This window comes from Desmodus rotundus, chromosome 12, assembly GCF_022682495.2.
Source record: "Desmodus rotundus isolate HL8 chromosome 12, HLdesRot8A.1, whole genome shotgun sequence".
Taxonomy (NCBI): domain Eukaryota; kingdom Metazoa; phylum Chordata; class Mammalia; order Chiroptera; family Phyllostomidae; genus Desmodus; species Desmodus rotundus.
In genome coordinates, this window is record NC_071398.1 from 99,693,712 (window position 1) to 99,763,873 (window position 70,162).

At 57.9% G+C, this 70,162-nt stretch overlaps 1 protein-coding gene across 1 annotated transcript; it reads left to right on the forward strand.

Moving 5' to 3' along the window:
* Positions 1 to 22,019: 22,019 nt before the first annotated feature.
* Positions 22,020 to 47,899, forward strand: FAM78B (family with sequence similarity 78 member B). The gene is made up of 2 exons (XM_024551981.3): positions 22,020 to 22,907; positions 46,443 to 47,899. The coding sequence occupies exons 1-2, from the start codon at positions 22,645 to 22,647 to the stop codon at positions 46,963 to 46,965; spliced, it is 786 nt and encodes a 261-aa protein (XP_024407749.1). The 5' UTR covers positions 22,020 to 22,644; the 3' UTR covers positions 46,966 to 47,899.
* The last annotated feature ends 22,263 nt before the right edge of the window (positions 47,900 to 70,162 follow it).

The following is a 70,162-nucleotide window of genomic DNA, read 5'->3' on the forward strand; positions in this document are numbered from 1 at the left end:
GTGACGATGGGAAAGCCAGGGTCCCTACCCTCGATGGCCGGACACGGAAGCTGACCCTTCCAGCAGCAAACGAAATGACACGGGCAACAGACGTTCTTGAGCCTTGGCCATCGTCCAGGTCCTGTGCCAAGGGCTGGCCTCGGGGTAGGTGTTATTATTAATGCCATCTTGCAGTTGAGTAAAACTGAGGCTCGCTGCCGTTAAGCGACTTGCCCAGGTTCACATGCCCGGTTGGGGGAGGGGCTGGGAACCACGCACGGGCAGTCCAACCCCACAACACACACTCCCGACTTCACCCTGTGGGGTCGCTAGTCACGGCAGGGACGCAGTCTAGCGGCGGCACGAGGAAAGAGGCGTCCAAATATCCACGAAGGACGTGGCATCGCAGGCCAGACAGCATTTGAGCTGAGACCTAAGGGATTTGTAGCATGTTTCAACCTTGAAAAGGACATTCCAAGCACAGGGGGCAGCGTGGCCAGAGTACCAAGGCAGGTGCACTTTTGGACATCCAACTAGACCCCAGGGGCAGGGGCACTGTGCGGGAGCTCGGGGTGGGGGCGCAGAGACAGAGCCGCGAGCAAGGCGGGGTCTGGGTAAGGAACCTATGCGATCGTGTTCAGATATGACGTAAGTCTGTCACTTAATTTGTCTGGCAATTAACAGCTCTCGCTGCCTGATTAACAGCAAAGTGAACTTGACATTCGTTTGTTGGGGTCTAGCCTCCTTGATGAACAAGCTACTGTGACTGTTGCTGTTTAATGTCAAAGGTCTCTTCACATCAAGACTTGAATGCCGCGCTTATTTTTGGTCTTGTTTTCAATCCTAAGGGATACTTAAAATGTTACCAATTATCTGTGGCGTCTAAGCTAATCAGTTTACATTCAGGAATTTGAATTCATCCAAATGTATCCTTACTTCACATAATCACAAATGTGCATAAACATAATCTGTAAAAAAAAAAAAAAAGACTAGAAGGAAAGCGCACTGCTTTAAGAGTTGCCTTTAAATGCTGGAACATTTTGTATCGTTTCCACGTTTGCTGTAATGAGCGCGTGTCACTTTCAGGAATAGAAAAATGAATTTTTCCAGAGTGGAGACCAGATTTTTTATTCTTTTAAATCAACATAATGCACACGCACAGTTCAAAAGAAGGATGTTCTCAGAGGACGGAAAAATGAAAACCACACTTTGCCCTTCACTCCCTCGATCTCACCGTCTCGAAGTCACACACTAGTTAACTCTTCACCGTGCTTGTTCCGTAGGTAGAGACACCTGTCCATCTGTCACAGTTCTGCAGCGCACCTGAGCTTCTGTGCTTGTGCTTCTTCTGAATTTGTCCCTGTTAGACTCCAGCTTCCCCCTGTGAGAATCGGCTTCCTCAGTCTCCTCCCACCCGTCCCGCCCCCCAGCTTCCCAACAGCAGACACAGCACAGGTTGGGTTTCCCTGTCCTTCAGTTGCCTCTGAGGTTTGTCCCGCTCAGCCTCTTGTGGGCCCAGCACTCTGGTGGCCCTGGCCTTGAAGTTGGCTCCTCTCCCCATCCCCACCCCCATCAGCATTCCAGTCTGACCGCGTTCCAGTGTTAACGTTTACATTTGGTTCTAGAATTATAATTCAGTCTTCGGAGCTCGTTCTCTCGGTTCATTCTAAAGTTCGAAAACGAACCGCCCTTCCACGATTGGGACTCTGAACACGTCACTCATGGAGACGTCACGTCGTTCTGTGAATAGAATTTCTCACCGGCGTGCGTTCTTGTCCGGGTTCTAACTCGACCGTGCCGTTTTCCATTACATCAGGGTCTCTCCGAGGCCTCCTATTTTCCCAGGAGACCCCCTCCTGGGACGCCCGTCCCCTGCTTCACCCTGCGTGCTCTGCGGTGGACGTGTGGCCAGTGCTCCCAGGCCCTTCCCGCACAGCTATTAGATCGAGACAGTGGCCCCATTCTCGGGGAACTTCCCCAACACCTTTCTAAGACCCCCATCACCCTCACCCCCCCCCGTCCCCCCCTCTGCTTTATCTGTCACGCCAGCTCGGGTCACTGTGCAGCATACAGATACTCTGCTGCTGTTTGTCATCTGTTTACCTGAATGGAAGCCTCAGGAAGGCAGGGCGATCCATCCCTTTTGTTTCCTGCTTTGCGCCCAGTGCCGAGGACGGTGCCCGCTCACAGCAGGCCCTGAATGAAGCATCGGTGACTCCACCGGCTCTGCTAGAGACTCTTCCAGAAGGGGCAGCCCGTCGGGGCCAGTTGGGGGCGATGAGATGTGAGGAGATACTTGCTGGGAAGGAGAAGCCAGTCTCTGCTGTTAGGTCTGGACAAAGATGCACTTGTTCAGGGGGGCTTCTGGCAGCCTTTTTAGCACCAGGAGGAAAAGCCGCTTCTGCTGGAGCCAGTAGCAGGGACGACTATGTGAAAGATGGTGAGGGCCGGGTCTCTGGGGATCTGGGAGCCCCTGAGTCAGTCTGGGAGACAGTCCGGCCTGTGTTATTGTTCAGGCTGGTTTGCATTGGATTTCCTCTTCCTTGCAGTCACAGAATCTCACCTGTTATGTCGGCTCCACTGAACACCTGCCATCTTAGGGCGCCACCCTCCCCCCACCGCCTCCTGAACCCGAGTCTCGCTTCAGAGTGTCCACTTTTGTTTTATTGTCTTGTTTGACTGGCACGTATGCTGGGTAACTTTCTCAGAAGTCATTTTCTCTAAGTCCTGGAATGTCTAAAAATGTTTTCATTTTTCCTTAAAAAAAACCTAAAAGGTCTTAAAATTTGTCTTAAAATGCTTTAATAGTTCAGCGATGATTTGGGTAGGTATGGGATGCTAGCTCAAAAATCGTAGTATCTCAGGATTTTCAAAACATCCTTTGAGTTGCCTTTTCCTGTCCATTGCTGCAGGTGGGCCATCGAGACGACCTCGCCTCGTTCTGAGGAGGAAGATGATGGCCACGGTCAGGAAGTACAAGTGCAGGCCGCCTGATTAAGCTGGCATTGCTGACGAACAAGGGGATATCTGGGACGCACTTATTCTAAAAGCTTATCCTTTGTTTATACGAACGTCGGATTCAACTAGGTTTCCATGTTTTATCTGTTAACCTTATTGGGAAAACTCCAGGAATTCTCTTTCTCCCCAGTGTTGTGTAATTTTACAGTATTTCCCATTGTGAGTCTTTAAAAAAAAACACACCCAACTCATTATTAATATGAGTGCTCGTCGAGCTCCAGGAACGAGGGCCCCGTTCTCATCACACTGAACTGGTGAGGCAGCGCGGCTTCCAGGCCCCAGCCCTTGGAGCTTGGTTTTGAGGAGCCGGAGGCAGAAAAAAAAATGTAAGAAGTTTCGTCAACCTCAGAGCCTGAAGATCTTTAGAGAAAGTAACAGTCAGAGCAAAGGCCCGGGGGACGACAGTGTCCTCCACGTGGGGCCGGGCGTCTAGCCGGGTCATCTGGCACCCAGCTGGCATTACCTGCACGCGTCAGAGAACCTTCTTAGGAAGGACCAGGACTTCAGGCTGAAGGGCCTCGCCGCGTCACAGAGACTGCTCTGGCCACGTCCGGTCGTGGCGACTCAGTGGACACAGCAAAGAGACCACTCTCTGTGAAGGAGGGGAGGGTTTGCTTGTGAGACACACATTTCCTGGGTTATCTCTGAGCCAGCGAGCCAGGAAGGGAGTGAAGAGGCAGAGAGATAAGGAGAAATCACTTCGGAATGTTGCGGCAAAATCAGGCAAAGTAGAAACCCGTCCAAGGCAGGGGTCAGCAGCGGAGTCCCGGGAGAGGAGGTTTTTTTTAAATAACTGGAACTGGATGTGACCTCAGAAGTCATCCGGGTCAGCACCCCCGTTGCCTGGTGGCAATATCCAGGTGGAGACGGCGGAAGAGACTGGCCTGAGTCGCACAGCTGCCTGGGCCAGCCCCCGATCCGCACACAGCCCACTGCCTGGCAGCGGCACTTAATCGCCCACCCTGCCAGCCCCTGAGTTTGATCCACTTTCCCTGCGACGATCCAGCCCCGCTCTGGGCAGCAATGCAGTCGACTCCGGGAGGGGGGCCCGGGTTTTCAGGGGCCTTGGAAATCATTCCCCGACCAAAATATTGCCTGCACCCACCTGCCCGTGTGCCTGCAATTAAACCTCGACCATGTGTTGTCACGCAAACGAGGACCTTTAACATTCTGCCTGGACCTTTGCAGAGGCTCCCTCACCGAGGAGAAGGTCTGGAAGGACATGGGACACAGGACACGTGTGTCTTGATTGAACGGGGGTGACATGATTATACAGTGATCGAAATGTGTCAGGACTCCTCAGGCGCAGAGGCGGTGGGTGCCCTCTCGGCCCCCCTCGCTCCTCTGCAGAACAAAGCTGCCGATTGCCGTGCATGCTCCTCGTCTCCCTGCCTCAGCAGACCTCACCCCGGGCATCCGATGTCGCGGTGAGGGGTTTGACTAGACCTGGTTTCCCTGATTACTTGAATAATTCACATTTTGTATCTGCACGTGGGATGTTCTCAGCAGGACAAAGTCCCCTCGTGTGGCAGTTTTGATTTCAGCCTCGGGAACGGCTCTGTCTGGACCCAAGCTTGAAAATGTATTCCCCACACACGAAGGTCACTTGCCTTTGTCTCTTTGTGGCCAAAAGTTTTAAAAGATGAAGACTGGAGATCACCACTGGATTCTGTCAACGCAGAGGCCATCTGAAGCAGAGCAGGTGTGATAGTGTCGGAGGCCATGGACACGTAGGCCATGCCTTGGTTAGGAATTGAATGCAGGTGAATAAGTTAAAAAAGAAATTTCACGTAGACAACCTTGTAAGAGGCTTGAATGGGACCTAACAGAGAAAATCTTTGAAGTGTGTGCCCCTGACTGGTTCGTTTTAAAGGTAGGACAGACTTAAGCATCTCTAGCGTGCTGGGGGAAGGGGTCAGGACCTCAGCTTCTTCGCCTGAATTCTGCAGAAATGCTAGAACCACCTCCGACAGCCTGTCCAAGGTCACTGGGCCAGCAGCCAAAGTATCGGAATTGAAACCCGAGTCCTTCACCAGCCTGTTCTCTCGGGCACACAGCGTCTCTCCTCTCGGCGGATGTCTTTGGTTTTCAGTGTGTCCGGGCAGCATAGAGGGGTCGTTTCTGCACTGTTTTATTTAGAAACAACTGGGACATCCCCTTGGCGGGGTTCAGGGCAGGACCACGAGGACTTAAGTGAGCAGCTTCCGTCCGCCAGACGCTAGCCTAAGCACTGTAGCTGGAACGCGTTCGCCCCGGCCAGCGACTCCGAGGCAGATAAAGTTACTCTCTTCCCAGATGAGGGCACCGAGGTGCAAGGAGATGGAGGGACTTGCCCAAGGTCACGCAGCTCGCCGCGCCAGACCAGAGGGCCCGCGGCCTTGCCTGGCTTAGAGCGTGCTCTCTCTCAGGGCAGTGCAGAGTGACGCTGATGTAGCACCGCAAACTAACAACGTGGGTAAGTGTCACAGCTCGTTTTTTTCCCCGGGCACAGTCATCGTTTTTGTCCTGTTTTATCTTGTGACTTTCAGGGCAACGCTAAGAGGTGGCCCGGGCGGGGGAAACCAGAACAGGGACGTGGAAGCTCATTCTTTCTCTCTCCCTCTTTTTCTCCCTCCCCCTCTTGCACACACACACCCATGGGGTGGGGGGGGAGTGGCCCAGTTTGCTGCAGACCTACCACCTGCCAGGACCCTTAAGGGAAGAGCCTGGGTCCTCGGCTGTTTTTAGCAAGCAGCACCTGGCGTCCAGGGTGCAGAAAATAAACGCCTTCCATCAAAATGCCACAGCCTAGGCCCTCAAGCTGCTCTATCAGAGACCCTGGTGAGAGGATTCATAAGAAATGACCAAGGCAACTGTTTCCAAGTGGAACAAGCTCTTTAAAAAACACACGGAGACACTCCTGATCACTTCTAGGTTTCCTCCCTCTCCCGGGTGGCCTGCGGGGCATCTCCAAACACCACAGGGCTCGCTGGTGGCATGGTTACTCACAATTAGCTTTAGGGATAAAATCGCCACACAGGTTGGTACCACATGCTCTTGATACATAACAGAATATATATATATATATATATAAAAGACTTTCTCCATCAGCTATGAAAAGGCTGGAAGAGGAAAGGCCAACCCAGGTGTGGCTGGTTGGTGATTGGGGGCCAGGGCTCTGTGTTCCTCATCTCGGTGAGCCCAGCGCCCAGTGCGATGTCTGGCGCGGTGTCAGTGCCCAGTGAATTGAGTTTCATGGTTGGTGAACTAGAGCCCAGAGCTAACGATGCCGCCTCTGCCACTGTGCTCCTGTTCGCAAAAAACCAACGAGCCTGCTGATAAACTCTGCTGAGTAGGACAGCTGGGAAATTGAGCCAGTGACTCACCACTGTCATCTGCACTTTCCAGGAGCTGCCTTGATGTGTGACCTGCAAGCCTCATCACCTCCCGACTTCGACGGGAGCCGCCCCAGTGCTGGCGGGTACGGCCCTAGCCGAGCCAATAAAGTTCTTGTATCCAAACATAAAAAAAAGAACAGTGGTCAGTAGCAGTACTGAACCACATTCCCATCGGAATCACATGCACCTGGCAAAATTTATGTGGAGCTCCTCTCTGAAAAGGCACAAAGAGACCCTCTCTGGCTGGGGTCCCAGGTGAAGGTTTGGGAGCTCCTTCTTAAGCCCCTCTCTCCTCTGTCTGACCTTCCAGCCCCTGTGCCCACTATTCGCCCTGCTCTGCACCCCAGGGAAAGCCGCTTCTCCACTGTCTCCGGAACCTCAGAGACCAGCACCACGATGTACCCACTGATCCAAGACGGACCCTTGGGAGTCTGCCCATGTCTCCCGTAACACCCACCCGCACGCGCACACACGTCCAGCAGGGCCAGCGAGTCTCCCTCAGTCTCTGCCGGGGGTCGGGACATCCTCCTTCCCGAGTTCTGCACCCTGTTCCCGGGCTCCAGAGAGAGGACAGCTGTACATGCAACGCGCCTTCCTGCTCTTTCTGTGCATGGGAAGTTTAACTGAGCTCATAGCTCGGGGGGTGTGCTTAGGTGGCTACGGCATCGCGGTAACAGATGAGACTCGGGACCTGGATAAACGCTCCCAAACAGGCACCCTCACTCTTCAGCACCTTGGAGAGAACCCGCAACGGCTGCAGGGAATGAGAACCAGGCAGGGGCTTTAAACGGCTCCTCACCCTTGGTGGAGGGATGGGGAGAAAAGGCATACAACTGTAATTGAATAACAATAAAAATTTAAAAATAAAAATAAAAATAAAACCTGCCTGACGCCTCGAAGGCACGCACCTGACAAAGGAGCTGAACAAACAGGACAAGGCACAAGAACGGGCCATTGGACTGGAAATGGAGGAGATTACTGCGGACCTTGGGCTGGACAAGGTGCGCTGGTACCAGACTCGCTCCGCTAGGCTTGCAGCCAGGGGATTCTACAGGCCATATATGGATGGGTGTTCACGTGACCCCCATAGGGACAGGCACCGGTGTCGCCGCCAATTCTACATTTTAATTTCTGAAATAATGAATACAGTTCGAACTAATGAAAGCAAGACAAAAGCGGCACTGTTTCCCATTCGCTTCCACCAGTAAGGGGCTTCACTTTTCCCAGTGAGGTGAGCGGAGGCTGACCCGGCGCATCACCAGGTGGCTGTGCGGCCTCCCCACGAGGTCGGAGAGTGGGAGCCGTTGTCCCGAGCCCTCGCTCACAGAACAGTTAGGAAGTGAGAGCACCCTGTGGCCGCGAGTGTGGACCCTGCTGCCCCCGGCGGTGGAAGAGGCGCCCACCGGGGGTGGGCCCACTGCCTGCCCGGGGGTTGAACCTAGTAAACAGACGTCCTTAGGCCTCTTTAATTTTTACACTAATCGCCAGCATTTTAAAAATCAGGAGATTTCACATAAAATAAAGAATTCCAGCATCTCTTAAAAACACACACGTTCTAGAAACATTGGCCCTTGAATTTTCACACAACAAAGCCCACCCGGCATGGAGTAGCAGTTGTCCCCTTTCACTGGGATTAGAAGTCGCAACACCGCCACGGCCCCCAGCACCCCACCCGCGTGGTATCAGCCCTGTGCCGCCCACTATTTACCTTAAGCGCACGGCCCTTGGGGTTGGAGCCTGAGGTCCCCCACTATGAAATAGAAGGACCAGATGACCCCAGAGATTGACACTTGGTCACGCCTGGGAAGACAAAGTATCGGGGAGGAATCGCAGTGTTTCTCTCCCCCAGCCCCCCAAAGGGCAACAAATCTTTGGTGCGTTGCTACCGGCATGCGCCTTGTCACTCTGTGTACTGTGGAGATACATACACTTCATATGTCTTTGTATAGCCTAGTGTAGATGTTTGGGGGGATCCACGCTACGGCTCAGTGTCGCCTTTGCAGAGGGTCTGGGCAAAGCGGGCGCGTGAGCACGTGTGCATCCCGTGTGCACATGGCAGACGCTCACGGGTCTTTCCTGAGCGACTGAGTGAAAGGCTGAAGATGCTTATCAAAATCCTAAACCCTGAGAATTGTTATGAACTGCTGGATGGGGGTGCCTTATGGCCCCTGAGTCCGCTGTACTTCTTTTTTCTTCTCTGTCCCCCCAGGTTTAGCCCAAGAGCGAGAATAGAGCTGTAATTAAAGCCCACGAATTAATTGTACATGGAGCTGGTTGATCAACCATCATTTAGTCACTTGCATTGGTTTCGTGTGGTTTGATGGTCCATTCATCACGTTGGTGGAGCCAGGATTACGTGGTTTGGAGATGGGGCGCTGGCCCTTCTCTGTCGCGGGGCTCTCTGGCCGAAGTTTGCTCGTCCCTAAAATTCTCCATGGCCCTTTTCTGTTTTATGTCTCTTTTTCTGTGGAAACCAATGCCGCTGGGGGTTAGAAGCGGGAGCCGCAGAGCCAGCAGAACCTGGCCAGGAAGACCAAGGAGAGATTGGTTTTCCCCATCAACCGAGGCAAGGAGGTCCCCGATGCCAGGGCGGCAGTCCATGGAGGCACAAGAGCGGGACCCTGAGTAAACCCCAGGGAGGAAAACAGGCACAATGAGGAAGTCCGGCTGGAGGCTGAGGGGCTTCTAGAACAACAGCGGGAAAAGTACTGCCCACTGAGAACCGAGCCACTGAGCAGGAGTCGTGCTGAAGCCACCGGAAACAGCCAGGGAGGCGTAGGAGTAACACGAATATGAGCTGAGGGACAAAACCAGGGAGCCCAGGCAACTTGGGGCAGCAGGCCCCCCGCAGCCAACAGACGTCCGCGGGGACACAGCCCCCGAGTCCAGCACAGACTGCAGAGCTCTCCAGAGGGAGTGCGTGGTAGTGTTTGTCGGTGGGAATTCTATCCCTCAAAGCTCAGGTGCGCCTCACCACTTAAAAACCGCTACCGCGAAGAAAACGACGGGTCCCCGCGATGACCCCTTTCCACGAAAGGGCTCACTGCAAGCGCATCTTAAACAGAAGCCTCTCGCCTTTGAAACAGAAAGTTAAAACATTTCTCCTGATGGAGGTTTTTTCGCAAACAGACGTGGATAGATAGGTGGAGTTCAGAAGCAGCGCCGCACTGGGTTTGCCTGCGCCCCACCTGACCCGGCAGCAGGCACAGGGGGACGTCAAGGCCTTGCAGGGAGTGTGGGCAACGCTGGGCCAAGGTCAGCGTTGGGGCCGGGGGACGTTACCCAATGCTGGATGCAGGAGGTAGGACCCAATGTGGTCGTTACTGCAATCTGCCCCCATGCCCAGGGGCACCTCAGCACCGACCAGTGGTGCCCCAGACTTGAAGGCTCCTGCAGTCATGTCTTCCAGCCTCTGACCACGCCTCCAGCCACCCCATCTGCGGCAAAACGGCACAGTCGGCTTTTCTGGAGTTGACTGGAGGCCACACTTGGGAGGAAAAGGCCGACTCACCGTGCCGGTGGCTGGCTTGGCACAACCATGGAGGCAGAGGACTGTGCCCATCTGACCGAGGGAAGGTTCTGCTGGGTGTGAGCGCTCCTCTTCCCGCAGAAAGTGAGTCACGGTAAGAACTGAGTGCCAGAGCTCCCTCCTGCTCCTTGGGGTGGCAGAGTGTGACCACATCCCCGAGAAGGCCCCTCCCTTTGCTGAGAGGGAAGGCACCGCAGAGGGAGGAAGAAACTGCTCCGGAGCTGCTGCCGGGTCCCCTTTGGTCTTGACTCCTGTGTCCCGGATGATCTCTCTGCCACTTGGTCTTGCTGCTGTAAAAGCGCCTCCCCCTCAGCAACATCTCAGCCAAGAAAAGCAAACTACTGAACAAGAGGACACACAGCTTGTCTGTCATTGGGGTCACCCGAGGCCAGTGAGTTCTTATGGGAGGAATTGGGTGTCCTCACAGTTCGTATGTTGAGGCTCTAACCCTCAGGACCGCAGAATGTGACCTTATTTGGGGAAAGGGTCCCTGCAGCTGTTGTGAGTTAAGCCGGGGTCATGCTGGACAGGCCACCGAAGGAACGCCTTAGGGGCGAGCAAGGCAGGGATGGGGAGCAGGCAGCAGGAGCCGGGGAACGCCGAAACGAAGATCTCACGGAAGCACCAGCAGCTGGGAGACAGGCAGGAACCGGCCCCACCGGTGCCTCGATCTCAGGCTTGTGGCCTCCAGGGCTGGGAGACAATAAACTTCGGTTGTTTAAGTCACTCTGACTGGGGTCCTCATTGTTACAGAAGCCACAGGAAGCAAAAATGTGGTACCCATGTCATGGGCCATTCCACACCCCTTGTCATGCTCACTCCCTGCCCCCAAGACTGCCCAACCCCCATCCCAGGGGAGGACACAGGCTGAGCTCGCAGGGCCCCCAAGCCCGGGCTCCGCCCCAGGCTCTGCCCTCCCTTCGCGGAGGATTCCTGTACACAGTGGCTGACCGAGGGTCACGGCAAGGCCGAGACCAGCACAGCAGTTCTAAAGGTAGGCACCCCCTCGTTGTGCGGTGGGCTGTGTCAGAATGAATGAGTCCTTCATCGAGTCCTTCTCGACTCAGTGATATTTTCAGGGTCGCCAAAGAGTTTCCTATTTAAAGGTGCCCTGTGGGAGACCCTCTTGTGCAGCAAAGGGTCTTTTTGGGACTGTAACAGAGTGCCTGTCTCCCGCAAGCCGGACTTGTTCCCATAGCAGAGGCGTCTGTGGGAGTAGCTGCCTTCCCTCCGCACCTCTGCCAGGGTGGGCGGGGCTCAGGCAACACTCCCGTCCCCCCCGTGGTTAGTGACGGCGTGAAGGACGCCCACCAGTGGCACTCCCTTCAGATGCACGTGGTGTCCGGGATGACTCCCTCCCCGCCTTGTTTCAAGCCTTGATGAGCCTCTTTAAACCGTTGCTCAAATAGAAAAAAGGAAAAACATCATTTTGTTAAATGCCAACATTTAGCTGTGAATTTCTCCCTGACTGTCGCTGAGCTTGGTTGTGTGATGACCAGTGGGAATACCACCATGGTTGCAAATGGGCAGGCACCCCATTTCCTCCGAGGCTCTGCCTTTAGGCTGCCTGCCCTTGGGGGCTGTGGGTGCCCTCCCTGACCCCGTGAGGGACAGCTGTGGCCGCAGGGACAAGAATCTCACTACTTTAATAACTGCCTCTGCTTGGGGATGCAGGCTGCTAACGCTTTAGGTTCCTTTCAAGGTTCTTTCCTGCAATCGCTTTTATATTAATTAAGTAGTTGAGCTCACAGCGTCCGCTGAGGGTCCAGGTGCTGAGCGCTGTCCTTGGTCCTGAAGAGGCAAGGACTCCGGGTTCCAGCGCACCCCTTGCTCCTGGGGTCTGGTGGAAGGTACCCGTGCAAGACAACGACGACGACGATGAGTGAGGTGATGGAAGGGCAGACAGAGACACTCAGGAAACACAGAACAAAAACCACTGTGCTCTGCTGGAAACAGCAGGATCCGTTTCCCAGAGTCGGGCATCCTCACGAAGACTTGGAGGCTGAGTAGGAGTATGCCAAATGCGTCACGTGACAAAGGGCACCTCAAGAGGGGAGAGACATATGCGCGTGCCAGATGCAGAGGTGAGGACCTGCTGTTTGGAGGCTGGTGGGTGGCTAGACACTGGGGCTGCGGGAGTCGCGGGAAGTGAGCTTCACACGGGTTTCTGGGGCAAGATCAAAGGCTCTGGGGCCTAGTCTGCAAGCAACAGGGCGCTGCTGAAGGGCTCTGCCCGGGAGGGAAGGGGCTGGCTGAACGTGGGGGCACGGGCAACGCGTGGGGTGTGCGCGAGGGAAGCAGTAGTGCGGGTGGAGAGAGGGATTCAGGGATTCGCGTAACGGTGACAGGTCAGATTGTAAACGTGTGTCCCTGGGAGCTGGGAGAGAATACAGGCCTCGGGTGACAGCACACCCCGGGCTTGTGCCTGCAGGTGCCCTCGCCAGAACTGGTGATAGGGCCCGAAGAACACTCCTTCAGAGAGCAGACATGGCGAGGAGGCTTCCAGATGCGAGGTCTCGGTCCACTCCTCCAGGGGTGGTGCGGGGCCTGCTCCCTCATTCCGACCCTGGGAGTCATCTCTGAGCCACGGACCAAATGAGTTCCCTCCACAAGCACACCGACAGGAGGCATCAGTCCTCATTGTCCGCGGGGCGGTTTCTTGGGCCGGTTTTCAGTCACATGTAACAGAACCCCTTCTGTCTACCTTACACAGAAAAGGAGTCTGTTTAAAATACTGGGCAGCTCAGAAAGTGTCCAGGAGGGCCAGGAGGCCAGGCCGGGAGGTGGCAGGACCAGGCAGCACACTGGGACCACACTGTGGGTGGCTTCTATGGACACCCCACCGCAGGGAGCAGCGGCACAGTGCACACACCCCTGGGAGCCCCAAACTCCACCTTCGCTGCCCTCCGGTAGCCAAGGGCCCTGAGGCCCCCTGGATCAGAAAGTGGGGTGCAGCTCCTGCTCCCGACACTGTGCCTTCTGGATGGAAGTGTCCCAGTTGTGCGTCTGAGAGTCGGAACTGGGAGTTGTGGGTGCGACCAGCAGCCAGCAAGGCTGGGGGTGTGGGTGCCCCACTTTCCCTTTGGGGAGCAGAGGCTTACAGTGAGGAAAAGGCCTAACATGGAAGGGTTTTAACAGGGTTAAACAGAAATGTTAAAATGGTTGAAGGAAGACGCTAGAATCCAGTGACCTGCTCCTCTTGGGGCTTGTGACTCGCCGTTTGCGGCACGTCACAATTTTCGACTTTAGACTGTAGCTCTTCCCCAGACTGGAGAGCGCCCGCGGCAGGGGAGGCGTCGTTTAGGCTTTCTGCCGTGGTGTTGGGGGAGGAGCTCAGCAGGCGTGTCCGTCCCTGAGCCCAGGGCAGCGACCGGCCTCTCCCTCCACACATTCGCTCGGTCAGCCTTCACTGGGGGCTGTGGGGCGTCCTGCCCGGTGCCAGGCTGCAGCCGATTCAGGGGGCATGTGGGACACCCACGTGCTCACACTCTGCCGTCATCAGGGCCCCCTGTGCACAGAGACGGTGCCTGTGTCTGCCATCGCTGCCACCACCTGTCGTCCTTACAGGAGCCACCCGGTTTGCCCAGGGAGGCGAGAGCGTCCCTTGGCCCAGCCCCCCTGGCTGCCCCCCATGGGGTTGGTGTCTCTGGATTCTGGCTCCATGAAACGAGCCCAGAAGGGAAATGGTACCGAGTCCCACGGAGGCTGAGGAAAGACTTTTCCAGGCCGGAGGGAGAGGCTTTGCCCCCAGATAACGTGGTCTCCCTCTGTCTCCCCGCGAGGGCGGTCATCAGGACGCGCGCCCATCCAGGGCACCAGCTGCTCTGCAGCGCGGGCAGCTGCCTGGCTCATCCCTCGTCCGGCAGGGGTCGGAGTCACTGCGAGGAAAGAGAGTCATTCATCATCACCGTGCCAAGGACTTCATCCTGCTCCCGAGAGGCAGGCGTGAGGCGCTGGGCGGACGGCTTCAGTCCGCAGGCTGAGTTCCCGTGTTGAGAGGTTAGGAGGCCCCGTGGGGCTCGGCCTGTTTCCCTGGAAACACAGACAGAAATCTTCTTCTAGGGAGCCGGGCAAATCCACTGCGGCGGGCGGCCATGCCCAGCCCTGCCAACTGATGTCAGCGACTTCCAGCCAGTGGGGCAGTGGCCGCCCTGAGAGGAGGGGGAGGTGACTCACCGCCCCGGCCCCCAGCGCCCAGGGGCTTCTGTGCCTTGCCCTGGGGGAGCCTGTGGGAAGGCCCTGTGTGGACGGATGTCTGCTCTGGGCAGGGCGGAGCGGGTCGTGCGGATTCGGGCACCTTGACCTTTGTCTCTTGCTCCTACCACATCCGAGCTTCCCTGCTGGAGGCTTTTGTGACCACGGGGCCATTCCTGCGGATTTGAAGCTTTGCCAAGGCCAAGTCTCTCAGCAATCCCACCTTAAGTTGCCTGATGTCTCCACACACTTGCACCCAAGATGCGGGAACAGTGACTGAAGGTTCTCTCTTCAAGCAGCTAAAAGGCAGAACAGCATGAACAGAACAGCAGGTTCCAGTCCTTGGACACCAGGTGGGGGAGGGCGGGGCCAGGCGGGGGAGGGCGGGGCTCCCTGCAGGAGGAACAGAGACTCGTGCTACCTTTGGTGGTGAAGGGGACTTTGTAGCTGTGATTGAACTAAGAATCCTGAGAGGGGAAGATGACCCTGCCTCATCCTGGGGGCCCACTGCCACCTGGAGAGTCCTTATCAGTAAGAGTAGGGGTGGGGGGTGCAGGAGCTGGGAGTGAGGGAGACAGGAAGCCCCACGCTGCTGGCTTTGTTGTGGAAGGAGGGGCAAAGAGCCGAGGAGTCCGGGCAGCTTCTAGAAGCCAGGAAAGGGAGGAAGCTGCTTCTCCCCGACAGCCACCAGTTCTTGCTGACACCTTGATGTCAGCCCAATGAGGTCCACGTTGGACTTTTGACCCCCAGGACTATGAGACGATAAGTTTGTGTCATTCTAAGTCACAGCATCTGTATCACTTTGTCAGTGGCAATAGAAAACAGACACGAAGCGGGAACAGGCCCAGCTCATTCTGTGGAGCCTGCAGCATTCTGAAACCCCTTACAATGAAGACACCGCGCACCGGAAACACACAATGTCAAAACCAAGTTCTAACAGAGCCAGTCGAACGATACACAGAGGGGCTAGTTCATCGTGATGGAGGGGGCTTCACCGGGAAAGTCACTGTGGTTTATTGTTCCGTGATTCTCCAACCTGCTCCCGATTCCTTTCATGGACCTGGGCTCCAGCCCCCAATCCTACGTCATCTCCATCGTCCCCATTCTACTGCCTTTAACTCAGGATCTGTCCCCACCTGCCTTCTCTCCCTCACTTCCTGGATGTGCGAAGGGCCTCCGTGAGGCTCCACCACAGGCGCTGAGCTCTCTGGCGATCCCCCCTTCATTCTTCAGGTCTCATCTCCTGCCCCCAGTGGTTTATCAAGGTGTTTCCCCAAAACAGAACCAGGAAGAAATCTGCAGCTAGCCACAAAGACCATCTCTTTGAATTACATGCACAAACAGGGAAACTGAGGCTCCAAGGCTTCCTGTGACTGCCCAAGGCTAGGGAGGAGGCACCGCTTCCGATCCGATGTTAATTAAGGCAGACAGCCGCAGACACAAACTTTCCAGGGAGGCGCCCGGGGCCAGGCCGGGCGCCTATTTTAAGGTACAATCAATTGTGCTCCGAACATTTTATAGACACAGCTGGGCTTCTCCGCCCAGCTCTGCGGGGGCTTGTGAAACACAGCTGTGATGTGCGGCCTGCCGAGCGCTTGTCCCCTGCTGGTGCAGGACCACGAGCGTCACCCCTGCCTCGGGAAGTGCCAGCACTAACGCTCCCACCGTGTGTGATGCCTCCTGAGCCATGCAGACGAAACTGGCTTCTACTGCACTGAACACAAACCCCCATCTAAAGGGATTCGAAGGTTCTCTCCCCTTCCCTTCTGCACGGATTTCTTCCTGTACTGCTCGCTGCCTTTATGATACTGGATTAGGACTTGTTTTCATAAATAATAGTGTCCAGCACTAAGAGAAATAAGTACTTATTCCCACGGTCCATGCTCACGGAGATTTCTGCCCTCGGGTGGTAGTCGGTCAGCCTGGACTGAGGCCCTGGTGGGGTCTGGTGGGTGAACACAGCTCACATCTGTGCTCCCCACACGATGGTCCCTGGGGGTCCCTCCCCCCACTCCTCACACCTCCTGATGTATCTCCAGGCACGTGCCCCCATCATGGGTCATCCAGAAGGCGTGGGACCTGGGATGCACAAGCAGATCCCGAAGCTGCAGGTGACAGAAATGCATCTTGTCCCGTGAGTACATCACGGGTGCAGCGGCAGGAGCAGAGCGGGCGGGTCCAGGAGTGGCGAGGAGGTAGGCTTCACAAGGGACATCTGTGAGCACGTGGCAGGGACAGTCCCCACAGTGGGGCTCGGGGACCTGTCTCCGCCCAGGGTGAGGTAGGGCCTCAGCTCTAGAAGGACCAAGATTCTGCACAGGTGACCAAGATGAGGTCACCCACTCATTCGGTGCGCATTCTGTGAATGACCCCTGTGAAGGGGGCCTTGGTTGGATGGCTGGAGAAACAGCAACAAGAAACATAAACCTAGCTCCTCCCCTCAGGGAGCTTAGAATCTAGCAAGGAAGACAGATCACAGTGAAATGACCCCAGAAATGACTGGTCAATTACTAAAAGGGTAAGTGTGGTGAGGAGGAGGTGCCAGGGGCTCCCAGAGTGCCCGACGGGGAGCCCCTCAGGGCCTGGGAGGTCGAAAGCATTGTGGAGGGGTGGCATTCAGTTGAGCTCCGGTGCAGGGGTTGGTGGAAAGGAAGACATCGGTGCTTCCAATAACCTATGACGCGGTTACCTGTCTGCTCTATTCCGGGCGCAGTGTGGAGCATCGGAGACATACAAATGAACAAAAAGGCAAAGGCCCTGCCCTTGGGGAGTGTGCACGTTTGTGGGACGTGCACGTGGAGGGCACAGGGGGTAGACACCGCGCCACGCTCGGCACCTCCACGTGGCTGAATGTGAGAGGGAGCCTGGCCACGAGGCTGAGGGTCGGGAGGGGCTAGGCCACAGTCTTTATCCCACAGGGTGCGAGGTGACAAGGGGCCCATCCTCCCAGATTCTGGGGAGGCAAGGGCCGCGTCTTACTCTCCTCTGTCTCCAGGCGGCAGCTGCTTAGATGTGAATGAATGAAGGAAGGAATGAGTGAGTGAATGAATGCTCGGGTCTAGATCGGCTGGTGACCAATGAGAAGTGTGTTTGAGAAAGACAAATCTCAGCGTCGTGTATAAGGAAGAACCGAGACTAGGGGACCAGCTAGAAGGAAGCTGGGTCAGTGGTTGCCACGTCGGTTTGCTCGGCCACTTACTTATGTGTATACGTCGGTGCCACCATGCTGATCCGTTCATCCATAAAACAGACACGCAGAGAGAGATTTTCATAGGAAGGGCTGAAAGTGGAAATTCTATTCTCCCTCTGCTCCGTGGGAGATCGTTTGGAGGCCAGTGCTGAGTGGCGAAGGTGGAGGGGTCCGCAGCCAGAAACGGGATGGCCAGGAGGGGGCGCTGGCTGGTGGGAATGAGGCATCCCCTGACGGAGCCGGAGAAATGGCCGAGTGCCCCATCAGAAACATTGAGGGCTGCTGGCCTTGGGTGAGGGCGAATGCTGGGGCCAGAGGGGCAAACTTGGAAGCCAGGACAGGAAATAATAGTTTAAACCCGTAACCCAGGCCAGTTGCCTGAGGGAGTCCAGGTAGCAAGGAGGGACCCTCAGGAACACCACCGTGGTGGCGAGGGTGGGGGGAGGGGGGTCAAGAGGGGCCAGGGAGAAAGGAGAATTGGGATTCGCGGAATCGTGGGTGGAAAGAAGAGCATCGAAGCGTACGGGTAAGGACAGAGAAGGGACTCAGAGTATCACAGACTGTGCAGGGGACCTTCAACGGGACAGCCGAGGAGCTAGAGCACGGCTCTCCCGAGTCTGCAGCCCGACTCGGGGCGAGGTGGGGTGGGGGGCTTGGGGAAGAAAGACTAGCCACCCACCGGCAGCAGCTGCCTCGTCCTGGGGCTGAAAACCACCCGCCAAGCAGAGGTCCTCGGCCACTGTCCACTCGAGCTGAGTGTCTTGGCCTGGCCTAGAGGAGAAACGGTCCCTCTGCCTGGAAGTGGTGGTAGGAAGTGTCCACGACCAAGAAAAAGAGCTGTTCCTTCAGTCCTGTCCTCTCAGACCGTACAGGTTCACTTAACCTCTGCCCGTGTTCAGAGCGAGACAGAAACCCGCCCGCCTGGCTCTCCCACAGCGCCGCAGGCAAACCCCTCAAAGCTTCTGGGAGTCTGCCCTGCGGTTTCTGAAAGCCTGGCCAAGGTCAACTGGAAAATCGGCCCTTCCTTGTGACCCAGAGTTTCTCAAAAGCTCCCTTGACAAACTGAGTGATGAGTCAATGGACAGGAAGAATGAAGTCGGAGATGGCCCTGCTTCTGGGAAGGCCGGGCGTGGGGTCACGGGAGGCCGAGTGAGTGGCCCGAGGGGGGAAGGCGAGGCCGGCCCGCCGGGAGTGTGCCCCCGGGCCCTGACTCGGGGAACTGAGGGCTGTCTCATGCATGGAGACATCACAAGCGTAGAGCACAAGGGAGCGTTTGTGCTGTGCCCCGAGACCAAACTCGAACACAGCCACAAGGGGTGAGTGTCGCCAAGGTCTGGTCGAGGCACTGTTTCCACTTCTCAGTGCCCAGAACAGACAGCCCTTGACGGGGTGCAGCAGACTCCAAGACAAAGGGCGGCACTCAGCCTCGGGCGGGCAGGCTTGGGGGGTTGGGGGGGTGGCAAGGGAGGGGCTGTGCGGAAGGAGGCGGGGTGAAAACATAGGCTTGCTGTAGGCACGGAGACAGAGCTCAGGTGTTTAAAAAATAACCCGAGTCATTCAAACATTTATCGAGCAGCTCCTAGGTGCCAGGCGCGAGGCTGGACGACAGGAACTGATGACTCATTCCCCTGGGGAGTGGGCTGCCTAGCGAGGGGGACAGGTGTGATCCGACCGCTGTGGACCAGCATGAAAGATGCAGACAGGATGCTAAGAGATGCGGGGGAGACGCACCACGCGGAGAGAGAAAGACAAGCTTACAGGAGTGGCCCAGAGGCAAGGGTGGGTTTGGCCGGCGTTCACTTGAGTGACAGGCAGCAGTGGCCTGTTGGCTCTTGCAGATCGAATGTTCATGCGTGGAAACAGCCTCCACTGAAAGGCCCCTGTCACGAGTGGGTTTGCTGAGACACAGGTCTGAATGGCCAGCATGCCCTTGCCAGCCACTCAGCCAGCGAGCGGACCACGCCCAGCGCCTGGTGCTCCGGTCCCCGCACAGCGAGCTCTGCTCTGCTCCGGGACATCTACGGGGCGACTCTCAGGCTGGGGTTCTCGCTGATTTTTTTTTCCCCTTCGCAGAGTCAGGGAACTAGGGAGTTAATAAGGTACAGATGTCACAAAGTAAGGAGTTTATTTTCATGGCGAAGTTTACTTAAGCCGCCTTAGAAATTACCTTGGCCCTGTATTTATAGAACCATTATAGAGTCCCCCCCGCTTTTCAGTTACACTTTACGCTTTTTATAGTGGAAATTACACGTCATGGTGACATGCGTGATTTTGGAGACTCGTGAAGGTCATGGGTGAACACTCCGAGAATGTCAAGAGTTCAAGTCTGTGACTAATGAGTTACATTTTCCTGGCACTCTACTGGAGAGAGCACGGTCTCATGTTAAGTCTGGAAAAAAAGATTTTTTTTCCTTTATATGACTTTCCTCTAATTTGGGGAAGGCTTTGGCGTGTGCTCCCAGCAGACAAAGGACGATATTTATGCACAAAATTGCAGCCTGACAGAACTCCCATCGGCGAAGATAACTAAATTCCCCCAACCGGGTGCTTTTCTCTCGGTCCATTTCCTGGAACCGAAAACCCTCTGCACCTCCAGCTCTGACCCCTGCTCACCACCCCTCCGCACACCTCGACGTTAACGCGGCAACTCACAGCCTCAGTCCGCCTCCCCTCCTGTCCCCGGGCTCGAACTTATTCACCAAAGCCAGAAAATTCAGAGTGGGCCAGACTCTTCCCGGGGACACACGACCCGTCACCAAGTCGAAATCACCTCTCCCGTGCAGCCAGGCCTCTGCAGCCCCGCGGCCCTCCCCCTGCGCTGGGCCAGGGCATCTGCCGCCACGACGTCCTGACACCTTGCTTGTAACGACGCTTGCTCTGTCCTCCAAATTGACAGAGAGTAATTCTCCTCAAAAGGCAAAGCTCGCCTCCATTGGCTTCCACGCACGACCAAGGTGGGGTCCAACCAGGAGCCGGCTGGGGTTCTGACGCCCGTGGTCTGCACAGGACTCCTCGGCCGGGACCTGGGTCTCTCCTTCACACCTCCGTGCGTTTGCCTCTGCCCACCCCGAGCCCCCACCCCTTTCACCCCTCTCTTCTCGGTGAGCCCCTGCTGACATCTTGAGGATCCAGGCCAGGGCCACTGCTTCGAGACAGCCACGAGGGACTCTCTCCGAGGCTCTACTGCCCTAGCGCCCGCAGAACTGGGCGCACTGCTAAATCACGCATCAGTGTCCAGGGAGGGCTCGTCAGCAGGCCGGTCTTCCGTGACCCTGAGCTCCTGGTCATCTCCGAATCCCAGGGCGTGGCACACTGTCCGTTCCCGCAGGCAGCCAGCGTTTGCTGGGAGAAGGGGTCGCGGTCAGGCTTTGTGGCTACCAAGCAAGGCGAGAGAAGCATTCACCCAGGGGCCGAACCGCCTTTTTGCGAGCTGCAAAGCGAATCAAGGTGCCAGAAAAGTCTAACAGGGATGAAGGGCGCCTAGATCTCCACCAATTTTTAAATCACTCATCACCCCTGCTCTAGCTGAAGACCGACTCTAGCCAGCCTCCTGCAGCCTGTTGGTCCGAGTGTCTCACACTTGGGCACCGCAAACGCCCCATAATTACAGGAAACACTCACAGAGAATCCATTGGCTTTGAAAATACAAATGTAGAAAGTGCAGGAAAAGCATTTGCTAGACCATTTTTTTCTGTTTAGCACCTTCGACCACAGCATTGGACATGTGACGTGGGCCTGACTGTGTTCAGGGTCGTGTCCTGGGTGGCGGTTTCTGCAGGACGGTTACAGCCAGGCCGCTCTCGTTTCTGTCCTTCATTTGTGCGCGCGCAGCTGGGGGCCGGCACCGCGTGCAAAGGCGAGGCTGGCTCCCCCGGAGTCCGGGCTTTCTGCCGGGTGGATGGATGCACAGTCGTCCTGCACAGAGACGCCTTAAATCCAGCCTGGTTCCCAAACGTGCCCAAGTTCCCCTTGTCCTCAGCAGGCCACACATTACCTCGGGCGACCTCGAGAAGGACGCTAATGCAGCGAGGAGGAGGTCGGGCGAGGCACACCTGTGCGTGTCTAGGACGCAGCGGTATTCACCTCCCGCACGGCGTCTCGGGCAAGGTCACTGCCGTTTTGTCGAAGGAGCGTTTTCTGAGAAGAAAAACATTGGGACGAAGACAGGATCCGGCCGCAGCTGCGGGCACTTCGGCGACCCGGTGTAGGGGACACTCCCTCCAGGGCGAGGTGGCCACAAAACTTCCGGAGCAAATCCAGGGGAGATTTGTGCCCACGGCCCTTCAGACCCCCGCTGGCACCCCGACTTCAGTGTCGCGCGGGTGGGGCACCGGGGGGAACTGCCGTGCGAAGTGACAAACGACGCTGTACTTAACGGACCCTCCCAGCAGGAACCGCGGCCCCCCTCACCCCTCGCTGCCCCCAGCGTTCTCTGCGGGTCCCCACCCGGACCCCCCACCCTCCCCACGGCCCGGCCTAGTCCCCGCAACCCCTCCCACTCCCGCGGGGCCGGGTCCCCACTACTCCCCGAGCCCCACCCCGGCCTGATTCCCACCACCCACGCCCACGCGGGCACCGCCCACCGCAGCCCCGCCCCACGCGCCCGGTCCACGTGTCGGGCCCCACCCGCGCCCGCGGCCCTTTAAGCACCCCCCTCCCCCGCGGACGGCAGCCGGAGAGGGACAAACCTTGTGGCGCACGGCCAGTTTCCTCCGCGATCGCGTCCCGGCTGCCGGGCCCACCGGCTCTCCGCCCCGGCCACCGCCCCCAGGCGCCCCCAGCGCTGCGGGGGAGCCGGCGCGGCCGCTTTGGGCGGGGCCCGCGAGCGCCGAGGCCGCCGCCGCCGCCGCCTCCGCCCGCCGCCGGCAGCGCCGCTGGGTGCGCTGCTCGCGGGGGGCGGCCGCGGTGCAGAGGTTCATGCAGCGGCAGCGGCGGCGGCGGACAGACCCGGCTCCATGCGGCCGCCGCCGCCTCTCCGGAGAGGGGCGGGGGGCTCCGGCCCGCGGTGGGCGCCCCTCCTCGCAGCGCCGCTCCCCTCCCTGCCCTCCGCGCGGGCGCTGGAGCCGGCGGGGGCGCCCACCCCCTGCTAGGAGCGCACGCTCCGCGCGCCCTGCGGGAGAGAGGGACGGGCGTGGCGGGGGCGGGGGCCGGCAGCCCGGACCCCGCGTGGCCGCGGGAGGAGGGGGCTTCCTCGGAGGATGCCCGGCGGCGGCGGCGGCGGTGGCGGCGGCGCCCGGCTCCTAGGTGCGAGCTGAGCCGCCCCGGGCGCGGGCGGCGCGTCGCCATGCCGGCGTAACGGGCGCCCCCGGCTGCCCGCGCGGCCCCCGCGCCCCGCGCCGCGCCGGCCGGGCGGCAGGATGGGCTGCATCCAGAGCATCACCTGCAAGGCGCGCATCCGGCGCGAGAACATCGTGGTGTACGACGTGTGCGCCACCATCGACCAGTGCCCCACGCGCATCGAGGAGACCTCGCCCATCGTCCTGCGCTACAAGACCCCCTACTTCAAAGCCTCGGCCCGCGTGGTCATGCCCCCCATTCCCCGCCACGAGACCTGGGTGGTGGGCTGGATCCAGGCGTGCAACCAGATGGAGTTCTTCAACACCTACAGCGACCTGGGCATGTAAGCGACCGGCCGCGCGGGGCCGGAGCGGGTCTCCCTCCGGCCCCGCCGCCGCTCCCACCCCGACCTCCTCCCCAGCTGCTCCTCTCCGCTCCCCCATCCTCTCTAAACCTTCCTCCCGCCTCCTCTTCCACCTCCCTCCTCCCTGCGCTTTTGTTTCAGTGACAGGGCGGGTGTAGGGAGGCTCCTCGCGAAGCATTTTCTCTGGTTTGCGTCTGACTCCCCGCGAACGCGAGGAGACGGTGGGGCGGAGAAAACGCGACAAGGAGGGTTCCAGAGACTCAGGTGGGGGTGGTGGGCCAGTGCCCCGGGAGTTTCAGGGCGTCGTCTGTGCTGTGGGGGGCTTTCCGGCAAGAGTTTGGGGGGACCTGTAGAGAGAGAGGTGGAGTGGAGTGCGGGGGCGCATGGGCTGTGCCGCGCGTCCTTTGGAGAAACCCGAGAGAGCTTGGCAAAGCAGGTCCCGGCGTCCGAGCGAGCGGGACTGGGTGTTTATACCCACGTTCCTTTCACTGTTGGATTCGAGACCTGGCCCCCCGGGCCAGGAAGCCCGGAGGCGTTCCCATCCAGAGCCGCAGACCCGGCAGAGCCGCCCGTCTGGCTGGGCGCCCTTTGGGCCAGTTCTGGGCGGCGGGAGCAGAGGCACCAGCTAGTCCGGCTGAGCAGGGCCGGTGGCCTGTGCGATAGGCTCCCGCTGGCGCTGCGCGCTGCGCGTCTTCTGCTCCAGGGTCTTTACTTACTCCAGAACTTTCCTAATTGCGGCTCTGGGAGCGATACCCGGGAGCCCACCGCCAAATCTCCAACTCCTTTCAGCAGCGCCGCTCCGTGCGCACCCGGAGCCGCGGCCGCGGTGGAGACCCATCCTAGAGCGGCTCCTCCGCCACCAGGGGCCGACAGCCGGCCCGGCACTGCACCGCCCGCTGGGGCTTGGGCCGCGGCGTCCAGGACTCCGTTATTTACAAACTGTTCATATTTCCCCGCCAGCTTCCTTTCGGAAGTAGACTCTGAGCAGATGACAACTCCAGCGTTTGGGAGGGTCGGGGCCTGCATTCCGCCTGGGCTCCCATGGGGGTCCAGGGCACCCTAATTAGCCTGGAGTCTCCAGAGAAGCCCTTTTCTGGAAAGCCAGCCTCCTTCCCTTCATTAACCTAAAAGTCTAGAGCTCCCGGGGCCGTCCAGCGCGTGAGGATGTGGGTCAAACCACCTAGCAGCTGCGGCAGGCTGCGGGCTTTCAGTGCGCCCTGGGAGCCAGGAGCTGACGCTCCTCCAAGGCGCTAAAAGGGATGTTGGCAGGTCGCTTTGTCCTCCCGGAAGGAGTTTGCACTTTTCAAGCAGAAGGCTCGGTGCAGGGCAAAGCCCCCTCTGCCGAGGGGGTGTGAGAGTGTCCGGTGCTCCAGGTCTCCACACACTACTACTGTCCTTCCCGAGAGCAGCCGCACGTGAGACACAGGGGGGATTATTTTGGGTGAATCACGTCACTTAAAAACAGACACACCCTCACAGCAATGATTGCATGGGAGCACATGTTGTGTCTTAGAGCTGGTTTGGGGTTTTCTTGAAACCCGTTATTTCCAGCTGAGTCAGACAAAGGGCCGGACAGGGAAAGGGTGCCCTCCCTTCGGTCTCCCTAGCCTGGTGGCCCTGATGGCAGTGTGACCTTGATGGGGGGTTGGGGACAGTGATTGTAGCCTAGGGCTCCAGTAGAATAGTGTAGGTTGCCTTACTCTCTTGTAAGTAAGTAAATCAAAAGCAAATACATGAATTGTTTCCATCAAAAAAAGGTACAGGTGACCTCAGGAGGAGCCGAGGTGAGAAAGGAACAGACTGGGGAGTGGAACTTCCTGGAGTGTGTGGGAGGGTGTGGCCACCAGCAACCACCTTTCAGGGGCGGGGTCAGTGCCCCCCCCCCTCCCCGGGAGGCTCTGAGGGACCCAGTTCCCTGGCCCTTCCTGAGTTCTCACTGCTGGGATTGGGGGAAACTTTTGCCTTTAAACTGCTCCCTTCAGTATCTTTGGTCATCGATGCAGGGGAGCAGGCATGGGCGCATGTTGTGGTGCCTCTGTGCCCAGATCCTGCCTGTCTCTTTGTGGCCATGGTCATGGTGCTGGGCTTAGGGCCACTTCGGAGCTCGGAGTTGATGGAACCGATTTCCACAACATGCTGATGCCCCAAAAGCTTGGCCAGTACCCACTTTTTCATGGGAATCCCCATGACAGGAACGTCGCCGCAGCCTGTGGGTTAGCACGTCCCCTTCAGCCAGCACCTCGAGTGGCAGAAACGCCGCACCCCGAGTTTTCACCACGTGCAGTCAGCGTGTTTAGCACGTGAAGCATGAGAGGGGCCCGGTGAGAAAGCTGCCTTTTCAGCAGCTTCAGTGGGATGGTGCTGAGGAAATCCGTGGCCCGGGGGGGATGGTGCCAAGGAAATCCGTGGCCCGGGGGGACGGTGCCAAGGAAATCCGTGGCCCGGGGGGACGGTGCCAAGGAAATCCGTGGCCCAGGATGGCACTAAAACTCCCTTGTGCGCTTATGAGAAAACGTGAGCTTCCGTGCTTTAAATTTTGAACGTTTCCAAGAAGGGCAAGCTTCTGTGGTAGCTGATGGTTGGGGCTTCCATCAGTGACCCTGTAGAGGCCAGGGTGGTGAGCACCGGCCCCAGTGAACCTGCTGCCGCAGGTGGCCCCGCTGATGTCCCTGCAGGGAGGAAGGGCCACTCGCCGCTTTTCTCAGTACCCCGCCAGTAAACATGCACTCGCCGAGGGCCTCCGACGCACAGGGCCCAGCAGAGAGAAGACAGGAATAAGCAGACAGCTTCCCTGGTCCTCGGAGTCGGGGTGTGGGCCCTGCAGAGAAAACCAGGCCCCCAAACTGGGGGGAGTGGGTAGCAGGGAGGGTGCCAGAGAGAGGCTGGGGACCGGGCAGGGTTTTCTGGAGATGCAAGGACTAGCGCTGGGCTTGAGGAGCAGACCAGATTCAGCTGGGCAAGGAGGAGGGCTGGGACTGAGGGGAACAGCGAATGCGTGGAGGTAGGGGACAGTGGGGGGTGGGAAGCTGGTGTGGAGCTTCCGAGTGGGGAACGGTGGGAGATGGGGAGCACAAGGTGGCTGGGCTGTGTGGGAAGGCCTGGGACAGTGTGGCCTGGAAAAGACCAGGTGCAGCATCGAGGGGTCCCCATGCCTCCTTCAGACCTCTGGGCACATAGGAGCTTTGCCACGGGACATGCGACCTTTACAAAGAGGGCTTTGGATGCTGGAGTCCAACAACCAGGAGGTTTTCCTGAACAAGGTTGGAACCGGAAATGGGGTCACGTGCCCAGGGTGGGAGAGGTGAAGCTGAGGTCGAGGGGAGCCAGCCATGGCTGAAGGCCCGCCTCTGAGCCCCAATGTGCCTTGTCTTCTAGGGCTGAGTGGGAGCTCTCCGGTCAGCCCAGGCCTGACAGCCCGGAAGCCACTTCAGCTGCCTGTTTGGAGCTCGTTGGCCTGGGTGAAGCTCCAGGAGGCAGGAGGGCCTAGCTTGCTCACCCCCTTCAGCTCCTGCCCGTCCCTCTGTTCCTCCCTCAGCCATTGTCACTTAGGGTCTGACTCTCCCAGCCCCCTCTGTAGCCAGTTCAAGTTTGGTCCAAGCCGGTTTCCATCAGTCCCGGAACAGCTCTGGCTCAGTTCGTCAGCTATGTCCACTCTGCCAAGTCCAGGAGAGATGCTCACCTTTTCAGCAACAGCCCACACAGTGGGCAGTTCCGTCCATCCCTGATCCTGGCCTCCTCTTAGCTCCCACGCTCTGTCCCTGTCTTCCCTGAAAACTGAGTCCACCACCAGGACACTCCCCCTGGGAAAGCCCGTCCATTCCGGGGCAGCCGGTCGGGGGGCATGTGCGACTGCCCCACGTTCCCCCTGCCTGTCTGGGCGACATCCCAGGCTTCGCCTCTCCAAACCTGAACTCGACCTCCATGGCAGCGTCCACCCCAAATTCCATTTGGGTGTCGGCCTGTATGTTTCCCCACACCTCCGACCCATCCGCAAGGCCTGCCAATCCCGTCTCTCTGCGGCCACCACTCCCTGCGGCCGGCCACCCTTTCCATCTCAGGACACGTCACCCTCACCACCGTCACCGGCTCCGACAGAGGTTTCTAACCAAACTTGCCACCTCCAGATGCCTCCCCACACAGCAGCCAGAGCGGTGTTTTAAAAATAGAACGCTACCACATTTTTGCTCAAACCCTTGAATGACTTCGGTGCCGTTGGATAAACTCTGAAGATGTCTCCCACTCTCGGAATTTCTGTTCCGAAGCCGGGTCAGCCTTTCTCCAATGGAACCAGCCTCTCCCCAGCCTGGAACTGGCCCGCCGGCCGCACTGTCTGCGACAGACCCTCTCCTTGTGCAGCGCCGTGCGTTCCTGCGCCTCCTCCCGGTCTCAGCTGCAAGGTCCTCGGACAGGCCGCCCCTGACTGACCCGGTCCCTTTGCTAACGTGGCGCCGTTCATTGACATGTCACCGTTAGCCACAAGCGAACTGCTCGCTGACTCGCAGCCGCCTCGCGTCCTGGAACGCAGGCCTCCCCGACCTCAGCTTTTTGCGGGGAGCGCGAGGCCGCCCCCTCAGAGCTCTCCCGCGCTGGGCGCTCCGGTGGACACTCAGCACCTGCACAGTGTCACTCACCACGTTGCCCCGCCCGTCCCCAACCCCTCGGCACAGCCTGTCACGTCTCCTGTCCCCGTGGTCTTCTGTGCACCAGCAAGGGCACTGAGCTAACACCGAAGCCTCACTCACATCCCCAAGGGGGTGTGACGTAGAAAGCTGGTCCTAGGCCTGGTACACCTGCGTCACTGACTCGGGGCCTGGACCCAGGGCTTGTAGGTGTGAGGCTCTAGCTGTGGGGGCTCTGTCCTGGGTGCCCCCAAAGCTGACTTTCCCTCATTCCCAGCTGCCTGCTCATGCATGGTTCTGAGCCTGTCCCTCATGCGTCACCGAGACGCCTCCCTCAGGCATCCTGCCCTGGAGGCCCAGCTGGGCCCATCTGTCCAGGGAGCGGCTGGGTGTCCAGAGCTCTGTGCTCCCCGCCCTGTGCCCCTACTCCCACTGCATCCCCCGTCTCGGGGCTCCTGATCAGGAAGTAGCCAGAGCTGCTCCTCAACAGAAATGCTGGGGACCCCTGGTCTAGAGCCTCAGATGCAGACACAGCACCTCATCCCCGAGGAAAGTCCCAAGTGCCCTTGGCAGGGCTCTGGCCTGACCCTGCGCCTCTAATCGTCCCCATCTCAGCCGGTGGCGCAGCAGAGATTAGCAGGTCTTACCTGGAGCATTGAGCTCCCCGGGGATGAGGCAGGCTCTGAGTCAGAGGGGCTGGGAGGAGGGGCACGGGTGACGGGAAGGGGGTTCGGGGGAGAATTGATGGGGAGTTAAAAACGACATGGGCTTGGGGAACCTGGGATGCTGAGACCTTCCGCCCGGCGCTGGATGGGCCGCGGAAGCAGGGGCAGGGCAGCGTGGGCCGCAGTGTGCCCGTGACCTTGCCCGTGCTGGCCTTGGGACCCTGTCCCCTCAGGTGCTGTGCCAGGGGGAGAGGCAGCTGCTGGCTCCCCAGCCCAGGGACTCAAGTCCAAGTGCCAGCTCTGTGACCTTGGCAGTTCCCTCAACAATTCGGTGTGTCATCTGCCTGCACGTATGTGGACGGTGAGATCTGTCCTGTCCCTTCCAGAAGCCGGTGAGATGACAGGAGTTGGGGGGGTGGGGGCACTGCAAACTATGAAGTGCTGAGTGCATGCTGCTCTGATCATGTTAGAGTGACTCTTGTTCCTGGAGCATGACGCTGGGTCAGCCTGAGGGGACAGGGAGGGTGTGGGGTGGCCCTGCGGCTTCCCCGGGCACAGAGGCGCCCAGACTCTGTAGTGGGTCCGTGAGCCCTCAGTCAGATGGGGGGAGAAAGGTGTCCCAGCCAGGGCCGTCTCCGGTCTTTAGGGGTGGCTCCCTGTCCCGCCCCTAAGCTGCCAGACCCACTCCCGGCTGGGGATCTGGATGCCGGGACGGGGGGTGGGGTGGGGTGGAGGATGGGGGGCAGAGCTATGCTCAGGAAGGTGGTACCAGCACCACACAGGATTTGTGTCCAAACTCTTCTGAGTATATTCTTTCCGGTGTGTTTTTAGCGATGTGTGCGTATTCACGGTTCTAGCTCTTCATAAGGGAACCTCACGTCTTCACCCTCACCGTGTTGGGAAACCGCCTTAAGGCAACTGCTGCTCCCATCCCACGTGCTCAAGGTCACTCTGGCAGATGCCCCGCCTCCTGCCCTAGTGTCCGCCTGTCCAAGTGCACGGTCAGCCACCCAGGGCAGGAGCCGTATGCATCGGGCACATCTGGTTGGGTGGGCACCTGGGCACTTTGGGGGCACCCTGGTGGCCTCTGAAGACGAGAGAGGGTGTATAGGAACATCCCAACGTGGCCAACAAAAGCGAAGAGAAATCTCAGGCTGGCGGGTTGCAGCAAGATCACTGAGACCTTGTGCTGTGTGAAGGCAGCTCGGCGGCTCCTGTGATAGCCTGCCCCGGCAGCCCTGGCTGGCTCCCTCTCTCGGGGCCTGACCTTTCCGTGCTGGTGCGTGAGCCTGTGCCGGGCCGGCACTCCGAGCTGTCAGGGGTCTGACTAATAGGAGGCGATACATCACATCCCCCATCAGCACGCTGTTGGACATCCCGAGGGGCAGGCAGGCCGCGGAGATCGGGCTCCCGGGCACGTGTGGTGGCAGGGACAGGCTTTGGTCAATGGGAGCCTCCAGAGATGGGCCACAGAGATGCTGGGCTTTGCCCGAGCCTTGGGGCATGGGGGTCAGGATCCGGGATTTGCGGGGAGGGCGAGGCTTGCAGGGGATTCAGACCTGCTCGTGTTGAGTGAAGGGTGCTGCCTTCTCGTCCTTCCTCCTCCTCAGAGCCACCAAGCTGAGCCAGCATTCCAAAGTGGCAGCCTCTATCCCTGGTGGACTGAAGACCAGGGTTTTTTTGAGTGACTCACATATTAGAGAATCTGTCTCAAATGCCGTGAGCCACCGTTGCATTCTTTAGGAAGGATGAGAGCTAGGCGCCCAAACACTGAACCCAAGTGCCTGTCGAAGACGTCTTCCCGGCCCTCAGAGCCGGGGACCTGTCTTCTGCTGGGACAGATGTCCTCTTTAAGGGACAGGCAGATATTGGCTCATTGTCTCTCTCTCTCCCCAGGAGGCCATGGCAACTTCCTCAGGGACAGTCACACAAGCTCTGGTTGAGCATTTATCTTTGCCAGATGCCTCACAGACATTGTCCCTGACATCAGTGCCATTACTGTCCCCCTTGTGCCGACGAGGAAACTGAGGCCTAAGGAGGTCAGGAAGCTCGCCCGGCACTTCCCAGCTGGTCCGTGACAGAGCCAGGCTCCCAGTGACCCCTCCGGAGGTCAGTCTGCCACGCGGAAGGCCAGATGAATGGACAGCAGAGCTAATGGACAAACAGATGAACAAGTAGGGAGAGGTCGGGATGTTGCCGGCCTGCTTGCTTTCGTCCTTGCTGGGGACCCTTGGAAACAGAGAGTTTTGGTCAAATTGGAAAGAGCCACCTCCTGGCCTCTCAGCTGGCTCGCTTAGCTGGTCAGGACATGATGTCACTGAGACCAGGGCCGTGGGCCATCCCAGCACCCGATCAGCATGCTTTGCCCTTCCCACTACCTCAAAAGTGACTCTGCTGCCAGCCACCAGCCCCCAGCGTCTAGATGACAGAAACAGCCGGGAAACGCACCGGGGTCAGCAGCAGCGCCCTTGACTCGCGGGGTTTAGGGTGGCGTCGGATGTCATCCAGCCCAGCTGCTCACGTTACAGAGCGGGCACTGAAGCCCAGAACGGGGCAGCGACACAGCCAGTGAGGGCTAGGACAGGACTGTGACCCAGGCCATGACGCCACAGCCAGTGATCACCACCGCTGGCCACGCCAGCCATGCCTGTCACAGTGGGCCTGATGGGAGTGGGTGGCTCACTCATGGGCCAAGGCCTGGGCCCCTTAGACTATGAAGCAGTAAGCGGGCGTCACCACCTCCTATTTTTGTCATCTCTGTCCCAGCTGTTTGTTGAGGGTCTGAGTCTGCGGGCCAAGGTGGCCGCCTGCGCTGGGCATAGCCTCCAGCACCCCCGGGGATGTCTGCACGGTTGCCGGGAGCCGAGAGAGCAGCCGGTTCCCAGGGTCCGCAGGCCACGGTGGCTCGCAGACAAGGAGAGGGTCTCCACAGAGACGCCTGTCACAGATGGCAGGAAACAGGTGGGCTTGAGGGCCTGAGGGAGGGGCATATACAGACAAACTGGGATTCACTCTGGGTCGCCAACACCCGATTCCTTTTCCCTCCCCTCCCCACACCCCAGCTCAGGTGCTGGAGCGGTTCCTGGGCCCCTGGCCCCCCGCCCACAGACAGGCAGGGGAGCTCCATGGCCCCTGGCAGCTCCAGTAGAAACAGGATCCAGGCCGAGTCAGAGATGACAGGTTGTGAGGGGCCAGGGCCCGCCCCGGGCAGCAGGCTCTGCTGGGAGGCCCTGGGAGCCAAGCAGATGGGGACGTCTGGGAGGGGCAGCCCAGCAGTCTGGAGACTCCCCTTCTGTTGTGGTTTCCAGTTGGGGTTGGGTTTCTCTCCATTTTTGTTTGTATTTTCTGTGGACTTGAGGCATTGTCGCAGAGGGGCGGGACTTCACTGCCACCGTCAGCTTCCTCCACAGGAGGGGCTGGGGGTGTGGCCCGTGCAGTTGGTCCTGCCCTGGTTGGATTTAAGGGGTGGGGGCTTGCACCAGCCACTAAGTGGCAGACCAGCTGGGATCTTCAAAGGATTAAGTTGGTTTTAAAACAAGTCTGTGTTTTTAAGGAACAGTTCAGTTCAGTGAATCTCAGTTTTTTATGAACCAAGCTTCAGAGTGGACTGGCCGCCCCCTGGAGCTACCCCACCTGGCAGACACTGTACTGGGGGAGGGCAGCGTCCCCATAGCTCAGTCAGCGGCCTCTCACCTCCAGGTGGTGGCGCGAGCTATCCCTCCTTCTGTCCTCATGGTGCTCATCAGAAGCCCAAGCTGCGTCTCACCCACCCTCCTGTCCGGGGCGCCCCCCAACCCATACACCCACCATCGATTCGTCACCCGATAGCCCAGGACAACATGGGCCACTCAGTGTTTCACACCAACCGTTTCTCTCTCAAAGCTCTCGTGCACTTGAACCCCCTCCCCCCCCCCCCCCCCCCCCGTCTCCCTGTAGAAACAGAGGCCGCGGGAAGGCCGCCTGACTTGCCAAAAACTCCCCGTGAGACAGCCAGCATTGAACCCCGGGTCCGAAGGACTCTGTGTCTCTGAGCACCCTCATCACTGCCTCACCACTTCGCTGAGAGTGGGAGAGCCACCTCCAAGGTGGCCGGGACAGCAAGTGGTGTGAGCGTCTGAAAACAAGACCGTGACAAACATTCTGCCAAACGGGTTTATGAAGGGCATTTCAGGATGTGTCTGCCAGCGCAGAAATCACTCTCTTTAAAAACACATATATTAGCAAAGATTTGAGTTCTTCACGTCAGCAGCTTTCTGGACCCTCGGCCTCTTACCTTTTGTGTGCATCTGCGGTTCCCGCGTGGCCAGCTGCAGGCTGGGGAGGGTTGTCACTGCCACTGGTGCTGAAGGTGACTCACGAACAGGAAGTGTCCTCCCGGGGGAGGGCCTGGGCTTCAGGGCCAGCAGGCAGCGGACACTCACGGCCCTTCCCTCCTGTTGGACTGGACACAGTGTCGTGTTAAAACGTGGACTCTGCACCCTCTCTCCACAGGATCAGAGCTGCCTCCACGCCCCCAGCCTGAGGCGTGTGAATAGTGCGCACTCGGCGAGGCCGTTAGCAGGGTGAGCGGCGTGAGCGATACTAAGTGCTCAGAGCCGTGCCTGGTGCAGGGCGGGAGCTCTGTGCTCAGGGTACGTTTTTAAAAACTGGGTGAAGCAGTCTGGCTGCTGTGGCTCAGTGGGGTGGGCGTCGTCCTGCAGACTGAAAGGTCCCTAGTTTGATTCCCGGTCAGGGCACGTGCCTGGTTGCTGGTTCGGCCCCCAGTCGATGTTTCCCTCCCTTCCCCTCTTGCTAAATATATAAACAAATGAAGGGTGAGGAAATGACATGAATGGACAAATATTTATTGCGTCCCTGGTACATGCCAGGAGAGAGGCTGGGAACATTTTTATTCTGTGAAGAAAATGGTGTCGCGGGTCTGTCACAGCCGTTTGTACAGCCGACCAGCTAGTACTTGTCCAGCACCTACAGGCTGGGCGTTGAGCCGGACACCGTGGGCCTGGTGGCCAGGGAGCCGCCCGGGGAAGGGGAACTCCACGGACGCGTACTGATCCCCCAGCGGGCGCCACGGGTGGCTTCCCACCCAGCCTTCTCCGGGCAGACGGTGCCAGCTCCCAAAGGCGTCCTTCTGGGTCCTGTGACCCTGTTCCCAGAGAAGGTCTGGCCTGAGCTGGCAGCAGCCACGAGAAGACGTCCCCGAGTCCCATCTGGGCGTTATGATCCTGGCCGCTGCGCCTGCTCTTTATCTCCGAAGCCACGGCGCTCCAGTAAGAGACAGCAGCTGGCTGCCAGCACGGTCAACGACCCGGGGACTTCCTGGCTGCTCTCACCCCTCTCACAGCGGCCCTGCCTCTCCGGGTGGGGAGCATACCTCCCTTCCCTGTGTCCCTCACTGCACCTACGAGGCAGCACTTTGTCCCTCCCCGGCCCCCACTCTGGGGCCAGATCCACACGGACCATCTCCTAAGCCAGGCCTCTGCTGAGCCTGGGCGGCTGAGAGCCAGCCCCAGGGCCTAGAGCCCTGGAATCAGGGTACAAGCCCAGAATTCCTGGGGACCCTGGTGGCTTCCCGTGTGTGCCTGGTGGCCCCAGGCAAGACCTGCAGAGAGAGAGGGGAGGTGGTTATCTCAAAGTAAACCGAGCTTGAGCGGTGACTGCTGAGGAAGGCAGGGGACCTGGCCTTCTAGAAAGAAAGTCAGGCTAATTCCAGGTCATGCCTTGGGGCTGTTCACCTTTGCTGAGGGGTTCACAGCAATGCCCCTGAGGCTTCTTCTCCACTGTTAGTCCACTTTACCCCGAGCCAGCCTTCTGGGTGCTGAGTTTGAGCACCGGCTGAACGAGCTGCCCCCAACCCCGTGATGAGTCATTTCCACCCAGAGGTGGAAAGGGTGACTCAGGTAGGAGCCTGAATGCACGGAATGTTCTGTGGTCCCGGATGCGTAAAACCCTGAACGGAGAAGGTAGAAATCGGCCCTTGGGGTCATAAGGCTGGTGAGAGGCAAACATCCGGCCACTGAGCTGCAGGCCCAAAGTGTCACCCCAAACCTCCCTCGGGTAAGACTCTGGACCTGCCAGGCCGTACTAACAACCATTCTTCATCTCGGTACTGGAAGCTTACGGAGCACTTCCGCTCACCACGAGTCTTGTGCTACTCACAGCAGCTGCGCCAGGAAGGCGGAGAGGTACTGTCCCCTTGCAAACAAGGAAACCAAGGCTCAGGAGTGGGGCGAGCCGTCCAAAGCCAGAGGTGCGGACAGACTGGAAAGTGTCTCCTCCTTCTCCGCTCTGCCCACGTCGCCGCCCTCCTGGCCTCCGGGTCCTGGATCTGAGCATCAGCTTAGCGTGCAGTCAGCCCCCAGAAAGGGGCGGGCACCTCACTTGGGAAACTTGCAGAGACGGCTACGCTCGGTGGCAGGGCTGTGTCTGACGCATGCTGGTCTTCGATCTCCAGCAGACCCGAGGCTGGACCTTGTGTGGACTCTCGTGCTTGGAGGCGGCGTTGGGGCCTCTCTGAAGGTCAGCCACCAGGAGGCACTCGGGGCACACTGACTGGTCCCTCTCCCCGCCCCTCACACAGCCCAGAACAGGTGCGTGTCCTGTGCCACTCGGGCCCTTTGAGAAGCCCTTGTTCTCTGTGGACACAGGTGACGTGCGGGACACACCTGGTTCCAGCCTGCAGGATGCCAGGCGAGCTCAGACAGGGTGGGCAGGGCCATGAGGCAGGAGGGAGAAATGGGGTCAGGTCTCGGTCCTGTGCCCAGGGGAGCCTCTGAGCCAGGAAGGTGAGCAGGGCGGGAGCCGCCTGAGGGGAAGGGCCAGAGTCAGATGGAGCCAGGAGACACAATCCCCGCGCCCCAGACCCTCCGAGTCTGCAGTGTCAGGAGGCGGCTCGGCTCCTTGGTCCCAGGGCCGTCCAGGTGGCACTTGGACAGCTGCCCTGTGGGTTGACAGGAAGGGACTCAGCCCGACGTCGGGGCTGCCACCACTGTCCTCATGGATGAACTTTGGGATGCCAGAGACCTGGGGCTGAAATGCGCCTTCAGAGCGACAGCCAAGAAGAGCGGGTATTGTCGAGTCCCCCCAAGGCCCACCCCACCACTGGCTTTTTCACCGAGACCCCAAGCTCCTCCCTTTCGTGGCAGGAGGCTGCACTAGAGGGGTGCGTCTTTCCTGGCAAGGTGAATGGACAGGTGGAGAAGGCGGGGCTGGGCACCAGGTGGGCGATGTGGCTTCCTCAGGCAGGTCGCCTTCTGCTGCAGGTTCTGTACCTTTCCCAAGCTTCCCCCCTTTGCAGCGGAAGATGTGCCCCCAGGAAAATCGGTTTACGCCTTGTTACGGAGGAACCCAGCCGGGGTTCAGGAGATAAACAGCCACCCACTCGCTGTCTGTCAAGAACCAGCGCAGCTGGAAATGAATGGGGGGCCTCTGTCTGCCCCTCTCCCCGCCCTGGCTCTTCCTGTGTGGCCGCCGCTGCTGCAGGACAGCCAGCGCCCCCCCCCCATCCCGGGAAATGGGCGCGTTTTTCGCAGGCCTCCCTCCCCCGCAGGCAGCTGAAGGGCGCCTGTGATCCTGGAGTTCGGTCTGTCTCTTCCACTTCCTACAAACGCACTGCCATCTGTTGGTTTTGTTCCTGGGACACCCACGCCAAGATCATTCACAAAGAGGACCAGGCCCGTTCCCAGACCCTCCTGCTCTCAGCTTTTCCCGCACCCGAACGGTGGGTGTGGGTCTGGGAACTCTCTCTCTCTCTCTGTCTGTCTCTATCTCCGTTTTTGTCTCTCGCTCTCACATGTGCTAGAAGGGCAACAGGTCACACGGGTCCCTGCTCCTGCAGCTGGCTGGGTGGGTTTGCTCAGCGGGGACCCTGCAGGTATCCCTGTCACCCCCCCGCACGCTCCTGGACCCGGGGCCTCCCCCAGCTTGACTGGATGTGCCTGTCGTGCCCACGCCGACAACTGTTGTTTTTCAATCCTCACCTGAGGATGTGTGTTGATTTGAGAGAGAAACATGGATTGACTGTCTCCTGTACACGCCCCAACTGGGGGCTGACCCCGAGATCTAGGTACATGCCCTGACCAGGAATCGAACCCCCAGCCTTTTGGATACAGGATGACATTCCAACCAACTGAGCCACCCGGCCAGGCCACACCAACCACTTCCTGATTCCCAGTCTTACGGGCAGAGGGAAACTGGGCTCAGCCCGTCCTGAGACCCCTTGACCCCATCATAGCTCCTGCCAGGCTCCTCTCAGGCCTCGGTGTGCTCTGCTCCCCGGAGCTCCGCCACATGCCACACACCACACGCCACACGGGGACCGCAGGCCGCGTCTCTAGTGGGGGCCGGCTGTCCAGAGGGAGTGGGGAAGGCAGGGCTGCGTGGCAGGGTCAGGGCCAGGGACACACCCCTTTGGAGGACAGCCCTTCGTCTCCTCTGGTCCCAACTCCAGCCTGGGCCCCTGGCAGGTGGCCGACTTCCCGAGGGGCAGGCTGGGGAGCCGGGGTGGTAGACCTGCCACAGCAGGGGTTCCAGGAGGAAGGCCCCTGGGCAAGGAGAACTGGTGGGTTGTGGGGGCAGGTCTCCACTTCCTTCAGGACAGGACCATGGGGACAGTCTTGTTCTTATTCCCAACTCAGACGAGGACACTGAGGAATACAGTAGCCGAGTCACCCTAGGGCACGTGACTGAAGCGTGGCAGGACCGGGAATGGGGGCTTCTGTGGGGCCAGCTTCCTTCAGGTGGTCTCCCCGGGGAGAGGTGGCACAGGGATCTCTGCCGGGCTCAGCCCGTCCCCAGGGGCTCAGAGGCCCCCAGGCGTTCTCAGGGTTTCTCAGAAACAGACAGTATGTTGAGACCAGATGTCATTTTAAGCTGAAAACCTGTGGTTTTGTTGCTGAGACGGCCGTCTTTACGCTAAGCTGCAATTCAGAAGCCACCCTAGACTGACCGTGGGCCAAGAGGATTCCTGCAAGGACGCGGCACAGGGCTGGCTGCCCCCAGTGGGGATCACACTGCTGTCCCCGGCCTGTGGCCTCCACTGTCCCATGAGCTCTGTGTGTCTCCTGGCACAGACTTCTGCCTGCCTGCTGGCAGAGCGTCACCCCCAAATAGTTCCCGATTTGCTCACCTCAGCCCCAGGGGTGAGGAGAAGCCCCTACTCGGAAAGCCCCTCTCCCTCCTGCCACAGCGCAGCCTCAGTCGGCCCCAAATGTCCTCTGCTCCCCCCAGGATTCCTCCAGAGCGTGGCTCCATTTGGGCCCATGGTGGCTTCCACACAGGGCCCTTCTGTCCCCACACCTCAGGGACACTGTCTGCTTTGCAGTGAAGCGCAGGCTGTGTGAAGCGGACGGGACCTGACATCTGAGGCCACAGCTCACGTCAGCCTGGGGCACAGTGGCCCAGACAGTGCGGTGTTCACCAGCTAGCGGTGCCCGCCATGGCCTCTGTCAGCGACATGCCCACGTGGCATAGGCCCCCCAGGGGAGGGCCCACGTGGCAGGGGGGGATCCCAGCAGGGGCCACGGGACACCTCCTTCCTCCAGGGTGCGTGGTGGCCTCCTGCTGCTTCTGTTCCCTGCTCCCCACTCACTACTTGGCTTTTACCTGCACCACCTCTGTCCCTGCATTTCATGTGCCTCCACTTTCCTCGTGGACATGGGCAGGGGCACCATCTGGGCACCATCTCCCTCCCATGGCTTCTGCTCGGGGTCACATTCAGGGCTTCCTACTTCCCGCTTCCTGGACCACAGGCTCTGTGGAGCGTGGACTCCACACACACAAGCACACGTGTGTGTGTGCATGCACACACGCCCCGTCACACTCCCCTGCGCACAGCCCCTGACCCCAGGCCCAGGCCCCGTCCTCCGGAAGCAGCCCCGTCCGTACTTGTAACATTCCGGCTGGCCAGGACACCAGCCTTACCCCCGTGCCTTTCTGTTGCCTTCTTTAAAACCAAATAAACAAAGAGCACTTTCCACGGGACCTGCCTGCCTGCCGTCCGCAGCCTGGAGAAGTTCCTGCTGACCAGGGCTCATCTGTCCTGCAGAGACTCGCCTGGACACTTGTCTCCATGAGACTGTCCTCTGTAAATGTGGCGCCGGTTCGACCACGTGGCGCCCTCTCCCGTGGAGTCTCCCCCCTTCTGCGGAGAAGGCGAGCCCCCGTGGTCACAGGGCACCTGTGAGCTCTGGGTGGGTGGGGCCTGGCCAGGGAGGGCAGTGATGTTCTGGCCTCCTCCCTGGGGCTTTGGCCCGGGAGAAGAGGCCATCAAAGGCGACAAATGCCCCGTCTGGCCCCGTTTTTCTTGGCAAGTGTTAATGGGCAGGGCAGTGATTGGAATACCTGCCTGGACGGTTAGGAATCCATCTTGGGCGCGTTTCCCCTGCGGTTCTCGACCACCAGGCACAAGGGACCTGAGGCGGTGTCTTCCTGCCACCTGTCGGCCCAGCACCTGTTCGGGGTCTGTCCTCACCCACGGACATGCGCCACTTTGAGACACTGGGTCGAGATTCTAAGGAGACTCACGAAACAGGACGAACGGTGGGTGCTTATTTCCATGTCGCGGAACGACTTCCTGTTCCAAACATGCTTCTCCGAGGGGCTCCGCTGGGGAGCGGCCGCCCTTCCGCCTGTGTTACTGTCTCTCTACGTCCACAGTGCAGGAGGGACAGTGGACTTGAAAGGGTGTGGCACTGGGGCTCAGAGAGGCCCCGGTGTCGTCCTGAACCGGCCACTTGGTGGCAGGTCCGCTCGCGTGGCCCCATGTCCCGTCTGTAAAATGGGCATTGCTGGGGAGTTAACGTTACTTATTCCTTACTCACCAAGACGTGGGTCAGGGTGGCATTTTTGAGGGCCTCTTTTCCTGTCACTGTATCACACAAAACATTTCAATGGTTCCACTTTTCAGCAACTCTCTTTAGGCTGGTTGGACTAAAGAGCTGTATTACAAACCCCAAATTCCCTTTGGGGAGCCCATGCCCAGGGAGTCTCGGGGGTCAGGACTGGGTTTCCGGGTGGGCAAGGCTGGCGTGCTGCCGAGGGACACGGAGTGACGGAGAACCACTATCTGCCTCTCGGTGACAAGGACAGGCTTAAGGAAGCAGGCCGCCCAGGAGGCAGAGGACCAGAACTGATCCCCGGACGAAGGGCTCGGGGGGCAGCAGGTGGAGGGGGCGAGAGCACCACCACCTGCAGGGGCTCCCCCCACACGAGCCCCTTGTGGGAAGAAGATTTGCCGGTGGGGCAGATTTGCTGGGTGGGGTGGGGGGCGCAGGCCTGGGCACCCCCCATCAGAGGGACACTTGTCCTCGGCTTTATGTTCCCCACCTCTGCGCTTGCCTCCATCAGCAGAGGTCATTAGCTTCAATGGTGGCTCGTTAGCTAATTGTTTCTGGCTCGTGTTTACCAAGCCTGTTACTGGCAGTTTGGACAGATCTTTCCCCCAGAGAGCCAAGTTCTGGAAAATTCTTGAGAAAAATAGACGCTGGATAGAGGAGGCTCCACCCTGTCTGTCTCTCAGGGACATGCTAGCTCCGCGTGGTAACCACAGGGTCCCGCCTTCTCTGGCCTTCCTGCTTCTCGAAGGCGAGAAGAGTGGGCGGGGGTTCCAGACCCCCCTGCCCTGTCTCCCACTAACCGCTGGGCCTTGAGAAGACTCACTCAGCCTTCACGAGCATTGCTGTCCTGGTCTGGCAAAGGGGGGGCTCCTATCTTCTTCCCGAGGGGACAGGAGGGTTGAGCGAAGGAGCATTTGGGAGAGGGGTGTTTGCGAACCGTGGGACTAAGCCGGAGTTGGGCCATGACTCTTCCCTGTCATTCGGGCACCACATGGGTATCTCCACGGCAATGGGAGGGGGCTGGAGGCACAAGGGTGAGGCTGAGACCCCCCACCCCCTGCACCACCCAGCCACACAGCCCCGGGGCAGCGGTCAAGGCACCCCCCTCCACCCTGGCCACCCTAGCTCTTGGCCCAACTTCGTGCCCAGGTGAGACCGAAGCGCCTCCCGCTTCCTTCTGGCCCTTGCTGCCCCTGAGGCCTGGCCATGCTGCCTCCTCTCCTCACCCTTCACCCAGGACTCCGCTCAGGAGCCAGCTGGCCTGTGCTCGGGTCCCGTGTCACCCTCAGCTTACAGCGGGACAGCACCAGCTCCGGCCTCCCTGGGTACCTGTGAGGGTTGCTGAGCGTGCCTGTGGGACACAGCCACACAGCTGTCTGCAAGTCCGGGGCAGGGACAGAGAGGCCGCCCTCCACAGAGGATCACAGGGTGGAAACGGTGTGGCCATCCCTCGGAGAAGCCTGGAAGTTGTGACAGGCCTGGGACCTGACGCTCCAGGGACCGAGAGCTGTGTGTCCACCTGGCTGCTCCGGCAGCTGAGTGACAGGCCGCAGTGTGGACCCCGAGCTCCTGACGTGGAGCCCAGCGCTTCATCAGGGGCCACAGGAGAGAGGGAAGAACCCCCTCCATGGGAAGAGAATGAGGGGACTCGGGACGCGGCGCGGCGAACGGGCCGCACAGCACACTGTGGGCGCTCCTCCTGGATCTGTGGCAGCTGCCACGCAGCTTCCATGGCCCATAGAGACGGGAGCCCTGAAGCTGCTGATTTCAATCAAACATCTAAAGACCAGGAAGTTCCAGAGGCCTCGCTGCAAGGCGGCTCCCCGCAGGTGACCAGCTGGGCACCACAGTCATCAGAATAGAGGTGGCCTGTTGGGGCAGTGGCCTGTCCCTGGGTGTTTGATGCAGAGGACCAACAGCTGGCACGGAACTGGCTCAGAGCAGCCAAGGCCCAGGCTTCCCGCTGGGGCCGACTTCCAAGCCACCCTCCCGGGCGCAGTGGGTGCCAGGGCTCTCTGGAGGGAAGTAGGAAGCGGCCCCGTGGATGGCAACACCATCCAAGGAATAAACAGCTCAGGGGCAACTGCCCTCTGCCGGCCCCAGCCTGCGCACCACTGCTCCCTCGCCCCTGCACCAGAGCCATTACCCCCCACCCAGGGGCCCCACCACAGCTGCCTGCGTGTCTCCGCCCCCTGTCACCCCAAGGACTTCGAACGTTGCGTGTTAAAGGAACCAGTCAGTTCACAAAGCCTGTATGGGGGGGGCACGTAAATAATGGAACTTTAAAGTGGAAAACGCAGCAGTCATGGGGGAGACGCCCAGTTGAGGGGCGGGAGCTGGAGTCTCTCCTGGGCCTGACTGCCACCCTTGTCCCTCGCTGGCTGGGACACAGACTTGACTTCTCTCAGCCTGAGCGGCTGCGTCTGTAAGTCAAGGATCAGGAGGCCCCTTCCCAAGGACAGTGACAACGTACCTGGCACGGAGCCAGGAGCACCTCGCACCCTTGGGGAGACGCCCGGGCCCGGTGGACCGGCTGCCTGAAGCCCAGCATCACGTGTTCTCTGTGGCTCAGTCCCTTCCCTTACGAAATGGGGACGGTGGTCTTAGGGACACCTGGCGCGTTGTTAGAATAAGCGAGAGCAGGTGTGTGAAGACTGCACCTGGGCCGCAGCCAGGGGGCGCCCACCCGGGCCAGATGCCTGGGGGTCTCTGCCCAGCTGTCTGTCTGGTCAGGTGGCCCCCGTGGGAATTGCCCTGTGTTCTCTGCACACCCACCTCCACCACTGCCGGTGGGCACCCTGCCCCCAGGACACACGCCGAGCGGCCCCGGGTTAGCGGCTGCCCTGAGACTTCGGCGAGTGACAGCATGCAGTCACAGTGTGGGAAGCAGATGCCGGCACGGAGCTCTGACTGCGCCTGGCCGGCCTGAGCCTGCCCTCCACTGAACGCGTGGGCCCCACCCTTCCTCACCCTTCAGCCTGCCTCCCAGGCGTCCTTGGGTGGGAACAGGGAGCTCCTAGAGGAAAAGACAGAAGTGCTTGGCGGCTGGGCGAGGGGCCTGGTGCGTCTGTGTGCACATCATTGTCACCATCGATTTGGCCCCAGAGAAGCAGCCAACTCGTGGTGAACAAGAGCGAGGCCTGCGGGTTCTGTATGGGGTCAGTGAGCCCGCGGGCGTGCCGTGCCAGACGGGGACAGGGAGAGGGGGGACCCCTGGTGTCCCCCTGCAGCGATGCACCAGAGGTGGGAAGGGGCTGGTCTTGTTCCAGGATGGGAAGTTGGGGGCCGTGCAGACGGGCAGGGGCATGTACATGTGCAGAGGCCGGCGTAGGGTTCTGGAGAGAGGATGCGTGATCTCGCTGATGTCCTCACAGGCCACGTGTGTGGCGTGTGGGGCCCGGCCAGGAGACCATCTCGGCGGCCGGGAGAGAGGACAGGTGCCCCAGGGCAGGCGGCGCCCATGCAGGTAGAGAAGAGATAGACACTGGCATCCAGCCTTTGGGACCTTGGGGAGGCTGTGAGCTCCTGCAGGCCGTGCCTGGCACAGGGCCCACTGGCCGGCCCCAGGGACACGGCCCAGTCTGCGCCGCGGCCCACAGGCCTGCGTGAGGGCCGTGTCTGAGGCTCCCTGGTACGGGGGAAGCACTTGGCTCCAAGAGGCTCAGAAGTGGAGCTGGAGGTAGACCACCCTGAGACGACACCCACCCGAGACCTCAGGGCCACCCGTGGGAGCAAGCCAGCGGGGGCCTCTGACAACTCCTCTGGACAGAGAGTCCGAGGGGACCTGAGCTTGAACTGTGAAGGGTGGACCCGTACTGAGAGAGTGTCCCCAACGCTAGAGAGACCCTGTCCAAAGAGAACAGGAGGGCTCTCTGCCCACGGGGAGGGCCCTTTAAAAACCCTGGAAATGGTCTTTTTCACTGTGGGAAACAGCCCCCGGCCGCTTGCCTGAAAGAGGAGGATGCGGTCAGAAGGGAAGGGGGCGGAGGGGCGGCAGGGGGCTGGCGGCCACAGGCTCCCGGAGTCTGACATAAACAGAGCGGAATGAGGAAAACCTAATTTTAAACTTACTCTGCAATCATGTGCGAACCCTCTGAGAACCGGGCCTGCGGCCAGCGCAGGGGCTGGGGTTGGCGTCTGTGTGGGCTGACGGGCCGCCCAGAGGCTGTGGCTTTGAGGCTCACCAGGTGGTGCGGGCCTTGGGGTCACGACCCTCCTGCCCCCCACCTCCTAGCACAGCCCTCTCTCCCCGGCCCTGAGCCCTGCCCCCACCTGCCCCTAGAGGAGGGCTTCTCTCCATTCACCTCACTCTCTTGACCCCCCACCCCGGGCTCTTATTTCCAGCTCCTTCCTGGAGGGGTTTGGGGGACGGAAAGGTGTGGGGTGCTGCGTTTGCCATGGCAGGATGGCGCAGAGTAGGAGGCCGGCTGGCACGTAAGCACATGGCCCTTCTCGGCCCTGGAGCTCCTCCGATGGAACTTTCCAGATGCCGAGGGGGACTTGGTCAGGGTGAGGCGTGGAGATGAAGAGAGAAGGAAGCCACCTCTTCCCTGTCTTCCCAGTGCAGTTACATGGCTGCCGCGGCCACCCCACGGCCCAGGTGGAGGGGACCACCCTGAGGAAGACAGGCCAGGAGAGGGCCTGCAGGGGTCCTGGGGATGAGTTTGAGGCTGTTTGGGTGAAACACGGACATCCCAGATACCAGAGCGCACTCTGGGAGGAAGGGCAGAGGTCCTCTTAACCCCCAGGCCCCTTGAGGGCACAGCCAGAGGACACCGAGTGGGTGTCCCAGGCCCTTTCAGGTGCAGGGCCGGCAGGGGCTCCTGTCACCAGGGCCCAGGGGCAGCACCACCATGAATCACCACGCCTCCCCTGGGAGCTCTGTGGGCCACCCTCCGTGTGTGGTCCCCGAGACTCCCATCCCACATTCCATCAGCCCCAGCACACCTGCTGCCACCCGTCCCCTTGACAACCACGGTGCTTCCAGGGAGCTGAGTGGGGCTCTTCAGAGAGGTGGCTGTGCCCGAACCTTGCCCAGGGACCACTTACTTGAATGAAATGCTTCGCATGAGCTTGTGGGAGACTTGCCTCCTCGGAAAACGAGAGCAGGGGCTGCCACATTGCAGTAATCGATGTTTTCATTAGTGGCTCCATTGGCGAGTCCATTAGCCTTGGGCGTGGGGTCAATGCTGATTGACCAGAACGCAGACCCTGGGTTGATCACAGCGAAGAGAGGGGGGCTGCAGGAGGAGGAGGGATGAGATGACAACCAACACGAGCCTGGCGAGTCACGCTTTCCCCAACACCTGCACACACCTCACTTCAGCTGGCCCTTGTGAAAGCTGGGAGGTCCCTAGCTGTTCCTCATCCCAGTGCACAGGGGAGGAGCTGCTTTTCCTCATGTGAACATTGCCAGGGACCCGTGGGGGCAGGGGGCCTGCAAGGGAAAGCTCCTGGCTTTCAGCTTCCTTCTCTCCCTGTGCCTCCCCATCCCCGTTCTTCACTAAAGGTCTGTCACTCGCTCTGTGCCACACACCGTACTCAGCACTTCCCCTTCACAGTCTCCTTTCATTCTTACCCAAGCCCCTCGTAACCAAGTCACTCACTCTTATTTGCATGTGGCGTGGCCGCCTCCCCCCGAGCATACATAACTTCCAGTGCTAGGGTGCTCTTCTAATAATGGATCCTAAATGAATGTGGATGTTAGTGTTTAAGGCAAGTAGGAAACTGGTAAAGCACTTTGTCACATACGAGCTCTACCAAGCCAGGGGTATGTAGGCATGAAAATGATTGAAATCAAATTCTGACTCATTCTTTTGATGGAGATTCGTGAATATCTACCATGTGCCAGTAACGTGCGAGGCACCGATGATTCAAAAATAAGTCACAGTCCCAAGCCACAGGGCAATCATCGTCTGATGGGGAAAGCAGGCACAGAAACAAGTCATTGTCATCTGGGGCCTGCAGACTCCTGGATACACCCACAGGCGCACAGAAGAGAGGGCTTCCTGGAGGCGGAGACATGCAGCGGCCCTCAGAGGATGAGTGCAACTTTCCTTTGAGGAAGGGGAAAGGGCAGTTCGGGCAGGGGGCAGGGCGCGAGCAAAGGGGAGGGGGAGGAACAGAGGGTGTGGGGGATTGGGGAGGCCAGCATTGATGCATCGCAAATGGGGCAAAATTGACCGGATGTGGTGAAGCAATAGATGGGGCAGCATCCAGGGGAGGGCACAGGAGGAGCCAACGATGACCCTCACTTCCAGCCTGGAAGCCAGTTCGGGCTGGGCCACCCCTGCAGTGGAAACGGGGAAGGGCCAGCTTCACTGTGCACACGGCGAGTTTGGTTTAGGCCGTCCATTATGTAAAGGGCCTCCATCCTCTCATGTGTAAAATGGAAATAAAAATCCACTTATCTTGCAGTATATTTTGAGCATTACCTGAGAAAACATGAAGTACTTGACACAGTGGTTTGAATAGAGCAAGTGATGGTGGTGGTGGTGCTTCTGCTGCTGCTGGTGATGATGGTGACGGTGATGATGGTGACGATGGTGACAGTGATGATGGGGGTGGTGCTGATGAGTCCATGGCATGGGGGAGAGACATGGGCTACAAGTTGGGCACGTGCTCTCCTCCCTCCTTCTGCACAAGGTCGGGGCAGTCAAGAGGAGTAGCGAAATGCCCGGGTGGCCAGTTTGCTAAACTAAGCGATCAGACTTCCTGGTGGACTTGAAGGCCGTGGGAGGGGCTGTGCCTGCCCGCCCCCAGCACAGGTTCCCTGTCGGGGTGGTTCTGGAAGGCGACCATCGTCTCCTGTCTTACAGTTTCCGTGCCTGCATTTTCTAAGTGTTGGGTTGGCCAGTGACTGTGATTTAAACCACCTTCTTTGTTGAGTAGAAATTCTGCTACTGTGATTTCCTAGGAATTAGTACGACCTTGAACTTTGTCTCTATTTGCCCTCTTATAACCTGATGGCTTCTTCCATGTACATCGAACTTTGGCCGCCGCCTCTTCCCAACAAATGAACTTCACTCACACTCAAACTTCCCAAGGAAGTGGGTTTTGCAATGGGATGCTTCTAAATGCTGGATTGTAATTCCCCACCCCAAATAGGTGATGCCTTCTTGTGGGTCTCACAAAGGCCCATCTGAGTTTTCTGCGTCCAGTTGGACCAGCTATGGTTTTATTGAACTTGTTTTGGTATTGCTTTTTTATATATTTTTGTTTTGCTTTGTTCCTCTTTAATCCTGAAACAGCACAGCACAGAACTTTTTGACCTGAATTCCCCTCTGAACTTCCCATTCTGCCCAAGTTGCCTGTGGTAGGAAGTGGCGGGCACCTCTCCAGCTCTTGAAAGATTCATCCAGCCTGTTCTTTTCTTGTGCCTCTCTTGTGCTTTGCCAGGTCAAGCTGGGAGCTGCCGGACTTGAGGGAAGGGAGAGTAAAAGCCATCAGCGACTCGGACGGGGTGAGCTACCCTTGGTACGGGAACACCACAGAAACCGTGACCCTGGTCGGCCCCACCAACAAGATCTCCAGGTTCTCCGTCAGCATGAATGACAACTTCTACCCGAGTGTGACCTGGGCAGTGCCCGTGAGTGACAGCAACGTGCCACTACTCACCAGGATCAAGAGGGACCAAAGTTTCACCACCTGGCTGGTGGCCATGAACACCACCACCAAGGAGAAGATCATTCTGCAGACCATTAAGTGGAGGATGAGGGTGGACATTGAGGTGGACCCTCTTCAGCTCTTGGGGCAGCGGGCCCGGCTGGTGGGCAGGACTCAGCAGGAGCAACCCCGGATCCTGAGCCGGATGGAGCCCATTCCCCCCAACGCACTCGTGAAACCCAATGCCAATGATGCCCAGGTCCTCATGTGGAGGCCCAAGCGGGGGCCGCCTCTGGTTGTGATCCCCCCTAAGTAGAAGCCACCTGACTGGACTGTGTGTGGAGCGCACGCCGTGGAGACGCGCAGCAAGCTTGCCCGGGACGACGGAGCCAGACTGAGTTTTCTGAGCCAAAGCAGACCTCTTGGTTTGCCAGCCTTGGCGGCCGCTCGCAAAAGGCAGGGCTGCCCCTTGGGTGGTGGAACCATGGTCCTTAGGAAAAGCCCCTCCCTCTTAGGAATAAAGAAACCCCTGATTTGGCAGACTTGCAGGGATCGCTCTGCAAGTCGCCATATTTTGGAGCTGACCGGGATGATTCTTTTATTCGAACTACCGACCATTTCTCTCCTGTGAGATGCAGGGGGTGCAACCGAAATCAAACAGTGCCTGTGGCAAGGGCTGCTGCCCCGCCCGTCAGACGTGGGAGTGGAAACCTCCACGCCAGGCGTGTGGAAGACAGAGACGGAGCCTCTGTCCCGCGTGGCCTGCGCCGGTGGTGCGGAGAATGGGTGGTGGGGAGAGGGAGGCTAAGTTGTTATTACCAATTAATTATTGTGCATTTATTAGTTGATTATCAGATCATCAAAATACTCACTGGAGTGAAAGGATATCCCAGAAAACTGCAGGCAAATGGACGCGCGTGCTCTGTGCGGAGCGGGCACCCTGGGAGCTGTCCGCGGTGCTGATGCGAACGAGCCGGTGGTGACTCTCGATGGTTCCATCTACCTACCTCTTTCCGAAAAGTGATGACTCAGAGCATCCTTACTCACAGCTTGTGGACAGATTGCCCTTGCGGCCAGCAGTCGCGGGGGGGTGTGGGGCCTCCGCCGTGTTTTTAGTGGAACCTGAATTGTGATTTTGTTTACAGCTGCCTATTCTGTTCCCATCACCAGTCCTAGATTTACGAAAAGGTAACGTGTACAAGCCATGAATCCATGTAGGGCTTCAACAAATAAGAATAGCATTTTCACTTTTTGTTGGTTGGTTGTTTTAGTCTCTGAGGGGTTTGGACACATAGAATGCACACGTGCCAGCGTGCGTGCCGGGGTCCGTGTAGCGTGACGACTAGCAGATCTGCCCGAGTCCTTGCTGTGTGCACGCTGCCGTGGCACGTACTCAGGGCGCACACCATGTGCCTATGTGTGCTCGCTTCAGCTCGGTCTCACAGCAGCTCAGCTGCTGCTGCCCGAGCCTTTGTGAGAGCCGGCTTCACACGCCTTAACTTCACGGTTCTTGAATGAAAATCAGAGCTACTCGCATTAAGCAGGCCTGGGTGCCTGACAGCCAGCTGGTGAAAACGAGAAACGCTATTTCCTTTGGTCAGGCTGATAGCACACTTTTTAAAAAAAGAGTTTCTAATTTGCATAATAAGGATTTTTCCAGCCCCCCCCCCACACACACACACCCGAAAGAGCTTTCCCTTCATCCTCAATCCTGCAAACTGTGCTATGTAAACACAGTGCCTTTTCAACTCCCCGGCCCCATGCAAAGTAATTACAAAGCGCTCACAGGGTCGCTGTGGGTTTCAGGGACGGACGCGCCGGGCTCATTTCAGAGGTGAGCGCACTGAGGTTCAGAGCAAGTATCGCAGTCCTGTGGTTGGCTCCAAAGAGGTGTCTCCTACCAGGGCTTGAGGATGGAGCAGGGAAAGCAAGAGGCCCTTCCTGTTATTTATGAAGAGTGCAGTGCAGATGAGTGTCTTTCAGGTTCCAGTCCCAGGGGATGGTGCTTATTTCCAAGAGAGGGTTAACAGATCCACGCCAAATTACGCAGTGTGGGCCTCTGGCCCCACAGATCAGTGATTGATGGCAAGCCGAGCTATTTATAGCAGCACGTTCACGACACGTCAGTGACTCATGGACCACCAGAGACATTTCATTTAGAAATAATTCGGCTGTTACGTTTGGATTCCTCTGTCCCTTCTCGGGCTTCCATGAGTTTGGGGGGGTTTGGTTTGTTTGTGGGAGCAGTAGCCCCAAAGAGCTCTGTGGCTGAAGTATAGAGTGGCTTGCAGTCCACACTGAGCATCAGGAAGAGCAGCGTCTCCCTCTGACTGAGCTCGATCCACCCTTGTGGGGTCCCGGGGAGTAGATACTGATGAACTTTCAGAAAAACCTGATGTCGAAAAACCCAAAGTTGTAAAAAGAAAAAATTGGTAAGGATTGCTTACATGATAAAATCCTATACAAGACTTCTGTTTTCAAATCCCCTCCCTGCCCATTGAAGTACGATGTGAATTACACAATCATATTTATGTATAACGTTTTCAAGGGCACATTTGTATGTATAAAGCAAGGGGCCACACATCTAGACCTGTTCCCGCTGAGAGTTCATACTCTTCAGAATTCTAAAAGAAACGACCCCCAGGCCACTTTTCTGGAAACCCATGTAACGACAACATGTGCTTGTGAAAGATGACGTCCCTGCGTGAATGGCATTACGACTATTGTCGGTGCTATGGCTGCCAGCTCGGCCCTCGGGCCTCTCTATCCCGAAGCCGCCCGACAGGATGCTGCAGTGCCCGACAGGATGCTGCAGTGCCGGCCACCCGTTTCGTTACAGTTACCATTGTTTTACAAGAAAACACGCCCTTTCCCTCTGTGATCCTCAGGTCACTGCCTCGGCTATGTCAGGGTATCACCAGGTGGAGGCTCTCCAGCAAGAGAGAAGTCACCCCGAGGTCCCCTCCCTCCTCCCATTGGGCCTTTGTCCCTGGGAGTTCCAGGTCCGATGGAACAGTTTAAAGGGTCTCATTTGGTGCCTTGATTGGGTCTTAGTTGGATGGTTTTAGGATTACAGTTGGATGCTGCACACAGAGACACAGAGTCTGGTAGAAAGCATTTCATCATGTCACAGTTCTTAAATACAGTCCCCTGCGAGATCTTTCGTCCCACCATCCCAAGGAAATGGAGATCCCGTGAAATCAGCTCGTCTCCTGGGGCCACGTACCTACTGAGCGCAGAGCCCTCCTAACGCTCACAGTGCAGCACGGCCACACTCACCTGAGCCCGCAGTCCTCTCCTGGCCTCCAGCCACAGCACTGTCACCACCCCTGAGCCGCTCACCCTCCTAGCACCAGCGACAACTGAATCCATCCTGTAAGGAACGGGGGGAGGCCTTGTGACAATTACGCCAAAAAGGAATGCTCCGAATTCCCCTTGACCTGTGACCGCGGTTTCGAGTCTGAGCTCCCCCCAGTCTGGCCCCTGTGCTGCATGCATTTTACACTCCCAGGTCCCGGATTGGGCCCCCAGCCCCTGAGGAGGCTGGAGGCAGGTCCCCCCTCCAGTCCCAGCCGCGGGCCTCTGTACGACTCCCTCTGTCCCAGTGCAGGTCACAGCCGTGTTCTCAGCAGCGGTCCTGGGCACGACAATAAAAGCACTGTGATTCGAGTTTCACCAAAGGCTGCCATATGCGTTTGCTCACCCCGGCCAGTCTCGGAGGACAGCAACACTGTTCCTGGCACCCCTGTGTCACCAGCACCACGGGGAGCGGCGGAGAGGTTAAGTGACTTGTTCACGGACACAGAAAATATCAGGGGCCGGGGCTCTAGCTGGGTCATTTGGCTCCACATCCCTGTCCTTCCAGGTTCTGGGCTGCCCTCCTGGGGCCCCCAGCCAGGAGGGCACAAAAGAGGGGAAGAGAAGGAGAAAGCAGCCATTTGCTCCCACACAGTCATGCAGGCGCTCCCAGTCGACTGCGTGGACATGTTAAAGTGAGAGAAGGAGCACTGTTCTCCGAGGCAGAGAGCCCCGTAATCCCCGGGGGGCTGGCCCGGAAGCACATCTTTCGGGGGCAGTGTGGGTGAGCTGCCTGCCGCTGGCAGCTCTCAGCTGGTAATTAGTGGGCGCGCAGATCTGCTCTGCGGGCCTCAGAGTCCTGGGAGCTCCACGAGCACGGGAGGAGGCGGCATGCACCACCACAGAAGCTGAGGTCCCCGCTGAGCTGAGGTCCCCAGCTTCGCAGCAGGGGCGGCCTGCGGGGCGAAGGCAGTGCCAACAACGACCTCCCGAGTGCTCTTGTTAGAACCGAGGGCAAAAGTGAGGGCTGCCAGAGCCAGCTCCCCGCTGTGCTGCAGAGAAACATGTCAACAGGCGCATGCAGGCCCACTACACGCACCCCCTCTTCAGGCGGAAAGGAAAATTAATTGAAGACGCAACGCGCGCACGAGCTCTATAATTAAACCTAAACGATCCTTAGATAGAAAGGGAGCTGAGCGGGCAAGCTCTGTGCGCGCCGATATTTTTGCCCCTGGGTCTCACTGTCGCTCCTTCCTCGGGGGACCTTGAGCACATCTGGTTCCAGCTTCCCTGATGAAACATCTGCCGACCGGCCGAGGCCCCACTGGGGAGTCACCAGCTCCAAGGCCACGGGCGCCCACCCCTCTCGTGATGGATCCTATCATGAACCTCAGGCCTCCTGACAATCCCTTCGACATGCCCAGTGCTTTACAGTTCGCAAAGGGCTGCAACTCTGCATAGTTTGTTAAACAGGTCTGTTCCAGACAGGGAGTCTTTGTATTGGCCTCATCTTTCTGTCCTCCTCAGTAAGAACAGTAACTCCCACTGGTTAGTGGGTCACAGTCGGCCCGACGCAGACAAGCCCACTTGGTCACGTGATTCTCAACAGTCCTGTAAGACCAGCTGCCTTTCCCGGTTTCATGGGTGAGGGGTGTAAGGAGCAGGTCCGGTGGCCCGTCCAAGATCACACCAATCTGTGGGGGGCTCTGAGGACTTGGCCTCTGTCTTCTCCTTCACGCCGTTCCTCCACTCTCATGGGACATTCTCCCCCTGGTTAGATGCAAGCACCCTTCTCGGTTCACCAGGCCACTGCCATCCCTCAGGCAGAGCTGGCTGACAGGCAGTTTCCAGGGGACTCTGTCCTCCCTGGCCCTTGGACGTGATCTCACAGGCAGAAGCAGCTCTCTGAGGGGTCCAGCTTCAGAGACCCCAGGCTCGGCGTCTGCCAGGGATTTCTCCCCCAACCCACGGCGGGAGGCCCATCAGGGTTCTCCGAGGTCAGAAGCCAGTGCCCAGGCCCTCGGCATGCCTTGAGATTATCTGGACCAGCCAGTGCACTAGGCCTTGAGCAAATCACTTTATTCCTGAGCCTCTGGCCCAGAGGTTTCCTCCTCTCTTAACTGAGCCACAGATACAGCCCGGCCCACACTGCAGTGAGGAAGACGCAGTGGGGTGATGTGTAGACATGTAGATGCCCCCCCAAAAGTCTGAGGTGCTGCCTGGTGTAAGGTCTGGTCCCATCAGCAGCCTCACAGGCCCAGTGCGCAGCCAGCCCTCAAGCCCCATCCCTCTGCTTGGAAGCCCAAAGCCGCCCCCAGGAAACCCAGTCTGCCTGCCCAGGGGGCCTGGCCTCAGGTAGGGTGGAGGCCTCCCCAGACACAGTGCTGGAGAGGCCTGGACCCTGGCAGGCAAGAAAACAGCGGCGAACACAGAAATCGGCTTGGGGCAGCCTTTGCGGCTGGAACGCCAGGAGGCCTTTCAGAGAGGAAAGGAGGCTGAGCTTCAGACCTGGGCCAGATGAGACGTCCCAGCCCAAGTGTCCTAGTTTCGGCCGACTGAGGAAGCCAGCCAGGGACTGCTACACTTCTCCTGCCATGGGTTCAGGCAATAGGTACAGAGGGGATAACTAATAACGATGGATAGATAGATAAGTGATAGATAGATGGATAGATGATAGATGATGGATAGGTAGGTGATGGATGGATAAATAAATACATGGATGGATAGATAGGTGATAGGTGGATGGACAGATACACAGATTGATGGATGAATAGAAAGATACATGAATGGATGGATGGATGGATGGATGGATGATAGATGGATGGACAGATTCAGAGATGGATGGATGGATGATAGATGAGAGATGATGGATGGATGGATGATGGATGGATGGATGGATGGATGATAGATGATAGATGATGGATGGATGGACAGATTCATAGATGGATAGATGGATGATAGATGAGAGATGATGGATGATGGATGGATGGATGGATGGATGATGGATGGATGGATGATAGATGATGGATGGATGGACAGATTCATAGATGGATGGATGGATGATAGATGAGAGATGATGGATGGATGGATGATGGATGGATGGATGGATGATGGATGATTGATGGATGGATGGATGGATGATAGATGATAGATGATGGATGGATGGACAGATTCATAGATGGATAGATGGATGATAGATGAGAGATGATGGATGGATGGATGGATGGATGATGGATGGATGGATGGATGATAGGTGATGGATGGATGGACAGATACATAGATGGATGGATGGATGATGGATGAGAGATGATGGATGGGTGGATGGATGGATAGATACACAGATACAGACCTGTCCAGCCTACTAAGCTTTCGGTGGCACTCCATGGCCTATCTGTCCCTGCAGAGGTCCCGATGCCCTGGATCTCAGTGGGACACCACGTTTGGAGGCAGCAGCACAGACCTAGTCACATGGGAGCACGTGAAAGGAGGAGGAAATGCCTCTTCCTGCTCCGGGCCCCCATCCCCGGGCTGCCTCACCACCCTGCAGCCATCTTGGTTATGGCCCCTCCCACTGCCCGCTCTACCCAGTGCAGCCCCATCGGGACCTGCCATGCAGCCTGCCTGCCTCGGGGCTGCTCCCCAAGCCCCTGCCCTACTGTTTTCTCCTTGAGGAGAGAGAGGAGGGGCCCTGTGAGACTTCGCTGCATGCTCTGCCTTTCAACAGGTATTTGCGCGAGGCATCTACTGTGTGTCGGGCTAAGTAGTGTTTGCTCACAGGGCCACGTGCTCACAGGGAGCTTTGGAGCACAGCACAGGGAGGCCTGGGCCCCAGCAAGTGCTCCCTTAGTCCCTTCTCTGTCCAGTGCCTCTCTGGCCCAGGACTCGGGGAGGATGGGGGAGGTCACGGGGCAGTGGGCTGTCCATCTTGGAGCTCATCGCAGGAAAGGCTCAGGGAAGACATAGCCAAATGTTAATTGGAAAAATAAAATATGCACTTCAGGGTACGAACGATTTCATTAAACTGGGCTTTGAAAGCAAGACAGCCAATTAAGTTATTTCCCACTTCACGCCCTCACGCACCAGAAACTACAGAAAGCTATGACTTCTAATTAAGCAGGACAGAAAGAAGGACCCTGCGTGTGCATCTGGGATGAAGAGGGGCCGAGGCTGGCCTGCACCCGAGTGGGCACGGTGCACGCTCACACACACACACACACACTCACACACATTCATGTACACACACGGATACACATGCATGCTCACGTGCACACACGTGTGTGCACAGTGTGCACGCTGCACCCATGTGCCTGCACACACACAACCACGCGCGCGTGCACATCACACACTCATGTACACACACGGATACACATGTATGCTCACGTGCACACAAGCGCACACACACACACACAACACACCTGAATGCTCACGTGCATGCACACACGTGCATCAGGGACTAAAGACTCACCGACCGTGTCACCTGCAGCTGCCATAAAACACCTGCCTCTAGAGCCACTCCCAGACCAACCAGAGGCAAAGGCCTGTGGGCACGCCCCTTAGAAAAGAGAACGGCCATCTGCCGCAAGAGGGTAACTTCTGCAGCCAAAGCAACCCTGTCTTTTCCTCCTCCGTGAAGCAGTGGGCACTCCCCACACATCTGCTTTGAAGGATGACACCCTTTGGCCACTGTCTTCATGCCCATTTTATTTATGTGTTCCCATATCCAGGTACCGGTCACCTAGTGGGACAAGGCACCCCCAGCCGGCAGACCCACGCGGCCGAGATTGAGAGGAAGACATAGTTGGAGGCAGGTGGCTCCGATGCAGAGCCCCGGACAGCCCATTACAGCGAGGGTGTCCTACCTGTCTCCCCACCACACCCCCACCCAATGGCCTGTCCCCTCCCACCCAGTACGTGACATTCGGCGCGTTGGGAGCAGGTTAAAAGCATGTGCTTTTCAGTGGCGCTTTGGGAGGTTATTATTTGTGGGTGGCTTCAGAGAAAGAGGAGCCAGGAACAGCATCCCCATTTGGCCGCACCCCTGATGGGAACAATGAGCTGGTCGAGAGTGCCTAACCAGTGCCTTCCGTCCTTCCGTCCGTCTGTCCGTCTGGGATCTCTGAGTCGGCAGCCTTTGGATGTTGCATGAACTCAAACAGATGTTGCACTTCACTTCTCTGGGATTAAAAAAAATTAAATACAGTATGTATTCGACAACAACAAAGTATCTTTCCAGTTTAATTCTGTCCTTAAAGCTGCAGTGCCTGGTTCTCTGAGAAGCCTGGGGAAAGCCCCAGGCACCAGTACCACTGGGACACAGGTCAAAGGCGGGGCTCCTGCCCAGCCAGGAAGGGGTCCTCATTCACCTGCCCGGTGGTACACTCTCCTCAGCTCTGACTTAGCCTGTGCCTGGGGGAAGGACAACATTCTAGAAACACAGAGGATAAACTTTGCCCTTCCCCCCACCACACCATCACTCCCAGCGAGGCACCATTTGGCGGGTCTCTGCTGTGCCTTTGTAAATGATTCTCCTTCAACTTCATACCTGCCGCCTAAGATCTAACTAAAATATTCTGGGGGGTCAGAGCTCCCGAAGGCAGTTAGGGCTTCCGGGTGCCACCCTCTCCCCTGCCAAGGTGCACTTTTAAACACTGAGGAGTGGAAAGGGAGTTGGGTCGGAGAGCTTGGCGGGCACTTGGTTCTGAAACTGTGCGCCGGGGCAGGAGCTGCGGACCACCCTTCCTTGGCCCCAGCCCAGTGGGGCCTCCTCCCGCTGCCCTGCCTCGCCCTCGCCGCTCTCTGCTGCGGGAGCCAGCGCCTGCCTGGCAGGGCCTGCGTCACCTAATGAACAGCTGTCCTTTCTCCTGGGCCTTTCATTCAAGTCTCTCTTGGCGATTTTCACAAGAGATGTGACCCTTCTGTGGGGTCAGCAGTCTTTAGAGGGCTGAGCATCACTAGTTCACAGTCTCTCTCCCCACGCCTTCCCCCCCTCTCTGTTCTTACATCTGTCTTTCTCTACAAATGTTTTGACATGACCCGAGACCTACTCAAAAGACCTTTGTAGGGTCACTACATAGCCCACCCCAGAACTGCCCCCACTCCCACGGTCACACACAGCCCCAGGGCCAGCCCCGAGTGCCCAGTTCCCTGCCATCCCAGGTGCGTCCCAAGCCCACCCAGGCCATCCTCTGGGAAGCTGGGCTCACTTCTGAGTCACGACTCACACAACCAGTCCCTTGGGCCCTTTTTCTTCTGTTCTTATCTGAAAAATTCCTTCCTCCCTTCCTTCCTCCCTCTCTCTCTTTCCTTCCTTTTTTTTCCTTTTAATTGTAAAGGCTACAAAGCTACCCTCCCCCACCCTCCCCCACACTCCCTTTTCCCTATGCCTGTGTAGACAGCAACAATACCCCAGGAGCTCCACGGGCTCCGCCTGAAGGCAGGGTCTCCCGCAGGTGCTGGGCCCGGACTTCCCAGGTAAGCGCAAAGCCCAGCTGCTCTGGCCCCCACCTTTGTCCAGAGCCTCGGGGACGTAGCTGAGTGGCGCTTTGGGAGGTTATTATTTGCAGCCCCGTAATGTCTGCCTTCCACTCCCGGCTTCCGAGGAAGCCGTCACACGGGAGATACGCGGGCACCTGCTCTAAACAGACACCTCCCTCTGCAAGCAGGGGGTAGTTTAGGTCCCAACCTTGCAGTGGGCCCGGGCCCGGGGTCCCACACCGGGTAACTACGCTTCTTGTCACAGAGGGACCTGAGGCATCCCTTTGGGACTGTCTGAGCCCAGGAGGCACGTTCACCTGCAGGCCAGCAGGCCAGCAGGCCAGGGCAAGCCCGCCACTCTGGGAGGGCCGGGGACGCACAGAAGCGAGTCAGGAGCCTGGGACTCAGGGCAGGCGGCCATCGGTAACACATCCAAGGCCAGCAGAGAGGGACGTTTTATTCATCGCTGTAGTCTGAAGGGCTTTGCTCATGAGTCACAAATTATTCACGAGCTTCTTTCTATTTTTAATGCAAATTACAGGGGTGCTTAAAGGGGCGGAAGTGCTATGTCCTCCCCCCACCCCCGCCAACTCTGGGCTGTTTTGGGGCAGGACTGTCCCCATTTCAGGGGCAGAGCCTCTGCCTCCCAGAGTCCTGTCCCACAGTGTGTGCGTAGTGCAGTGGAGACCTTTCCCCTCCCGGCCAATTGGCCTCCTTCCCCGGGAGCAGGCTGCCACCGGCGGCCGGAATAAACATTTAGGAAGAGCCTGCCTCTTGATCCCAGGTCTTTCCTCTTAGGCAACCAGCCTCAGTGAGGGACAGGTCCTTTCCAGAACCTTGCACACGCCTAGAGCCTCACCGAGGGATCCAAGCTGTGCAGTTCTCTCTGGCTCTGGACGGTCCCCGTCTCAGGAGGATGTGGCTTCCACCACAGCAGGGGTCATAGGTGAGTCTTCAGAAGTCCCTGGGAGCTGCAGGAAGCTGAAGTTGCCAAGAAAACGCCCTCCCCGGGGGCGTTCCGGAGTCGTATCAACCACCACCTGTCTAGGGCTCGCAGGCCAGCTGAACGGACTGAAAAGAAGTGAAGCGACGTCCGAAAGACACCAGGTGATGAGTGCTCAGCAACTCCCACCTTGCAGACGCTAAGGACCTGCCGGGGACGTTGTGGGACCATGAGCAAACGATGGGCTTTCCCCTGTGCCGTGTAGACGTGAGCTCCGGGACAGTGGACAGGTTCCGGAGCCATCCGGAGCCTCAGTGCCCTGACCTTTAGCCCATAATCTACCCCAAAGAATTCCAATAACTGTCAACACAGTGTGGGCACCGAGCCTCCAGCAGCCTGTCTGGGAGCCAGGACCTGCTGGATGGAGGAGGACTGGCTGCCCCGAGTCAGCACGATGGGGCGACTTGGTGCCGCCCACAGTTGGGACAGGGATGCCTCTATGTCCGGGAACCTGGAAAGGCACCGGAGTCACCAGAAGGGGGTGAATTTGGAGAGAAGCCCCGGTGGTACTCCACAGTCCTTCCCAGAGCCCTCCAGCACCGGCACTCCCTTCTGCTCTGTCCCTCCCCAGCAGCCACGTGTGACCCCACCACCCAGGGAAGGCACATGCCACCCACTTCTGGCCCCAGGCTGGGAAAGCTGCCTGCTTTTCCAGCCGTTTGAGGAAGCTGCCTCCCGATTGGTGGTCCCTTCAGGACCTTCCCTTCGCAAAAGGGACCTTCACCCCACCAGCTTCCTGGTGTCACAGCCGCCTACGTGCCTATCCCAGGGGAGCCCCACAAAGGGGCTGCCGAGCTGCGTCCCCCTGCCTGTCATCACAGCCGGGCCCCTACACCATCCACCACCCACTCCAACGGCCGATTTCCTGCAGCTCAGCCCGCCCAGAGAATTTTCCAGAATGACTAGACCCGGCGTGGGTCTCTGTCAGGCAGACCCATAAGTGGCGCTAATGCCATCGTGACTCTGAGGATGCCATCCATCGCTCACCAGCGTGGGAGAGTCTGCAGACAGGGCCCTGGCCTCACTGTCATCCTGTGTACACACCCCCAGAGACGTCTGCCAGGCCTCACCGGGGCTGCTGAAGGGCTAACTCGGTTAGGCCTCTCATTTCATTAGGGGGAGAGGCCGTAATCATATCTGGGAGCCCATAAGTAAAGGGCCATAACAGTTAAATACGTGGGTTGGGCTCCAGACCACTCGGGAACTCGGTCAGGCCCGGCGCAGGGAGAAAACAGGATTACCGGGTCCTGGAGGGCTCCTGGTTTTCATCAGTCCTCACCCAGACTGCTGGGGGGCGGGGGGGAGGAGCAGGGGGGGCAGGGTGGTTTGCGTTCTCTCCGCCTCCTTTGGCTATAAAGCCCGTCCTATTTCCTTCAATGTCCCCTCGGCAGAGAATTTAAAACAACAACATAAACAAAACCAGCCTCACGTCCACCCGCATCTCATGCCCAGCTTGCGGGTGAGGAAACCTTCTCAGGGTCAATGAGACCAGACCCGATTCAAGTCCACCCTCCTGAATTCGCTGCCCTTTGGCACTCACAAAGCGCTGTTACCCTCACGTTCTCGTTTATCCTCCCAACAGTGCGTACCTCCACTTTTTAGATACAGAAAACAACCCCGGGGGCGCTTACTCCCGCCCGACTGAGCGTCTCCTCCCAGTGAGGCAATGCTGCAGGTGTGGGGCGGGGTCTCCAGATAACCTGCCCACGTCTCACTTAGATCCAGTGACCCTGCTCTTTCACCTCCTGACCTGGTCTGGCTGTGCCTTTGACGCTGGGCCAACAGAATCAGCCCTCTGACTGCTGGGAGGGACACAGGGTGCCTGTCCCCTAGCTAGGTGCACATTCGTCATCCTGTGACTCAGGTCCTCTGGTTTGAAAAGCTCCATCTAAAAACTGTTTAAAGTAAAAATCAATTTGAACGTTAGTGATGCATTCTCTCCTTCTGTGTCCCTAAGAAGGGGCAGAGGCCTGGAAAGGTGAATGAGAACGCTCCACGGGAAAATGGAAGGGCCCCGCCACGCGGGCCCCAGGCGCCGGCGCCTTCTGCATGCCACAGCTATCTGCCCGCCTGTGCAAATGGCTCTGGGTGCCTGGGATTTTCCGGTCCAGGGGCCAACACTTCTCCGGAAAGAATAATTCCGTACAAAGAGGCTGTGTCTTGTCACCCGTCATCCTATTGTGCATGTGGAATTCTCTCCCGTGGCTCTGTCCCACCGACCACCAGGGCAGCGACCTGCCCCGTGCAGCGCCAGGCCACCATTTGTGCTCACCAGTCACGACACGTCAGTGCCCGGGACAAGCCCACGTGCGTGTTTGGGGGTGCTGCTGCGATCGCCCGGCACGCGCCGGGGGCCAGGCTCTCCACGATGCGTGGAAGAGCGCTTCTCGGGTAACGTGGAAATACCCCCCGGCGCACACACACAGCTTCACACGCAACTTTCCTTAACGGCCTCAGCGGCCACCCCCACGGCTTCTCTGCTGCCCCTCCTTCTGTGCAACCCGGGTTAGTGCTGTGGACTGCAGCGACTCCTCCCGGGGGTGTCCGACCTTCTGGCGTCTCTGGGCCACACTGGAAGGCGAAGAGTCGGCTTGGGCCACACTTTAGATACACTGTGACACGTAATTACAAAACAATCTCAGAATGTTTTCAGTAAATGTACGACTCTGTGTTGGGCTGCCTTCACAGCCCCCTGGGCTGCATGTGGCCTGCGGGCCTCGGGCTGGACACCCCGGTTGTGACCCTTCCGTATCAACGTCTCTCCCACCCGACTGCAAGTCCCCGTGTCTTTGCGTCTGTCCTGAACTTGTCGGTACTGTGAGCAGGCCGTCTCGGGATCAGACTCACATGAATCAGGGCTGATGTAAAGAATCAGAACACAGATTAGTCGACTTATGAGAGGACTTGTAACTGCCCCGGTGACCTGCCACCAGGCCCGTGGGAGGGACCAAAGCCCAGCTGGAGTCACCGCTGGGGCTGTGGCAGGATGTGGCGGGTGGGTCCCACGGGCAGGGGCAGTGAGCCGAGGCCACCTCCAGGCACCGACCTCCACAGCAGGGCCTTGCCCATGGGCTGGAAAGGCCCTGGATGAACTGGCCGCACCCTCAGCCTGGCTGTGCTGGGGTTTGGCCTTGGGGTTGGCCTGACTGCCGAGTCACAGTGCCCACGGAGTGTCCCCAACCTGCTCTGCTCCCGAGCCCTGCATGTACAAACCCTTGTTCACATCCCGAGGGAGGGTTCTGAGGAGCCAGGCTGTAAATCCCACACGTGAGTGAGTCAGCGCGCCTTGCTTTCCCTCCTGCCTCAGTCACCTCATCAGCCCCCGATGGCTCCCCTGTCACTTTGAATGCTGTGCTCCAGCTCCCTGAAGCTTAGCCTGCCCACGCCTTCCCAGCGCCTCCAGCCCCTGGGGACAAGGGTCTGGCGCAGGGCAGGGCCCTGCAGGCCGGCAGGCAGCCGGGAGTGAGCCGGAGCTGGCCTCCAGGGAAGAGGCCACCTGTCACCGAGTAATCTCAGAGCTTTCTCTTTCATAGGAATATATTTGAGGCTTTTACCAGAGCAGACAAGAGAAATGATCTGTTTCCTGGCGTGACTCCTGAGCCTGGCTGAGAAGTAGCCCTGAGGGGGCAGGTGGCGGGGGTGGGGTGCTAGCTGCATAACTTGGGCTGCCGATGCAGAGAAAGAGTGTGGGACCCCTTATTCTAAACGTGGGGTAAAGGGCACAAAAAATAAAGCCTTTTCCTTTAAAAATATTATATTACTTATAAACCACAACAGGTATGAGTGACATATGACAACAACATACACTGGTTTTTTAAAAAGATTTTATTTATTTACTTTTAGAGAGGGGAAGGGAGGGAGGAAGGGAAACATGGATGTGAGCGAGAAACATCGACCCACACAGATTGGTCTACGGCAGTAAGTCAAGGCCTGTGCTTTTCCTAACCCCGTGCCGGGTCCTAGGAGCCCTCTCCCGTGTATCGCCTGACACCCATGAACATTCTTAAGGAAAAGCAGTAATAACTGCACCGTTCTCCCCACCCCCACGTGATAACCGCCTTTATCGAGAATTCGCCGTGTGCCAGGCACTGTTCTCAGGAAGGTACAGGTGTTGCTGACCCTCACAACAACCCTCTGGGATAGGTGTCACTAAGAACGGCGTTGAAAAGACGAGGGAACAGACGCACAGAGCGTGAGGTCACTCGCTCAGGGCCGGAACCGAAATGTCCAGAATTTCAACTCCAGCTGTCTGACTGGGAGTCTGACTCTTCACCCTTCTGCCACAGGCCTCAGGGCCTTTGCCCTTGCTGTTGCCCATCCCACCCTCGAGCAAGCTGCTAGTCCTTCAAGATCCTGAAGTCTTCCCTGGCTCCCCTGCAGGGCTGACCTGGGCCCACCCCTCTACCTCGGACAGCGTGTTGCCTGTGACGGGGGCGTGTCCCCTGCACGGCTGTCATTCCAGTCCAGTAATCTGTCCCCACCTGCCCTCGCAGAAGGTCTACACAGCCTTCCCCATTGTAACCCCAAGACCATGCGCGTGGGGGTTAGCATACTGTTGCCACTCAAAAAAGTACTGTTGAAATTAAGTGAAAGAGCAGTTTGCCGATAAACTGCTTGAATTCAGCAAACAGTAAACTGCTGAGCTCACGATCTGACCCTCCTAACGAAACGGCTGACACCTCATTTTTCTGCTGCGAATCTGCCGAGGGTGAAATCGGATCCTGGATCCCATCAGCTGCTCCTGGGCCACGTCTGGGCCTCTCCCTGACTGCCGCCCTCCAGGGTCCCCAGCCTGTCTCACCCCTTCCCCCCGCCCCAGGCACTGCCAGAATGACCTACAAAAACAGACCCAACCAAGCCACCTCCTACCACCCCTTCAATGTCCCTACCTCCCCAAGGGTGACCACCACACTCTGCTGCGGGCTGGTGCCACCCCGCCCCCCAGCCGCAGGGATGCATTTTACAATATGGAAATAATACCACAGTCTAACATCAGAATGCAGGGCAGCGAGAAGATGCTGAAGTCATCTCGCAGGCGGGAAGTGGAGAAATTCTAAACACATTGGTTTTCCGTGCTGACCAAGTCCTATTGGGCTGGAAGCGGACAAATCAATCTCATCATTTTCACTTAATTAGCCCCGAAGCTGCTGGCCTGGGCATTGTCCCTGCAGAGCCAGCACAGGCAGGCCTGCCTGCCTCACTTCCCTCCGCATTTGTCAGCAGGGGCTGTCACCCCTCCATGGTTCATTCCTAGTCCTGCAGCCATACCCCTGGGCTCCTGTAGCCACGCCCTGGGCTCCCTCAGACACGCCCCCAGGCTCAGGCTGCACTTCACTCACATCTGGACCACGAAGCTTCTCTCACTCTGCCTCCCCACGTAGGTAGCTCTCTCCCCATCAGGCTCTGAGCTCTGAAGGGGCAGAAACAATGCTCACTCATCCTTTAGCCCCAGGGTGTGCATGGAGCCAGAACCCAATTAATGTTCAATAAATGATGTCGCCTCCGCGAAAGAGGCGCCCCAGAGCCATGCTTAAGTCTGAAGCTTAAACTGCCCATCCCACTCCAGCCCTTGGAGGGGGCCCACTGGCGGAAGCCCTGGGCTCTCTCTCCAGCTTCTCTCTTCAGGCAGGTGCATTACACGCTGTGTCCAGCCGAGCCGAGTTAAAGCCACACCCTGGCACCCGAGTGACAGCCTCTCCCAGGTCCACGTGGATCAACTCCTCCTTGGGGTGTTAAGAAAAGAAGTAACCAGCCCAAGGTCTCGCTGGCCTTAGAGGCGTTCAGAGAGCCCGCCGGCAATTGTGACAAGTGCAGTGGAGTGCCGGGTCTATGGGCCCGTGGTCTCCGGGTGGTCCTAGGGGGCAGGCAGCCCACAGCCCCTCCCTGATCCTACCTCCCCACCCCTCCCCCCCCCCCCCCCCCCGTGAGCCCACGTGGCAAACGGCAACCCCGCTGTACTCCTGACCTGAGGCCAGCCCCCCCATACAGGCGGTGGGCCCTAATCCCTCTACATCAGCCCGGCAATTGTCCCTATTCACTCCTGTGTCATTCGGGTTTTCTCTCTTCACCGGGCGATTTCCAACATTCTACAAAAGCATTGCAAAAGCTCCAATAAAAAAAAATGCCCCCTTGACTCTGTCTTTTTCCAACTGTATAATCGGAATTACAGTCTTGAAATTTTTCTACCCTCACTGTCTCCACTTCCTCTCATCCTTTCTGACTGGGCTCATCCAGGACGTTCCTCCAAAACTATGCTAATTAGGTCACTAAGAAAAAATTACATTGTAACGAAATAAATAGAACTTACCTGGGGACACAGGACCGTTTACCATTTACAAATTCTACTTACATGATTCTTTATAGTAACAGATTCTGTTGATATTTTAAATAGAAACAGAACAAAATATTCGAGGGAACTCACAGTTTTTAATCTTAAAAATTCTCAGCAAATTAAAATTAGAAACAGAAGGGAACTGTCTTCTTTTTAAAAACAAAATAGAGAGAATCCCCCCAAACTTACAGCACACAGAGCGCGAAGTTGTGAAATATTAGCACCCTCACTGAAGTGAGGAACAAGCCCAAATCCCTGTTTCTGCCACAGACACAAGTGGTCCAGGTCTCAGGGCAGTGAGACCAGAGAAGAGAGAGAGGACTCGGAAAGACACAAGACTTCCATTAGTTACTCTTGACATACTTTTCTACATGTACAACCCAGAGGAGAAGAGAGTAACAAGATTTAGATACGTTAAATGCTTTTCTTTAAAGCAGCCCTATATTAAAAATAATTCTTCCAAAAAATAGTTTAAAATTATATGATCCTTACAAGTAAAGCATCAGCAAGGTATTTTGGGTACAGCTATAAAGCCGAATTTAATGGCATAAAGGAAGACTGGGGTACATTGAGAGATGGGGAGGGCAATTTTGGTTTTATTAATGTATGAGAACGTTCAACCCATTAAAGATGACTAATCCTCCCCAAAATCCATCTGTATAGTCAATGCAGTCCCAATCAAGCTTCCCACAAAATTTTTGGCCAAACTTGGTAAGTTAATGCAAACGTTTACATACAGGGGCAAAGGGTCAAAGTAACCAGGGCCGTTGTAAAGACAAAACATGACCGGGAGCTCGCCCTGTCAGTTAACTGGTTACTACACAGTGAAAACTAAGCCAGCGAGGAAGGTGTGGAGGCTGCCTACCCAATATCCATCCCCCCTCGTTCCTCTCTAACAAGATTCCAATTTATCCCAGTTTTGTTTAGGGGGGAAATGCGAACAGTTAAAACAAATCACCTTCTCTGACTCTCTTGCAGCTGTACGTCCACGTGACTCAGGCCTAACACAGAGACACGACTACAGGGCGGGGCGGGAAAGTAAAGGGCAGACCCGCAGCTGTCGGCCTCCCCCTCCGCCTCTATTTTCCTTCCTCCAAGAAGTGCCGCAGCCGCCGCGGGACTGTGAGGAAGGACGGAGACCGGTCGAACAGGAGGAGGAAGGCTGAGTAGTTTCTTCATCCTCTAAATTCCACTTTTTTGCTTCCTTTTCCTACTTCTCTATTTTATTCTCCTTCTTGCTTATAGTTTTCACTTCCCTTTTCACACGTCTCTTTGTTTCTCTTTTCTTGCTTCCTTTTCTTACTTCCGTATTTTGTTCCTTTTCCCTTCTGGTCTTTTTTTGCTTCACTTTTGAAACTTTCCTTTTCTTACTTCACTTTTATTAATTCCTCTTTCTCATTTCCCTTTATTGTGGTTCGTTGCTTCCTCTTCTGTTTTTTTTTTAATTTCCTTTTCTTGTTTCCTCCTCTTACTTCCCTAGCTGCTTGTCTATTCTTTCTCCATTTTCACCCTTCCCTTGTTTAATTCTCCCGTTTCATCCGTCTTCGTGCATCTGGTTCTTTTCCACTGTTTTGATATGTAATTGATAATACGCTGGGTGAGGTTAAGGCGAACCATGTGCTGCTTGACACACACTTGTAGATGGCAAACCTACTACCGCCGTAGCATTAATTAACACCTCCATCACATCACGTAATTACCATTTCTTTTTTTGCGGTGAAAACATTTCAGATGTGCTTTGTTAGCGATTTTGAAGTCTCCAACACCAGGCCGCTGACTATAATCACCGTGCTGTACATTCGATCCCCAGGAACTATTCAGTAAGTGAGTGCACACTTCTACCCTTTGACTATAACGTCTCCCCTTTCTCCTCACCCCCTCTAACCACGGGTCACCCCACTCCACTCTGCTGCTATGAGTTCAGCATTCTGAGCTTCCACACAAAGTTATATGCTGCGTATTACCTAATTTAAATGATTAACAACTCTACGAAGTGAGGTCTGTTTTTATCTCCACCTTCCGGATGGAGAAATGGAGCCTCGACTCAAATCAGTTCTTCTGAGCAATAAACCGACCCCGGAGATGCGCGCTATATGTTCTCAGCAGGGTATTACAGGCACGAAGGACCCTTTCCAAACGAGTCCCAGGACGCTAGCCCTGGAGAGGGTCTTAGACCTCACTGGCTCCAACCGTCTGATCTTATAGGTGAAGGACGCAAGTGACGGGGACGCGATTTGCCCGAGACTATGCAGCTGGTGAGAAGCAGAGGCAATTCTGGAGGTGAGTCCCCTACTGCCAGGGTGTGTGGCTTCTGCCATTTGCGGCCCTGTTCAAAATGTGGTCTGTTCTCATCATCCGTGAAGGTAGTATCTTTGGCTTCTTCACCTAGCAGATGGGTTCAGGAATCTCAGGTCTGGTGGCTGTTGACACAGCCCACCTGGAGTGAGCTCAGCTTCCCTCGCCCTCCCTTCCCTTCCTCTGTTCTCCCTGCTATCTCCCACCGCATCACCCCCTCCGTGGGCTGGACCCCTGACCCCAGACCACACTGCCCCCACCTTTGCTGGGAACCAGAGCTTCTCTGCAGCCGAGAAGCATGAGAATGTTGTTCGAGCCACAAAGGAGCAGATGGCCACACAGACAGAAACCCAGGCAGCCCACGCAGGACAACTGCCTCGACTGAAATCAAACTGCCCCCCACACGAGACGGACGGAGAGGGGTCAGACGCCCCCTCTGTCACCCTGCCGCCCGGGGAGGGGAAGGAAGGGAGGCGCTCACTGTATCGCCTCTAATCCAGTCACAATCTAATGAGGCCCTGGGCCGTCGCGAGCAATGCCGCTGTGAAAGGGCACCGTCACCTCCTGAGCTGTCACTGCCCGAGGTGCCCGCGTCAGTCTCTCTGCAGCCAGCAGCTACCAGGCTCACGTCCCACGGGGCCCGGCAGAGGCCCGCAGACCAGACAGGCGCTGTCCCCGGTGGGTCACCTGTGGGAAAGTGGGCTTGGGCCCCTCGGGGAAGAGCCTGGCGGGGGGAGAAAGCAGCTCTCTCTGCTCCCAGGAGAAAGCACACGCTTCCCCGCGGACTGTTAACCCTGGGGGTCGTGTCACTTAGGGATTCCAAACGCTTCCCGATAGAAAGGCGGAAACCACTGGGAGGAGAGTCTCTTTCCTTCCTCAAAGTTAACCGGGGCAGGTGCGACGCCTGACCTCCCCAGGCCCCAGTGCACCCGCTTGCTTCTGGGCCGTCCTTCAAAACGTAAATGCTCTTGTCTCCCCAACAAAGCCCGCTTGGGCGTCCACTTTGAGGACCGTGGAGGATCAAGAAGGCCTGGTCCCAGGAAATGCGGGCAACTGTGGGCACAGGAGGTGGGCACCCAGGGGGTTCAAGTCATGGCCTGCACAAGAGCCCGCAAGGGCAGCATCCCCTGTCCTCCCCGACTGTGGCAGCCAAGGGGTCTCCACACCCGTATTCCTGTCCTCTTCCCCCATCCCATCCAGTGAGGCGCTGTCCTTCCTCCCCTCCCGTGACCACGACGTACGCCCTTGACCTACAACATGTGAGTGTAAGTGACATGTGACTGCCAGTACTGATGTGCTCATTTCCCTCCACACACACAGCGAGCATTCTCAGTGCGGGGAGCTCGGTCAGTGTGGACCCCGAGCGCGGAGGAGAGACCAGGGTCCTGCCAGCCCGAGACGGACTTGCCGCCTGGGTCAAAATTCAGCTTGGTCAGTGCGAGTCTCCGAGGCCCTGGTCTGTCGGTTTCTGTGGCGTGATGCAGCTGACCAAACACCGTTGGCCGGCCCGCAAGGCCTTGCCCCCATCGGGGCACCCACTCTCCAGGCTGTTGGTCGTAACCCTTACGAGGCCCCTACTCTCCAGCCAGGCCGATCTGTTTACCCCGCGTCAACCTGGTCAGCTGCACCTGACGAGCTGGCCCTGTCTCAGGTGCCAGGGACGTCCCCACAGCCCCAGCCCCATTAACAAGACTGCCAGTCCCCCTGAGACCCCCCGACCCAGGTGACTGCTCTTTCTCCACTGTGCTCTCCTGGGGACCAAGGGTGAATGGTCATCCTTTCATGGGCCCCACCCTGCACCCCTGTCCCCTCCTCCAACCCCCAGACCCTATGAGCTCGTCCTACGAAAGTTCACTCGTCTACACAGCTATCCCTTTCCTGTGTCACCACCATGGACAGACAAATCTGGTGACTCAGAAGAAACAAAAGCAGGCAGGGAGGGGAAACAGCAAAAAAGGGGCTTCTCACCCACTAGGAGGACCCCAAGGAGACACACAGCTGCTCCAGGGTTGGGGGGGTGTGGGAACTGTTAGCAGGGGGCCCAGAAACTCAGCTGCCACAGCGGCATCACAGTCCTGGCTGCTCAGCCTCTGCACCTGCTCCGGGGCCGGCAGGGAGGGCAGCCACGGCCTCGAGCAGGAGGCAGCACACTCGCTCCCTGCAGGTGGCTCCACCCGTGCAATCACCGCGATGCCCTCCCTGCCCGCGACAATTCGAGAAAAAACTGAGCCCGCTCCGAGGTCTGGGAGAATGTGAGGTGTGAGCGTTCGTGGCTGTGGGTCCCAGGGCACCTACTACGTGCAGGCACCTTACAAACCCGTTTTTGGTTCATCCTCCTGACAAGCCCACAAGGTGTGGGCGTCATGACCCCCGTTTTACATGGAAAAAAATAAAGCTCAGGAAAGGCTGGGGCAACACGCCCAAGACCACACTACCAGTGGGGAGCAGCTTCACTCAGGGCGCCGACCTTCGTGCCCCCAGCAGGGCAGGGCGGCCTGTGTGTTTTCTGGGGTCCGCACACAAATGCCGTGTCACTGGGAGATGTCACTGGTGACCCAACAACGTGGGTCCCTCTAACCAATGTGAATACAGGCCCCCCACTCCGTGGCAGACTCTAAAATGATCCCGAGCAGCCGAGGACAGTAAGGGGCTCCCCGTCCATGGGAGCAATAGACAGGGCGACAACAGGAACCCCACCCCCGGGTGGGGAGGTCCCCCCCAAGGGCGGGCGGCCACCTAGGTGACTTTTTTGGTTTACTTCTTCCCCGGTGTCCTCTGGACCCTAAGGAAGCACAAGGGCTCAGGATACCTAATGAAATGGTTTTGAGATAAAGGAAGAAAGACGTAGTAAGCACAGGAGACAAAGAAGAGAAAGGGGAATTATTTTTCTGTGTGTTAGAACAGGGGTCCCCAAGCTAAGCTGAGAGGACACGACAGCACATTCAGGCCCCGGGCGGGCCGGCCACCAGAGACCAGGGCTCCTTTGGCAGCTCAGAAACCAGGTGCACCCGTGGTTTGACAAAGATCCCACGGCTCACCTCCCGTCTCCCCACCGCGGGGCGCGGAAAGCTGCCAGGCCTCCCCATGGCAATCGTCTTCTCCCCGAAAAGTCAGGCAAGTCCGTACTCCCACCAGCTCCTAGCTGGGTCTGCAGCCGCCAGGTGGTGGTTCTTACAGGATGGGCCTGAAGCTTCCTGCTCTGCACAAGCCAGGGGATTGAAGAACATCTCAGGTCCCCTCCTACTCTGAGGGGGCTGTGCTGTGTGATGTGACCCCCAGCAAAGAAGAAGGCGAGACAAAGGTCCAGTGAAGGCTTTGAAGTTACTGGAAGATGACGAAGAGCCAAACAGGAAAAGGTGGAGAATGTACGACGCCAACCTCCCCTTTGAATCTGGGAGCAGATCTCCCCTCGGTCCCCAGTTTGTAGGAGCGGTGACCGGTACAGACCAGGAATCCTCACCTCAGGGCACACACGTTAGTAGGAGGACTTTAGTGGGAGGATCACCCATAACAAAGAAATGGGCCCTGGCAGGTGTGGCTCCGTGGACTGAGCATCAGCCTGTGGACCGAAGGGCGGCTGGTTCGAGTCCTGGTCTTTCTAAAAATAAATAAAGTATTTTTTTAAAAAACAAAGAGATGTGATAGGTAGTTCCAGGCATGGATAAATTCTAAGAAGAAAAGAAAATAGGATAATGTGATAAAGAGGGACCGCCAAGCTGCCAGACTCGAAAGCTCAGGAAGAAGCTCTCGGAGGAGGGGACGTTGAGTTGGGCTGCGGATGAAGAGGCAGAGGTGGCTCAGAAAGGATCTGGAGGATGAAGGAGGTCTTGTGACAGAGTGCGGCTGCTGGGCGGCAAGCCAGTGCTACTGGGAACAGGGGACGGGGTGCGGGAGGACACGGAGGCAGAGCTCGGCGGGAGTCGGGTATCAAGGGGTCTCACAGCTCTCGCTAAGGGGTTGCACTTTACGTCCATGATAACCCTGGGGCGTGGGGCCGTTTAAGCAGCAGGGGGACGGGATCTGATTCACGCTTTCGGATGATTCTGGCCGCTGCGTAGCGTTGGTGCCGCAGGTGTGGGGGCTAAGTTAAAATACTATGGATGGGGTTTGGTC

Coding starts and splice junctions, on each gene's coding strand:
- FAM78B (XM_024551981.3), top strand. CDS start 22,645: ATGGGCTGCATCCAGAGCATCACCTGCAAGGCGCGCATCCGGCGCGAG. Junction 22,908..46,442: donor ACCTACAGCGACCTGGGCAT/GTAAGCGACCGG, acceptor GTGCTTTGCCAG/GTCAAGCTGGGAGCTGCCGG.